The 72089-nt window shown below is 37.1% G+C and overlaps 2 protein-coding genes, 1 non-coding gene and 2 pseudogenes across 7 annotated transcripts; 2 read left to right on the top strand and 3 right to left on the bottom strand.

Moving 5' to 3' along the window:
- The first annotated feature begins 11774 nt into the window (after positions 1–11774).
- On the top strand, positions 11775–11881 carry LOC133312350 (small nucleolar RNA R71). Its single transcript, XR_009751670.1, has one exon. It is a non-coding gene; the product is annotated as a small nucleolar RNA R71 (small nucleolar RNA).
- A 12202-nt stretch (positions 11882–24083) lies between these two features.
- LOC133312344 (transcription initiation factor TFIID subunit 11) lies at positions 24084–26671 on the bottom strand. 2 transcript variants are annotated; one of them, XM_061513513.1, is made up of 5 exons: positions 26410–26671; positions 26220–26322; positions 26023–26110; positions 24730–24829; positions 24084–24533 (listed from the first exon to the last, which is right to left on the bottom strand). In XM_061513513.1, exons 1-5 carry the CDS (start codon positions 26540–26542, stop codon positions 24406–24408), a joined length of 552 nt encoding a protein of 183 aa, XP_061369497.1. In that variant the 5' UTR covers positions 26543–26671; the 3' UTR covers positions 24084–24405. The 2 variants fall into 2 exon arrangements, with proteins under 2 accessions (XP_061369497.1, XP_061369496.1); XM_061513512.1 differs by having other exon boundaries at positions 24096–24533; positions 26220–26664.
- Positions 26672–41009: 14338 nt separating this feature from the next.
- On the top strand, positions 41010–53071 carry LOC133312347 (receptor-like protein kinase FERONIA; annotated as a pseudogene).
- Positions 53072–55745: 2674 nt separating this feature from the next.
- LOC133312346 (thioredoxin H-type-like) lies at positions 55746–61948 on the bottom strand. Of its 4 annotated transcripts, none has more exons than XM_061513516.1 (5): positions 61754–61948; positions 61196–61291; positions 57782–57907; positions 56355–56477; positions 55746–56137 (listed from the first exon to the last, which is right to left on the bottom strand). In XM_061513516.1, exons 2-5 carry the CDS (start codon positions 61238–61240, stop codon positions 55988–55990), a joined length of 444 nt encoding a protein of 147 aa, XP_061369500.1. In that variant the 5' UTR covers positions 61241–61291; positions 61754–61948; the 3' UTR covers positions 55746–55987. The 4 variants fall into 4 exon arrangements, with proteins under 4 accessions (XP_061369500.1, XP_061369501.1, XP_061369502.1 ...); XM_061513517.1 differs by having other exon boundaries at positions 57782–57904; XM_061513518.1 differs by having other exon boundaries at positions 61220–61291.
- Positions 61949–69339: 7391 nt separating this feature from the next.
- LOC133312343 (ubiquitin-conjugating enzyme E2 28-like) lies at positions 69340–70852 on the bottom strand (annotated as a pseudogene).
- Between the last annotated feature and the right edge of the window lie 1237 nt (positions 70853–72089).

Below are 72089 nucleotides of genomic sequence, written 5' to 3'. Positions count from 1 at the left end.
ACCCACGTGAAGTTAGTATTGATATGGTGAGACGTTGGCAAAGTAAGATTTGTAAACCCAAAATAGCCATCAACTTTTTTATCATGAGACTCGCCTCCTAGCAAAAAATTGTGAATGAAAGCCATTCATGTGGAGCCCATCAGCTCTTCTTTGCCGACCTTGGAACTCTGGCGATGATCAGTTTGAAAGAAAGAGCAAATGATGAGACATGAGTCATGACAACTCCATGCACAAGCTCGCCTCCTAAAGCCAAGAAATAGTGACCGCCCAAAGAAGCTCCCTGACCGCCCAAAGAAGCCACCACCCCTCACGCCAAGTACCAGAAAGCCAGTAGCTAGTCGCCCAAGGAAAAAGTCAACCGCCCAACATTTGTCAATCGCCAAAATATCAGCCTCCAAGAAGAAACAACCGCCCAACACATGGTCGCCAAATGAGGAGTCTCTTGTTGAGCACCATTACCTCTATTCAGAACGGTACGCCGTCGCCCTTTAGAAATCACCATGATGGTCGCCCTGATAGCCACCACCAACCACCGCCCAGAAGGTCTCAACGCCAGGGAGCATAGCAACCGCCCAAAGGTGATCCCACCCCCAAAGAAGTCGTCGCCCACCGCCCACCAGAAGGTCTCAATACTGGTCAGCACCATGGGAGCCCAAATCGATGAGCCATTCTCAGGACACAGAATTGGAGCCCAAATTATGGTCCCAGTCCACGATTCTTTCCTACTATATGATAATAAGACCATGATAATTATAATTGCCAAACAAGTAACTGCCCCATATCATTAATAATAACCGTTAATAGAACATATATAAGAAGGAAGATAAAGTTAAAAGAGGATTAAGTTCGGATCAACCATAAGCACTATCAAACTGATTTAACCTTTAATGTTCACATAGAACATTTGGCGCAGTCTGTGGGAACTGTAAAGTTTATTCCCACCATTTTTAATGGCTAGTAATAATGTTCACGAGCGAAGAGTAGAAAACGGTCCACTCTCAGCGGAGGATGAGGAAAATTCTTTCCGATCTAAAGCTAGGAGCTGTTCTCTAAACACTATTGGACAGTCATTGATCTAGTTAGCAGAAGATATCAGAAATAGACATTACAACGAAAGGAGAAGGAGGAGACACTGTTCAGAAGAAAGACCACAACATGAGAACATGCATTAGCAGGAAAATCCCAAAAGAGGTTCGCAATCTCTTGCTCCCAATTACATTCCTCTGTCTCATCCCTGAAGACCAGAGGGTACACGTCAGGAAGACAATCGTCATCATCACTCTGGGGAGTCAAGGAGTCCACCATGAAGGCCAGTTAACAGAAGTAGAGGTTGAGAAGTTATCCAGAGAAATCAAGAGCGAGTACATGTTGAATACACTCGCGAGTCAGATAGGAATGTGCAGTACTAGGAAAGAAGGGATTATGGGCACCATCAGGCTCAGCAGGACGGAGATAGGTATGACTTTTACAGACTTTAAGATGCTCGCCAAGAGAACTAGCCTAAGTTTAGTCGTCAGCAATATGCTCGACAAGAAGAAGGCCAGCGTAATATTCGAGGACGTCATTACGATTATTAAGAGGACCGACAACCAGAGGCTGGTGGGTTCCATCATGCTCGTCAAGAGGAGTACTAACACAAGGTGCCCTGACATCACCATTCTTTCATTTTCGCCGAAGCATCTTTTCCAGTATCAAGAATCGTTTCGATCTATAACAGGTAAGTTCACTCACTTTCCTATCCTCATTCTTTAGTCTCTATTTTGTAAACTTGTTGGTTGTCTTGTATTCTTCATTGTGCTGTCTGTATTTTCGCTACAATGAACCCTCAAAGTACATTAAAGGATATCTTGAATAAAAAAGACGTTTCAGATCAATTAGATACCTTCACTTTGTGAGAAAACTATGCTCATTTTACTAAGAGTTTTAGCCCTCATAGAGCCCATTTGATCCCTTTACGGGGTTTAAGACGAATTAGAATATCTTTGCGTCCTCGGTCAACTTCAGATACTACATTATCTTTTAATTCAAGTTCCGAGTTAGAGTCTAACTATGTCTTTCCTTCTAGGAACATGTCGAGGAATCGCCCTTATCGCTCGCTTCCCGCTTCTCATTTTGCTCTTCCGCCTAACTTGTTCGTCTTATGAAAATGATCTGGCTGCCTTGCAGTCTGCATTACACTCATTATCTTTGTCTCATGACCCAATGATTACTTCTTTCCGGGTTGAAGTCCTTGGCGAGAACGAAAGAATCTGTTCTCCTTTCGGGGAAGGTGACGATGTTTTCTACTTTATGTATAAGTATTTATTCTCAGAACTTAAAATTCGACTACCTTTTACTGACTTCCAAATGGAAGTTCTGCATTATCTTGATGTTTCATCTTCTCAACTTCATCCTAACAGATGGTGTTTTTTAAGAATTTTTGAACTAATTTGCTGGGCTTATGAGTTCACCTATTCTGCTCGGGTGTTTTTCTGTCTTTTTGTGGTGTTTCGCAATGCCATTGAGAAAGGGAGTACCCGCCACAGTTGGGTTTCTTTAAAAGCTCGCCCTAGATTAAAATGGTGTACCATATTTGAAGATAAATGAAAAAACTTTAAGGAAAATTACTTCAAAATTTGCACTCGTAAAACTCTCCCTTCTACTCCATATGCTTTTTCCTCGTCTTCTAAAAAAATGTAGCACTTTCAGCCTTCTTTTTGGATCAAGGCGGACTTCCTCGGTTCCCTTTATCTTGAAACTGAGCTCACTATACTCCTTAAGCTCATGTGTTCCTATATAATCTGAAGAATTTATCGGGCAACGAACTTGAAACTTATGATTGGTTTAAAATCCTAGCCTGTCAATTGACAAAGGAGAACGCTTCTATTGCTCCTCGACCAATTCTAGAAAATGGGCATTCATTGGAATGTTTTCGAAGAAAATTTAGTAAGTAAATATTAATATATTGTCTGAAGCCAGTTTATTTGTAATTTCTAAATATCCTCTGTCTTTAAGATAAAACAATGGATCCACGTTTTTTTGCTCGGATGAAGAAGAGTGCTAACGTTAAATGGATTACTATAAAAACTACTTCTGTTTCTTCTGAAAAGAACTCTCTTTCCACCACTCCGGCTACATCTGCTACCGGTTTCGCCCCCATAGATGCTGTCCTAATTGATGTGGATACCCAAGTTGATTCTGGCGACATCCGCCACAGAAAATGTGTCCGGGTAACTGAACCGGAAAAGGACCAGAGTGTTGCGGTTGACAAATCTCTGACACCGGCAACTTCTCTTAGCACTCCACAAACTTTGGCCCATAATCTCCTTGATAAGTTATAACCTTGTTTTATAGTAGGTCTTCGGGATAAATGAGATAAGATTTCCCTAGATCAACTTATAAACAAGTTTTCAGATCTTCGAGATACTAACATTCGAGAGGCCTACTTTTTTCAAAAGGCTTTCTTAGCTCTTGCTGATCATCACTAACTTCTGTCTGATATCCATGACCTTCAAATTTTCCAAAACAAATTTAGCACGGAACAAACTGCTCTTAAAAAGTGGGTTGAATCTGCCAAGTTTGTTGCTCATGGATTTCAAATACAGCTGAAAGAAGCTCAAACTTCTAAGACAACCACTGAGAAGACAGCTAAGTTGGTTCGGGAAAAGTTAAAATTTGCTGAGCATAATTATTCCGAGCTGATGAAAGAACGAAATCAACTTAAAAAAAATCTAGAAGACTCGGACCTCCATGTAGCCGAGTTGGAACTAGAAGTTGATACCATGAAATAAAAAATAACAGACCTAGAAAAGCCCACGGCTGACATGGACAGTAAATATGAAGCTTATGGTCACTAGATTCGCGGTTGGGTACTGGATCAAGTTGGCTTCTACAACCCGGGAGTTGTTCTCTGTGACTTAAACAAAATCAAAACTTTTAACTTTGTGGAAGACGGTAATTTGTGCACATACGACGAGGATGGCCAAAAATTCATCCATGCATCTCGCTCCTCTGAGGTCGGCACTATTAACCCGGACTCCATAAATGTTACGAGCTCGAAAGTTACTCCTAGAGAAAATCAGGATGCTTAATAGGTAGTATGCCACCTTTTTTATTTGTACCTTTTTTCTGTACTAAACAATAATCGCTTTTGTTAAATTTTTACTCTTTGCTTTTATTTCTTCATGCTTTTTATCTTTTATCATATTTGCCATTGTAATTTTACTCGCTTCCTAATACTAATTGAATGGGTTCCCTAGAGTCCATAAAAAGCGTCCAGAGTCTTACATTTTGCTTGCTTCCGAGTATAAATTGTATTTTGCTCGCTTCCGGGTAGGAATTGAACGGGTGCCCAGGAGTCCATCTCAGGCGTCAAGGGACTTTTATTATTCCCGCTTCCGGGTAAGAATTGAACGGGAGCCCAGGAGCCCATCTCAGGAGTCAAGGGACTTTTATTTGCCCGCTTCCGAGTAGGAATGAAACGGGTGCTCAAGAGTCCAACTCTGGCGTCAAGGGACTTCTATTTGCCGGCTTCCGAGTAGAAATTGAACGGGTGTCCAAGAGTCCATTTCTGGCGTCAAAGGACTTCTATTTTGCCCGTTTCCAAGTAGAAATTGAACGAGTGCTCAAGAGTCCATCTCTGGCATCAAGGGACTTTTACTTCTTTCTGTACATGAATTGTTTTATCGGAACTCGCTAATATTATTTGCTTAAAATTCAAGAATACAAATTAACTGAAATTCAAACATACACATTTTATATCTAAACTTTAAATTTAAATTCTTCTTATTTAAACATAAAACTTAATACTCCCTACATCTACTCTAGACAAGACTTGAAATCAAAAAATTCATTCCTAAAAATAAAACAATCTGAGTGAGTTCCTTGCTTTTGAAAACTTAACTGAAATACCTCACCAATTTATCCGTGTTCCAATGCATTGGAATCGATTTTCCATCTAAATGCTCGAGTTGATAGGCTTCTGTATGAGTGTGAGCTGCTACTCTATAAGGGCATTTCCAATTAGCTACCAACTTTCTGTCCGCCGCATTCTTATTTCCTATATCTGCTCTCCTCAACACTAAGTCTCCGAGTTCAAAAGATCTATTTTTCACAGCTCGGTTATATCTGGTCGCTGCACACTACTTGGAAGCCATATCTAATATAGAAGTTTTTTCTTTTTCCTCTTCCAACAAATGTAAATCAATCTTCATTAATTCACCATTTACTTCTTCTTTTCTTCCTCCCCAATCTTCCTCCTCCAAGAAGGCTCTCCAACTTCAACTAGTAACATTCCATAAATCCATAAGTCATCTTAGAAGGAGTTTTCTGAGTACTAGATTGGATTGATGTCTTGTACACCCATAACACATTGTCAAGCTCTTCTAGCCATTTGCCTTTGCGGCTTTTGACTCTACTCTTCAATCCGTTAGTGAGGTTTTTATTAGCAGATTCCACCTGGCTGTTTGTCTGTGGATGTTCCACTGCCGAGAAACGATGCTTTACACCCAAGTCGGCTACTGCTTGTCAGATTTTTTCTCTCTATAAATTGGGTTCCATTGTCCGTAATGATTATTGCATGTATGATGTTGGGTGTGAACTTGTTGGTTGCTTAGATGTTCTTTTAAAGATGTTCCCTGTATTTAGTTCATCAAGAGAAAACACATTCATTCTCTTGATTTCAACCCAAGTGCGCAAGTGCACGCATCAAGTAATAAATTGGATTATTAATGCCCAGATTATCGTTCCCACGAGGATAGAACTCTAAATAATACCTTGAACTATTTTACAAAGAATTAAAATGAAAAGAAAAGATAGTATTTGAATTGTTTGGTCATTTCGTTCCACAAATAACTTAGCCCATGGCTATAACTATAAACATAATTATTCCAAATCGAAATCCCATAGACCCGAGATTTAGTTTAGAGATAACGACTGGAAGAGAAGAGAAAAGAAGTAAAAACTTATATTAATAAGAAACAAGATTAGGTTACAACAAAATAAAATGGAGAAGTATGGTAATTGCTCGTGAGGAGTCTCAAATGGGTGATACAGAATAGAGGAAGGGTTGTTGTCACTTAATTATTGCTAAAAACTATACAACTGAAAAGTAGAAACTAAAACTGAAACTAAGTGATCTCTTCTTATGGAATTCGATCTTTTCTTCGTGTTGGAACGTCTTATTTATAGGCTAGAAGAGGGGATGGCAAAACTTGTAATTTTATTTGAGTTGCTTTCTTCATTGCATGGGAGGGGCGGTGTGAACAATGCTCTTTTGAGAGACAAGTTGCTGGATATGACACTTATTGTTGAGATTTGTCTTTCCTTCTGCACTTCCCATGCTTACTTTTCCTCTCACCCAATGGTAACTCTTTATTCTCTGCTACGCACGTTTCTTTCTGCTTTTTGGAAGCTTCTTTTCAATGTTTCCTGCAAAGTGGTCAGAGAGATTGAGTTAGTAGAGAAGGTGTATTTAATGAATCAATCTGTTCCCCTTTTTCCTATATTTCTCAAATGATTACCTCATCATCTGTTCCTTACTGTGTTTTTGTTATAAAGATCTAAACATGTGTTTTTAATACAAAAGTTGGGCACCAGATGAAGGAACAAATGGCTTTTTATTGCCAAAATGAGCTTAGATGGGAACAAATTTTCGTCCCATCTAATATCCCAAAACTAAACTGTTGGTTGTCCTCAAACAACTCAGAGATAATGGTTAGGCTGCTCAATTTCAAAGAAAAGCTCAACATTAGAATCTTAACTAATAAGAAACATAATTATATTCAAAAACAAATTACTATTCATAGATGGCAGAGTAGAAAAATTCTTCCAAGGTAAGTGAAGATTACTGATCTTCTGTCTCACTCTCACTTAGGGTTAGTGTTTCTCTGTCCATTCCTAGATGTGATTCTTCATACTTGCTTATCTGTTGCTTTCCTAAGAGGTATGTGTGTCTTTCAATCCAAAGGACTTTCGTGGGGAGGAATTATGGAATGGGAACAAAAGCTAATGTGAGTACTCGTCTTGGGTCAAGGAATGTTTGCATTAACTTTTCTGCTGAGAGTTGGACTCTTATGTTGGGGAACACCTTTTTCTTTATTTTTCTACCTTCTTTTCTTCCTTTGAAGGAATCTTGTTTGGTATTTTCTTCTGAATTTTTTTGAATGGTTGTTCCTATTTCCTTTTTCTTTGTCCGTACTGCTCATTTTGCTGTTGTTCCTTGACCTTTAGTTTGACCTGAAGGTTTGTATGTGTCTATATGAATGTGTTGATGGAGGTGTTTGGGTGTTATTGTGAGGGAACAATTGTTTTAGTAGGTGTCCTTATTCTTTTGGAATTCACTCGTTCCTCAGCAGTACTTTCAGCATAAAAGCAAGTTCAGAAGTTTCATTGTGGTTACACCTTGGAACGCTCTCATAAGTAAATGTTTGGCATTTTTCGTTCCTCACCTGCTAGTTCACACAGATCAGCGTCCTTCAAAAATCTGAGGATTAAATTTATTTCTCTGTCCCTACTTCCAGAATTCAAAGTAAGAATAACAATTATCACTCACTGATTTTATATTCCATGCATTTATTTATTCAAACTTGCACAACCATACTACTATAATTAAAATGTTTGTTCAAAACAGCTTGAATTTTTACTAAGCAAAAAGAATTTTTCTATTCATAAGTGAAAAGTTTTACACTAGGAAACATAAAACAGAAGGAATTGAAAATTTGTAGTAAAAGAGAAATAACAGCAAAATGCAATAAAAAGAAAAAGTAGGGTTTTCCTCCCTTCATTGTGATGGCCTCTTCTCCAGGCTTTTATTATTCTCTTTATCCCTTTTCTCATCAATCTCCTCTTGTGTTAATGGCCTCATTCGCAGCTGATCTTGCAACTTCTTTAGTTCAGCTTCAGGGAGCCATTTCTTAGCTTCTTTCAAGAGGTCACTGGCTACAGCAGTGATGTGTTCCATGGTAGCCCTCATCATTACTCTGCCATTGTGAATATGCACCAATTAGTCTTCCACATCCAGCACTCTATCCTCTAGCTGAGTGATCTTTTCTTCTAAGAACGTACCAAAGACCTTGAAAGCCTCTTTGGTCTCTTTTCGTTCCTCAGCATCTTTGATGAGGAGGCTTCTGAATTATAACTCAGCCCTGGTGTTATGCAGTGAGTGAGCATGTTTTAAGGCATCAGCTGCACCTCTGACTTCATTCCTGACAGCTTGTAGAGTTGGTGCAGAGGGTGTAGCCTTGGTGTTTCTGATGGTGGCATTGACAGAGTTAAGGAACTGCTCTCTCTGCCTTTTGTTGTTCTTGAAATTAGGTGAAGGCAGTGGAGAGCTGCTCTACTCCGTTCCTCAGAGCTTTTAGTTCTTCTGTGGTACTGGAGATGTCTATCTGAGGAACAGATAGTTCTTCATGAAGCAGTTTTTCCATTTTCTTTCCCATCATCTCAAAAATTTCAGCAATTCCTATCTGGGATTTTCTCCTTGCTGCAAGGGGAATTGCCGTGGTGAGGGAAGTTAGCTTTTTCTTTGTCTGTTTGCTTTTGGTTTGAGGGCCAGAAGACGATGGTTTTTCAGCTGATGTTTTGGTGATGATGGATGATGGTTCTTCAACAGGTGCTTCGCTGGCTACTACCTCCTTTGTTTTTGAGGTAGAGGGGATTGTTGTAGCTTGTTCTTCCATCAATGGAGGAACTTCAAGCCCCTCCTCTTCTGCCAGAGCCCTAGCTAGGGCCTCGTCCCTAGAAGTGTCAGGACGGATGAATGAAGAAAAAAAGGGTCCCCCTAGACTGATTTGTCTGGGAGCGGTTGGCTTTTTCTTCTTGGGGGGACTGTGAGCAATCCCCTTGCCTTTGTCAATATTTTTCTGTGACTGAGCTTCTTACTGCTCTTGCTCAGTCACTTGTTTTTCTGTAGCCTTAGCTGCTTCTAATTCCTTCAGCTTTTCTCCTTCTTGCTGCTTGGGAGAAGGCTATTGTGGTGCATCTTGTGGGGGTGGTGAGGGGTGAGGAGGTGAAGCTTGAAAACACGGAACGTCAGAAAAACCAGAGAATTCAGAGCTACCTGAGGACGTCTCCTTGGTAGCTGCCTGGGGTTTTGAGGCTCCATCCTTCTTAAGTCTTTTTGCAATGGGCACATTGTCTTCACTGTCCTCCTCTTTGTCAGAGAGAGTGATAGGTTTTTCATAAGTAGTTCCCTCTGGTCCTTTTGTGCTGCTGAAGGTCCTCTTCAGCCTCTGACTTGTACGTTCCCTCTTTCTGTGTATCTTTGGGGAAGGTTTTGAAGGAGATTTGGGTGGATGCTTCTTCACTTGCTCGCCTTCAGTAGCAGCAGGAATCTCCTACTTAATTTTTGGTGGAGGCGGAACAGATTTGGAAGATTTGGTGGATGAGGTAGTGGGTGCTGGTTTCTTGATTTTCGTCTTCTCCTGTCTTGGAACAGGGGCTTCTTTTTCTTCTTCGTCACCTTTATCATTGATCACAGCAACATCATGCTTGATGTTGTGATCCCTGAGAAATGTATGGGCACAATCAATGTAGGTGTTTCTCAGATTATTCTAGGTTTTAAAATTAAGGACTGACCCAACAGCTGAGTCTTCACCCTTGGGAACGGGTACACCAGCTCTTTGACAGAGCTTTGAAATTATAATGGGGAGGCAGTTGGTGGTTTTCCTGAACTCCTTCTTCAGGCTCCCATAGATAAGGGGTACTGCATCAATAGAGATGTTCATCATGATGCAGTAAATTTGAACCTGCAATGCCCACTTAACGGTGGCATCATGGGTTGAGGGAGTCAGGTTGGTGTTTGCGAACAAAGCCCAGAATCTGGCTTCGTCCACCAAACTACCTTTGCAGAGGGCTCCCTTGGCATACACAGGTTTGCCAATGGTTATCAGCTTCTTCAACTCCAACAGAAACTTAGGCTCCTCTTTCTTTCCTATGTACTCAGCATAGGGACAGTTGCTCACAATGGGCAACGAGAGTACTTGCCTAATGATTTCAGGGGAGAGTGAGACCTTCCTCCCCTGAACTGTTACCTCATCAGACTAGTTATCTTTGGGTAGCCTCTTTGCATGGAACAGAAACTCAGCCACCAAATAGGGGTAAAAGTCTCGTTCTGCTGTTGCGAACTTGGTCCACCTGAGTTTGGTCAGTGCATTCACCATGAAGGTGGGCATAGAAGCTTTGTCTTTCAAGTAAATGTTCCTCTCTGGATAGAGAATCACATTACTCCCAGTGATTTCGGGTTCTTGTGTGTAGTCTGAAATAGGGGTGATGGTTACTGTAAGTCTAGTCACGTTTACTGGTTAAGAAGGGATTAGGGCAAAAGAGAAAGAAGAGTAATGAAGAATGAAAGTTTCTAAGTTTGCAAGAGAGTGGTAAAATACGAAAGAGATAAGATAAAGGTTTAAAGAGACATGCAGATGAGGGAAAGTGTGGGGGTTTAAGGAGGGAGGTTGGAGAAGTAGTGGAGGGGGAACGTTACGAAATGAGTGGTCAGGAAGTAATGGCTAATAACTGCAGATAATGGGTTGAGGAGATGGAACGGTTTTAGGGAAAAATCGTGGGAGAGAGGGAAGGAAAGGGAGAGCAGTTGCATTAATGGCTGAATGGACATTTGCTTTTTCTGAGCACATTTTCAAAATTTGCAATGAGTGTAGGTTTGGTAACGGCTGCGTGCCCTTGAGTGACTCAGCAGGAACATGTGTCCCTATCATCTTTATCTTACAAGCTAAGGGAATGTTCCCCTTTTTAACATATCCTAACTTAGCCATTTTTTTTTTGAAGTAATAGATATTGATGGGTGTATGTGGTTATTAAACCGCTTCAAAACTACATTCCTACCACGGAACGTATTTTATCTGTTTGAATCAGAGGTGGACATTATATGTTCTCTCTCTTTTTGGGAGAAATGTGGTTAAGTTTAACCACCTCAAAACTTTGTTCTTGTAAGAGAACAAATTTAACCTCTGGGTTGCCTCCCAGTCAGCGCTTACTGCTCTGGGGAAGATGTTGATGGAATTTCAGTGTCTCTTGAAAATTTTCCAGGTACTCTGGTATTAAGGCTGCAGCTATTTGTCCCAGGTGGGATTCAATGTTTCAAACAACTGCATCATTTCTGGTGACATACTCTTTCACATAATTTTCCAATGTATTGATGCGTTGTTCTTCTCTAGGGAACGGAGCATTGTTGGTTCTTCTTTGTGGGTCATATGCTCCATTTCCTCCATTGTTGCCTTGCTGGAATTGTTGTTGTTGATTGTTATATGGTCTCTGGTTCATGGATTGTCTCCACTGAGGGTTATGGTTCTGATCCTTCTGTATGGTGCCTCCAGAATTTTGATTATTGTTACGTCCTGCATACTGATTGTCTCTAGGCTAATTGAAGTTTCTGTTCCCAAAATTTTTAACATAACACACCAAGGCTGTGGAAGGACAGTCTGTTGAGTCATGATGATCACCACATGCTGAGCATAGTTCAAATTTTAGGGGCAGTGAGTTGTAAGACATCAGCTCTTGGCTGTTCTTTGTTAGCTTTCAAGCTCTTTACTTCATTCATCAGTGCAGCCAGTTGGGCCTCTATGGCAGTTTGTTTATCCAACTCTAATATGCCTGGCCTCCTGACTGGATTCATTTTTTCCAGTGGCCACTGAAGACAACGTTCTGCAGTACCCTATATGATCTCACATTTGGATTCAAGAGTTCTTGTGAAAAAATATCCTCCTACAGCAAAATCTAAATGTGATTGAGAAGTATGGTCAATTCCCTTATAAAAAGATTGTAAAACTCCTCATTTCTCTACCCCATGGTTAGGACATTTTCTGATAATGTCCTTATATCTCTCCCATGCTTCATAAAGATTCTTTCCATAAAACATTCTGAAGTTAGAGAGCTCTGCTCTAACGGGACATAGGGAGGAATCTCTCTATGAACTTGTTAGAGAGTTCTTCCCATAAATGTATGGATCCAGATGTGAGGGATTTCATCCAAATCTTGGCTTTTGAGCCCAAAGAGTGAGGGAATAGCCTCATTCTCATACTCTCTTCTGTTACACCTTCTATTCTAAAATCATCACAAATGTCATGAAAATTATTAAGGTGTGTGAAAGGATCTTTTGCAGGGAGTCCATTGAAAACTCCAGCTTTCCAAATCATATTAAACATGATAGACTTTAACTCAAAGTTAAGAGCTACAACAGGAGGGATGATTACTTCTCTTTCTGGTCTGTTCCTTGAAGGAGCAGCCAGAGCCCTGAAGTTTTGTTCCAGAGGAATCTCTTCATTGTTGTTATTATGATCAGCCATGTTCGGTTCAAAAAAAATTTCTCTGAGATTCCTTCTTCTCCTGTGAAAAGTGCGTTCTGGTTCAGGATCAAAGAAAAACACAGGTATTTCAGTGAAATTGTGAGAATTAGCTTCAGATTCTTCAATCATAAACCATATAACATACACAGTATAAACAATAAAGTATATAACAAAGAATAATGAATGATATATTAACAAAGTATGAAATAAAACAATTTAAGGAAAAATTTTAGTGTAAACTATTCCCGGCAACAACACCAAAAACTTGTTGGGTGTGAACTTGTTGGTTGCTTATATGTTCTTTTCAGGACGTTCCCTGTATTTAGTTCATCAAGAGAAAACACATTCGTTATCTTGATTTCAACCCAAGTGCACAAGTGCACGCATCAAGTAATAAATGGGATTATTAATGCCCAGATTATCCACGAGGATAGAACTCTAAATAATACCTTGAACTGTTTTACAAAGAATTAAATGAAAAGAAAAGACAGTATTTAAAATGTTTGGTCATTCGTTCCCTACTATCTTGAAAACGTTCATCAAAGACAGTAAGTTTAGTCTAACTTCAAACAATTCCTCACGTCTTTATATATCACATCCTTCTTGATGTGAGAAGGAATGACAATATTCATTGGAGTTTTGGTGTTATAGTCACAAGATTTATGAAAGGAAATAACTAAAAGATAACAATATTTAAGAGACAACAATATGAATGGATAAAAGTAAAACAGTTTTTAACACAAGGAACAGATCCACTGTTCCATTCTTAAATAGCTATATTCTGAACCTAAGACTTAACCCTTCTGAATTTGTTCAGGTCTTTTCACTGCCAACTCTATTTCCTTAGCTCATGAACTTTAATGGCTCACAAGTTTCCATATTGCTATGGCTCCCTTGACTCCAACAGTTACTAAGTTCAGAACCTTCAGTGAACGAGGTGGTTCCTTATTCCTAAGGCAACCAGTAGTGTTGTTTTCACAACACTACCTTCCTCCTCTGATTAAGTTGTCTGAAATCCCTTCCTTATGAAAGTTCCTTTCTCAGTTGGAGTTCAATTTCCATTGATATGCAAAGAATAAAGCACACTTAAATCACATAAATACAAAAGCTGTAGTGCAAACGTTTTGAATATAGTTCTTTAAGAACTTCACTGCTTTTCCGTTCCACAAATAACTTAGCCCATGGCTATAACAATAAACATAATTATTCCAAACAAAAATCCCATAGACCCGAGATTCAGTTCAGAGATAACGAATGGAAGAGAAGAGAAGTAACAACTTATATTAATAAGAAACAAGATTAGGTTACAACAAAATAAAATGGAGAAGTATGGTAATTGCTCGTGAGGAGTCTCAAATGGGTGATACAAAATAGAGGAAGGGTTGCTGTCACTTAACTATTGCTAAAAACTATACAACTGTACAGTAGAAACTAAAACTGAAACTAAGTGATCTCTTCTTAAGGAATTCTATCCTTTCTTCGTGTTGGAACGTCCTATTTATAGGCTAGAAGAGTGGATGGAAAAACTTGTAATTTTATTTGAGTTGCTTTCTTGACTGCATGGAAGGGGCGGTGTGAATAACGCTCTTTTGAGAGACAAAATGCTGGATGTGACATTTATTATTGAGATTTGCCTTTCCTTCTGCACTCCCCGTGCTTATTCTTTCTCTCACCCAATGGTAACTCTTTATTCTCTGCTGCGCACGTTTCTTTCTGCTTTTTGGAAGCTTCTTTTCAACGTTTACTGCAAAGAGGCCAAAGAGATTAAGTTAGTGGAGCAGGTGTATTTAATGAATCAATCTGTTCCCTTTTTTCCTATATTTCTCAAATGATTACCTCATCATCCGTTCCTTACTGTGTTTTTGTTTTAAAGATCTAAACATGTGTTTTTAATGCAAAAGTTGGTCACCAGATGAAGGAACGTATGGATTTTTATTGCCAAAATGAGCTGAGATGGGAACGAATTTTCGTCCCATCATTTGACAAACCTACAAACAATCTTTCTTAAGAAGAATTTTTGTACCTTTCGTGCAGTGATAGTTGCTATGGGCTCCGCCTCTATCCACTTTGTAAAGTAATCTGCAGCAACAATCAAATATTTAACTCTGCATGCTGCTATAGGAAGTGAACCTAAAAGATCCATCCCCCACTTATAAAATGGCCATGGAGAGGAAATTGTGAATAACTTTTCCGGGGGAGATTTGTAGACATTAGAAAATTTCTGGCATTGTTCACATTTTTGGACATGTCTTCTAGAGTCTTCCCCCATAGTAGGCCAAAAATACCCTGCACGAATGTCTTTTCTCGCTAATGACTTTCCTCCAATATGGTGTTCGTTGAAGTCTTCATGGATTTTCTCCAGGACATACTCGGTAGCCGGTGAGGCTATACATTTCAATAAAGGCGAGTTAAGCCCTCTTTTATTTAGTTGTCCCTCTAAAATCACAAACCATGCCACCTTCCATATCAATGTAGTGGCTTCTTTTTTATCTTCAGGTAATTCTCCATTCTTTAAAAAGGAAATAATTGGGTCCATCCAAATACCTTCCTCTATCCTCCATACAATACTCGAGGCCAGGATATTTTGTTGTATTATGGTCCTCAAGTTTCCCGTGGACTTAGTACTTGCTAGCTTGGAAAGTACATCTGCTCGAACATTGTCATTTCTCTGATATGCTTTACTCGGATCTCTTTGAATTCTTTCATCAAGTCTTGCACTTTTACCAAATATTTTATCATGATCTCCCCTTTGCCTGGTAAGCACCATTGATCTGTGATGTTGCTAATTGCGAATCACTATACACTTGCAGGAACTCGGCTCCGAGCTCTTTAGCATGAATAAGCCTTGCAATCATCTCCTCATATTCAGCTTGATTGTTACTTGTGAGGATGCATCTTTGTTTAGCTTCCACCAACAATTTGCTTCTTCATTTTCGGGGTAGGTCATCTCTACTACAAAGTATGCTAACACTTGTGCTTTTATTGCCGCCCGAGCTTCAAAACCAATATCAAACTCTGAAAGTTCAACTGCCCATGCGACCATCCGCCCTGCCAGGTTCGGCTTCCTCAATAACTGCTTTATAGGCTGGTTAGTCCTGGCGATTACATGGTGACACAGAAAATAAGATCGGAGCCTCCTTGTCGTTATTACCAATGCAAACGCCACCTTCTCAACACACTAATAACAAATTTTAGCACCTTGCAGCATTTACCTATGAAATACGCAGGTTTCTGACCTCCATCTTCTCTTTCTCGAATAAGAACCGAGCTAATTGCATCCTGCGAAATAGACAAATATAAGTATACAATTTTACCTGGTTTCAGCTTGCTGAGGATAGGAATGGATGCTAATATTTGCTTCAGGTTTTGGAAAACAACTTCACACTTTTCCCTCCACTCAAAATTATGCCCCTTTTTAAATAGTTGAAACATTGACAACGATATCTGAACTGACTTGGCCAAAAATGTGGACAAAGCTGTTACTCGCCCATTCAACTTCTGAACCTCACTAACACTCCTTGGGCTTTGCATCTTTAACACTGCTCAACATTTATCTAGATTTTCATCAATTCCTCTTTCTCTCAACAAAAAACCAAAAACTTCCCTGCGGGAACCCCAAATGCATTTTTGGTCGGATTTAGCCGCATATTGTGTTTTCTAATATGTTCAAAAGCTTCCTCTAAGTCAGATAAGTGTGTTTTGCTATCTACCGACTTCAATATCATGTCATCGATATATACTTCTAACATCCTTCCTATCTGCTCTTTAAACACCTTGGTTATCATCTTCATATAAGTGGCTCTTGCGTTCTTCAAGCCAAAAGGCATCATATTGTAATAGTAAACTGCTTCCTCCTTTATAAAAGTTTTCTTTTCTTGATCTTCCTTCAACATTGATATTTGATTATATCCCGAGTTTACACGTCAATAAAAGAGAGGACTTTGTAGCCGGAAGCACGGTCTACCAAGTGATCAATACTTGGAAGAGAAAAAGGATCTTTAGGACAGACTTTATTCAAGTCTGTATAATCTGTGCACATCCTCCATCTCCCATCTGGCTTCTTTATCAATATCGGGTTCGCTAGCCACATTGTATATTCTATTTCACGTATGAACCTTGCTTCTAACAACTCTTTAGTTTTTTCTTCAATTGCTTTCCTCCTTTCTGGGCAGAACTTCTTCTTCTGGGCCACCAGCTTAGAACTGAGTATTACCGATAAGCAATGACATTACAAAGCTGGATCTATGCCGGGCATATCTGACAGCCTCCAAGTAAACAAATCTGCATTCTTCCTTAGCAATTCTCTTTACCTGCTAGCCACTTTGACCTCTAACTCAGAACCCATTTTTATGACTTGCTCGGGAAATAATCCGAGTTGAAACTCAACCATTGTCCCGATGGGTTCTAGTCTTTCTCCTTTGCTTTCAACTTGGGGATCAAGAAGCCCGACTAATATCACTTGAGATTCCTTGCTTTCTTTCGTTTTTATTTTTCTTTCTTCTTCATCTTTCTCTGCTTTGATTTTCTCCGGCTTGACTTCCTTCTCCACTTTGTTACCTTTTTACTTTCTTGAGGAATCCTCAAACTCATGTTGTAACAACTTTGGGCTACGACTTGATCCGCCTTCACTGTGGCCGTAGTCCGACCTTTCGCTACAAACTTCATGGCTAACTGATCTATAAACAAAACTATCTTAAATTTCTTCATGAACGGCTTGCCAAGAATAACATTATAAGCAGACACAAGATCCACTACTGCTAATGACAAAGTCACTGTCTTATGAGTAGGTGCCTTTCGTAATGTTAATCTCAAAGAAATATACTTCAAAGGCTTAATTTTGTCTCCTGTAAATGCCAGCAGGTCTGCTCCACAAGGCTCCAACTGATCATGATCCAAATCCAATAGCCTGAATGCATCCCAAAAAATAATATCCACACAACTTCCCGGATCCACTAACATTATATCTACTCGATAGTTTCCTAGGAGCCTAGAAATGACCAATAGATCATCATGCTCTGGGTCTAGAACTTCATCATCTAAATCATCAAAAACCATACGCTTGCCTGTTTTCCTCCTTTCTTCTTTATATTGAGGTCTCTTTGAAATCACCGTACAAGTTTTCAAAAAAAAAATTCGAGCATTTCCCGATTCACCTCCCCCAACTCGCCCTCCGGCTATTGTGCAAACATGCTCGACTTGGACATAATTGGATGGGGGTGACTATGCTTCCGTCTTTTGTCTTTCTTTATCTCATTTCTTCTTTCTCTCGCCGGGAAACAGTTTCTGTCTTGCCTTTTATATCTAGATTCCCCTTCTTTACATCCATCTACTATTCCTCTTTGTATATACTTCTGAAGCTTTCCTTCTCTAATTAACTACTCAATAGCATTGCGCAAATTACAGCAGTCATTTGTGAAATGCCCATAACCTCTGTGAAACTCACACCACTTGGACCTATCTGCCTGTGCATAAGTCAATCTGATAGGTGGCGGCCCCAAGACATTTTTCATCTCTGTGTTCATTACTTCTTTCAAAATTTATGCTTTAGGAGCATTTAACAGAGTGAATTCCCCCTTAAATCCCTCTATGAACCTCTCTCCAACTAGACGAGGTCTTATTTCTTCCATCTGCCCCTTTCAAGCGGGCCCATCTGGTCTTCTACTTTGTGTGGCTTCTCGAAAACCACTTTCAATCTCCTTTTGGGATGCGCAAAATTCTTCTAAATCAATATACTTTCGAGTTCTTTCTAACAGTTTTTCTTTTGTGGCTGGAATCAATTTTGCTAGAGAATTTGCTAGGCCGCCTGGTTGCAACCCAGTAGTAAATAATAACAAGTACATTTGATTTTCTAAGCCTTTAACTTGTCTGGCTTCAGATTGAAAACACTCGTAGTACTCTCTTAACTTCTCCCCAGGTTTTTGCCTTACTCCACACAAATTATGAGTAATTTTTGGTTGTGGTCCACAATGGGCGAACTGTTAGGTAAATTGCGTCGCCAACTCAACCTAACTGTCAATTGAATTCTCCGGCAATGTGGTAAACCACTCTAGAGCTTGCATCCTCAGAAAAATCGGAAAGGTTCTACATAACAGCGAATTTGTTTCCCCACAAAGCGACATTGTTGCTCAAAAGACAGTTATAAAGCCACGAGGATCTGAGCTTCCGTCATATGCCTTCATATCATTTGGTTGTTTGAATCAACTCTGAATTTGTTCCGCCCTTAAACTCCAAGACAAAGGTGCTCCATATGATCCTTGTATAGTCGGTACTGCTTGGATCTGCGATTGAAATGGTTGATATAATGCCACCATTGCATGTGAGTTCCCATTATATGGTGCCACCATTCTATGCGAGTTCCCATGACAGGAAAGTAGATAGTGTTTGATGATTTAGATGATGAAGTTCTAGACCCGGAGCATGATGACCCATTGGTCATTTCCACGCTTTTAGCAAACTATCGAGTAGATAGAATGTTATTAGATCCAGGAAGTTTCATGAATATTATTTCTTGGGATGCATTCAGAAGATTGGACTTGGATCATGATCACTTAGAGCCTTGTGGAGCAGACTTGTCGGCATTTACGGGAGACAAAATTAAGCCATTGGGGTATATTTCTTTGAGATTGACATTAGCAAAGGCACCTATTCATAAGATGGTGACTTTGTCATTGGTAGTAATGGATCTTGTGTTTGCTTATAATGTTATTCTTAGCAAGCCATTCACGAAGAAATTTAAGATATTTTTTCCTATAGATCAGTTAGCCATGAAGTTTGTAGCGAAAGATGGGAATACAGCCACAGTGAAGGCGGATCAAGTCGTAGCCCGAAGTTGTTACAACATAAGTTTGAAGATTCCTCTAGAAAGTAAAAAAGGTAACAAAGTGGAGAAGAAAGTCGAGTCGGAGGAAATCAAAGCAGAGAAGGGGGAAGAAGGAAGAGAAATAGAAACGAAAGAAGGCAAGGAATCTCAAGTGATGTTAGTAGGGCTTGATCCTCGAGTTAAAAGCAAAGGAGAAAACATGGAACCCATCGGGACAATGGTTGAGTTTCAACTCGGATCATTGCCCGAGCAAGTCATAAAAATGGGTTCCAAGTTAGAGGTCGAAGTGGCTAGCAGGTTAAGAGAATTGCTAAGGAAGAACGCATATGTGTTTGCTTGGAGGCCATCAGATATGCCCGGCATAGATCCGGCTTTGTCATGTCATCGCTTGTCGGTAATACCCGGTTCTAAGTCGGTGGCTCAGAAAAAGAGGAAGTTCTTCCCGAAAAAGAGGAAAACAATTGAAGAAAAAATGAATGAGTTGTTAGAAGCGGGGTTTGTACGTGAAATAGAATATGCAACGTGGCTAGCGAACCCGGTATTGATAAAGTAGCCAGATGAGAGATGAAGGATGTGTATAGATTATACAGACTTGAATAAAGTCTGTCCTAAAGATCCTTTTCTTGTTGCAAGTATTGATCACTTGGTAGACAGTGCTTCCGGCTACAAATTCCTATCTTTTATGGATGCGTACTCGATATATAATCAAATACCAATGTTGAAGGAAGATAAAGAAAAGACATCTTTTATAATGGAGGAGGCAATTTACTGTTACAATATGATGCCTTTTGGCTTGAAGAATGCAGGAGCCACTTATATGAGGATGATGACCAAGGTGTTTAAAAAGCAGATAGGAAGGATGTTAGAAGTATATATGGATGACATGATTGTGAAGTCGGTAGACAGCCAAACACACTAATTTGACTTAGAGGAAGTTTTTGAACAGATTAGAAAACATAATACGCTGCTGAATCCGACCAAATATGCATTTGGGGTTCTCGTAGGGAAGCTTTTGGGGTTTTTTGTTGACGGAAAGAGGAATTGAGGCAAACCAAGATAAATGCCGAGTAGTGTTAGAGATGCAAAGCCCACGGAGTGTTAAAGAGGTTCAGAAGTTGAATGAGCAAGTAACAGCTTTGTCCAGGTTTTGAGTGGACGAAAAAGTGTGAAATTGCTTTTCAGAACCTGAAGCGAATCTTAGCATCCCCTCCTATCCCTAGCAAGCCAGAATCAGGTGAAATTTTATACTTATATTTGTCTGTTTCACAAGATGCAATTAGCTCGGTTCTTGTCCAAGAAGGAGAAGATGGAAGTCAAAAACTTGCATATTTCATAAGTAAGGTGCTGCAAGGTGGTGAAATTCGTTATTAGCATGTAGAAAATGTGGCGTTTTCATTGTTAATAACGGCAATGAGGTTCCGACCTTATTTTCAGTGTCACCAAGTAATCATCATGACTACCTATCCTATAAAGCAGTTATTGAGGAAGCCGGACCTGCATGGCAGATGGTCAAATGGGCAATTGAACTTTCAGAGTTTGATATTGGTTTTGAAGTTCAGGTGGCAATAAAAGCACAAGTGTTAGCAGACTTTGTAGTAGAGATGACCCACCCCGAAAATGAAGAAGCAAATTGTTGGTGGAAGCTATATGTAGATGGATCCTCAAATAAAAGAGGAAGTGAAGTAGGAATTATTATTGAGAACTCGGAAGTAGTTGCTATTGAACACTCGTTAACACCACAGTTCCTCACGAGTAACAATCAAGCTAAATATGAGGCGATGATTGCAAGGCTTATTCATGCTAAAGAGCTCGGAGCTGAGTTCCTGCAAGTGTATAGTGATTCACAATTAGCAACATCACAGATCAATGGTGCTTACCAAGCAAGGGGGAGATCATGATAAAATATTTGGCAAAAGTGTAAGACTTGATGAAAGAATTAAAAGAGATCCGAGTAGATCATATTCGGAGAAATGACAATGTTCGAGCAGATGCACTTTCCAAGCTGGCAAGTACTAAGTCCACGGGAAACTTGAGGACCGTAATACAGAAAAATATCTAGGCTCCGAGTATTGTATGGATGATAGAGGAAGGTACTTGGATGGACCTAATTATTGCCTTTTTGAAGAATGGAGAATTACCTGAAGATAAGAAAGAAGTCGCTAAGTTGATACGGAAGGAGGCATGGTTTGTGATTTTAGAAGGACAACTATATAGAAGAGGGTTTAACTCGCCTTTATTGAAACGTATAGCCTCACCGGTTACCGAGTATGTCCTGGAGGAAATCTATGAAGGCATCAACAGACACCATCTTGGAGGAAAGTCATTATTGAGAAAAGCCATCTGTGCAGGGTATTTTTGGCCTACTATAGGGGAAGACTCTAAAAGACATGTTCAAAAATGTGAACAATGCCAGAAATTTTCTAATGTCTACAAAGCTCCCCCGGAATAGTTATTTACAATTTCCTCTCCATGGCCATTTTATAAGTGGGGGATGGATCTTTTAGGTCCATTTCCCAGAGCAGCAGGTAGAGTTAAATATTTGATTGTTGTTGCAGATTACTTTACAAAGTGGATAGAGGTGGAGCCCGTAGCAACTATCACTGCACGGAAGGTACAAAAATTCTTCTTTAGAAGGGTTGTTTGTAGGTTTGGTTACAGACAATGGAACCCGATTTATAGACAGAAAGTTCCGACAAGCAATAGCTGACTTGGGTGTAAAGCATCATTTCGCAGTAGTGGAACATCCACAGACAAACGACCAGTGGAATCTGCCAATAAAATCCTCACTAATGGATTGAAGAGGAGAGTCGAAGGCTGCAAAGGCAAATGGCTAGAAGAGCTTGACAATGTATTATGGGGGTACAAAACATCAATCCAATCTAGTTCTCAGGAAACTCCTTTTAAGATGTCTTATGGATTTGATGCAATGTTACCAGTTTAAGTCGGAGAGCCTTCTTGGAGGAGGAAGATTAGGGAGGAAGAAAAAGAAGAAGTAAATGGTGAATTAACGAAGATTGATTTACATTTGTTGGAAGAGGAAAGAGAGAAAACATCTATTGTAGAGATGGATTCCGAGCAGCGTGCAGCGACCAGATATAACTGAGCTGTGATAAAGAGATTTTTTGAACTCGGAGACTTAGTGTTGAGGAAAGCATATATAGGAAATAAGAATGCAGTGGACTGAAAGTTATAGGCTAATTAGGAAGGCCCCTATAGAGTAGCAGCTAGCACTCATACAGGAGCCTATCAACTCGAGCATTCGGATTGAATATCGGTTCCAAGGCATTGGAACGCGGATAAATTGAAGAAATATTTCAGTGAAGTTTCCAAAAGCAAGGAACTCGCTCATATTGTTTTATTTTTATGAATGAATTTTATGATTTCAAGTCTCGTCTAGAGTAGATGTAAGGGAGTATTTAAGTTTAATGTTTAAATAAGAAGAATTTAAATTTGAAGTTTAGATAGGAAGTATGTATGTTTGAATTTTAGTTAATTTGTATTCTTGAATTTTAAGCAAATAATATCAACGATTTCTCACAAAACAATTCAAGTACAAAAGAAAGTAAAAGTCCCTTGAAGCCAAAGATGGACTTTTGGGCACCCGTTCAATTCCTACTCAGAAGCGGGCAAAATAGAAGTCCCTTAAAGCCAGAGATGGACTCTTGGGCATCCGTTCAATTCCTACTCGGAAGAGGGCAAAGAGTCCCTTGACGCCAAAGATGAAATCTTGGGCACCGGTTCAATCCCTACTCGGAAGCGGGCAAATAAAAGTCCCTTGATGCCAGAGATGGACTCTTGGGCACCCGTTCAATTCCTACTCGGAAGCAAGCAAAACTTATTACTCGATTCTTTTTATGGACTCTAGGGAACCCATTCAATTAGTACTCGGAAGCGAGTAAGATTATGATGGAAAATATGATAAAAGATAACAAGCAAAACGAAATAAAGCAAAGAGTAAAAAGAGGCCGTCGTCGTAAGGCCATCACTGCTGAATGGGATGATATTAGCATTCCCATGAACACTGTTGTTGAAGCAAGAGATCTTTGGGAGGTATAATATTGCAGTATGATACATCAATTATCTTTTACTTCGAGGCATGCATGCTTTTTCTTTCACCACACTTCATTCTCATTGGATACTGATCATGGTGTAACGTATCTTCTAATCCATGCAGCACAAGACATTGGGAAGAAAATTCGTGGGTAAAATGACTGCCACTGTAGAACCACATGCTTGCAAAATGTATATGTTGAAGCCAATAGTAGATTGAGTTCCAAAAGACATTTGGATTGCAGCTTTGGGACCCAATGGACTAACACATGTTATTTCTTGGTCTATGTCAACTTTAATATTAGTGTCTCGTGAATTAACATCTTCTACTGTTTCTACTCGTACAAGTACGCTAACTTATTCTATTTTAACAGGCTTCCATCTTTTTCTTCTTCTTTTTGGAAATACAAGCTTCCATCTTCTATAAACCTTTATCCTAACACGTTTTCTTAATTTCACCGAGCACAAATTTTTTGTCGCATGCTCTGGTACTGGGTTTTTGTTATGTCTCCTTATCAAAGGTAGAAGATGGGAACATATATCGTATAAAGTAAGCCAATATGGAACGTGGGCTATTCTGTTAGGGAAGCCAGCAAATGCAGCAAAGAAATAGAAATTCATTATTTACCATGCATTATATTAGGATCCATTTCATTGACATTATAGTATAGTATAATAGATAGTAATATAACAGAATTATGTCAACATACTAACGTGAAACTTGAGAGTGAGAACGTGCCAAAATTTGTTGGCACTTTGAGAAGGACTAGAAATGTCATTTTTGATGCAATAGTTAGTAAACTACAATTGAGAGGACGATAACTTCTTTTTTCTATCCAAAAAAGGTTGATAACATCTATTAAAAAAAGGTTTATAACATGATAAGTACACCAATGGAAATGAGCCGTTTAGGGGTATTTAGAAACATAATTCAATATTTAGATTAAGGGATTGAACGGAGTTGTTTATTCTGATGGGGAAAAGTCAGACCGATTAAATTGAAAAGTTATAAGAGACACGGCAAGGGATTCACATATGTTACACAAGCATGATGGTTTACACATGTATGTCAATTTGGACAGATTCTTTTTGACTATTGATTTAAAGAAGTAACGTGAAAATCAAGGGATACCAAAAGGGTGTGTTTCACAGATATCGGGATGCAGTAATATGAAGGTGCTGACTACAAAATCTTGTTACCTAAAAGCCACTGTTGCAAACCAGTGATATTATACACAACATTCATATTTGGTCCATTTACCGGAAGAGCCTTGACACTGATCTCTTAAAGACTTTTCCGTCAAGCTTTAGTCGTCTATGTGCTTCTCTCAAATGACATGGTCGGATGGGTCCAGATTCCTTCCTCTCTTTCATAACTATTCTAGCTGCAAAAATAGTACATTACCTTTGATTAATGGAAACAATTGGAATCGGCTTATTAGCCTTCTTAAGACCAATACACTGCAACATTGACCTTGAAAATACTATAAGCGTAGAAATATTCACTGTGTTATGTATTTGCATTTTTCTAATTATTTTAGAAAGATATATCTCATGCTTGTAAAGGAAAACTAGCCATACCCGTTTCAACAACTTCCCCAACAAACATTTTTGCAATCCCTGAGACTACAATCGTCATTGGCACAGAAATTTTCTGGGTCCCAGTAATGCTTGCTAATATCTGCTTTCATGTCATCAAGAGAGGAGAGTAAGCAACTTGCATTCTTATCTTATTATAATATAAAGTAGCGCAAATTCAGAAGCAAAAATGGCAATCTGCAAAGTACACGAATCCCAAAGTAGCAATGAGGCACAAACCATTCTTAAAGAATAACCATGGAGAAAATGCAAAAAAGGTTAGCCCAAGTGGCTAAGCATTGTAGAAAGTCCAATCAGTTATGGTGGTATAATTTGATCATTTATGATTGACATTAGAATTCATTTTTTCCCAGTCAGTTTGGCAGAAAATAAAACAGAAAACTGAAGGTCTGATGCTGATGCAGGACGTGCTAGCACCAAGAAAGCAAAAGCTTAAAGATAAAATCATCTTATGCTATGTCTGTTTTATATTCTGCAAACTGCAAATCAGTTGATCAATGCCCAAATACCCACAACAACAGAATGTAAAGCAGGCAGGCCTTTTGTTATTTTTTTTAATTAGGGGCAGATTGTATTATTCCATTTCTATAACCTAACTGGATCATAATTATTAGGCTTACTAGTATTTGTAGGTCATCAATTTAGTAATTTTTTGTAGGTATTGGGTTGCATTTGGGGTTGGCTATATGTTCTTATAGTATTACTAGGTTTTAGTTCTAATTTCCAAGTTTGTCACATTGATTTAGTAGTAGTAAGTAGAGACTGAGAGAGTTAGAATCCTTAGGGCTTGTTTGGGAGTCACTATTAAGAGGGAAAGGGAAGGAAGAGGGAGGTTTTACTTATGTCTTCCGCTTGTTTGTGAGTTTAAAAAAATGGGGGAAGGGAATTGAGGATTTTTGTAAAATCCTTCTCGCCCTTAAAATCAAAGTTCTCTCAATTTGGGAGGTTTAAGGGGGAAATACCCTTCATTTTTAACTCCTAAACAAGGGTAAGGGAATACCATTCATTTTCCTTCCCCTTCCTTCCATTTCCCTCCAAACTCCCAAAGAAAGCCTTAGAGGATAAGGAATGTATTAGTAATTATTGCAGGATAACTGATAAGAGGTAGGAGGTTTATTCAAACCATTGTGTTATGTAATGCTCTTTAATTTTTGATACATGAACAACAGTTTCATGAATTATGACAGCATATTGATCTCTTCTTGATTGTTAGATACAATCAAATTCAAACCCTAGTAATGGCATAAATTAAATTAAAACAAAAAATGAGATTACCCTTTTCATGTTAGCTTTCTGAAATCCAGCTCTACGAAAGGACTCGTATCTGCTCATCTGTTCTTCAGTGAACTGTGACAATATAGCCCTGAACATTCATTCATTCAACAAGAATAACAACTAAGTAAGCATAAATAAATGATGATATTAAATTAAAGTAATAAGAATAAGAAAATGAATATTATTGTTAATATTACTGCATCTTGGCCATTTTGTGAGGGTCACCGGCTGAAGGAAGCTTTGCGAGCTCAACATCCATGTTATCTTCCTCTTCCTCATCCTCTTCTTCTTTATTCTTCGCTGTGCCTGTTCCTGTTCCTGTAGTATTAGTATTATTAGTATTAGTATTCACCTTTTTCCGATTACCAGCATCTTCATGATCGTGACTGCTCGGTTCTGCGACAACAACAACAGAATTAGGGTTTTGTGTCTCTGTCTCAGCCTCAGCCTCAACCTCAGTTGGGGATTCAGGTGGTGATTCCTCAAACGCTGCTTCGAATGGATCCTTTGATTGCTTCATTCTGTTACCAATTCACAATTTTCAAATTGAATCCCACCACACTAGCACCAAATCATCATCTGATTCATCTCTATATCACCCGGGTCGGGTTGGATCTCGCTTCTAAAATTCGGACTTGGATTTCGTCACATTTCCGGTTCGGTTAGATTTTCGGATTCACTGAAATGATTAATTTTAAGAAATTAATATTTTTAAAACAATATTTGATTAAAAATATTTTTAATTCTGAAATAACGTAATTCAAATTCGTATTAAAAGTAAAATAAATCACCGATAAACTAAAAACCTTAGTTAAAATAGAAAACTACTTAATTCAAGACAAATAGTAATAAAAAATTATAATTTATTGTTATTTTTCTGTAATTAAGTTTTTTCGTACTTTAGTTAGAATTATCCTTTTCATTATGGAACTTTCATTGGCGTTGAAAAGAGACAAAGAATTCTTGGGGTATTGGAGATTGGAACAGATCCACTTACCACCAAAAAAATTTACAACCTTTACAACCAACATAATTACCGTTTATTTCCGTCAATCTAACGGTTATCATTTATTAGAAATTATTTGGTCGTATTTATTAATTAATTATTAATTCCAATAAATGATAGCCGTTAGATTGACGGAAATCAACGGTGATTACGTTGGTTGTAAAGGTTGTAAACTTTTTTGGTGGTAAGTGGATCCATTCCCTTGGAGATTTTAAAGAATTTTAATGAGTTATTTTTGAAGGGGGAGGATATTGTAATAAACAAATAGTATTACTATCAATGTTATCAATCAATTTCACCATTAGATCGATTATGTTAATCTCACGGTTATATTTATTTTCATCCTTGTATGGATATGATTCCTCATATTTAAAGTAAAAGCATTAAATATGAGAAATCATAACCATACAAAGGTGGAAATAAATATAACCGTTGGATCAACATAATCGATCTAACGGTAAAATTGATTGGTAGTAACATTGGTAGTAACACTATTTGGTTGTTACAATATCCTATCTCATTTTTGAATAAAAAAATTTATTGGTATTAAATTAGAATTTTAAAGGATTCAAAAAGAAGTCACGTGGTATTCGTTTAGGATTTTAAAAGATAATTTTAGAATCCGTCTAAATCCGTTTAATATTCAATCAGGATTTTAAACAAAGGAAAAATAATTTTGTGGTATTCAAAAATGTGACAATTTTAATGGATTTTTTATTGGTGTGAATATCATGAGACTTTTTAGTAAGAAATATAAATATGATATTTCTCTCAAATCTCACCTTAATCCCTAGGATTTCTTGAGATTTCTCTATTGCAGACTTTTGCAGTGTTTTTTTCTTCTTTTGGCGGGTTGACCCGCTCGAAATCGGATTCCGCCATGGGAACTTCATCAAAGCTCAAAACTAGTAGATTTTTTTAGCGATTTTTATCATAAAATTAGTGTTTTAAAACCTCACTCCGCCCCCGGGTTGACCCCGGTCAACTCTGACCCCTCCCCTCTGAGGGTTGGGGTCACAAGTTAGACCCTATATGCACATCGACCCCTCCGACCCCCAAAACTCGACCGGATTTCAGTGACTCCCGGGTTAGAGGGGTCAAAGGGGGTCACAACATATATATTTTTTTAAAAGAAAATTCCATGACACAACGTCATTTTATTAAAAAAATAAAATAAAAATGCTTGCAAACCTAAATCTAATCGTTCTCTTCTCTCCCAGCGACCTAGACTTGTGGTATCTTGATACTTTGGTATCATTAGAATATGAGTTTTGTACTTTGGTATCTTGATACTTTAATTAGGTTGTGTAATATTGACTTGTGGTTGTAATTGGTGAATTATGTTAAGTATATTTTGAATCTTTGATGATTGGTGATTTGGTTTTTAATATTTTCATATAAGATATATATATTTATTTTTTTAATATATAAAACCGAGTCAGCGTAGTGACACCATGACCCCCCGGTTGAACCCGTGACCCCTGACCTCGGCCGGGTCGATAGCCGGGCCAGGTTTTTAAACACTGCATAAAACAACCCAGAAACAACAAATCAACAAGATTCTAATATAATTCATCTTAAAAGCAATAGATTTTTGAGAGCTTTTGGAAGTTTAAAAAATAAATTTTCAAACTATGGGTCACGATTTTTCTTAGCACAAAAGGTGTGCTTTTTGTATTAAAAATAACATAACACAGTGGGAAACAATAGGGGAACTGAAACTCTCAAACCAATTTTCGTTTAATGAAACAATATCAATTTAAAGAAAGATTGAAACTTTCATAATATGAACCCTATATTTCGTAACAATACATTCATGAACGAAATTCCTTCGCTATAGGAAACAATTTCAAATAATTTTCGTGTCAATAGATAACTAAAAACTTGTTTTTCAAAAGCCTCAAAGCAATTTAAGATTTCAATATATCGATTGAAAATAATTTAAGAAATTTTCTAAACTTTCATGTAATAAAACCCAGAAAATCAGATTCAAGATTTTCTTACAATACTCAATGAAAACATGCATATGATATATGTTTAGAAAACTCTCATCACGTAGAACAAAAATTCCAAGGTTTCCAAGATCAATTGTAAAAAATTCCAAACAAAATTTTATCAAGAACTTTAGGTTCTATATGCAAATTTAGAATTATTTTAATAAATAAAAAAATTATGTCTTGTAATCATATGTGCACAGCTCTAATACCAAATGAAGAATATAATTTTCAACCCATTAGTCAAACCCAAGAGCAAGAACGAGAAATGTTAATGCGTGGAGGACTAGTATAGCTTTAGATATATAGAGAGCTATTGCTTAGTAATTTTGAATATTTGTTAAAAATTATATTAGGTTTTACTTTTTTTTAATATCATTGCATTTCTTTGTTTTTTGTTGTTGATTCTTGTAATTTTGAATGTTTGTTAAAAATTCATATGTTTTTTAAAATCTTATAAATTCATATTGTCCTTTCAAATCTTATAAATTCTATTAAAATTCTTTAAAATTCAATCTAATGAAATCTTGATTGTAAAAAGGTCTTTTAAAAAAGTCTTTAAAGTCCCTCAATACTAAATAGTCTTTTAGAATCTATAAAAAAATTTATCTCAAAAAAATCTTTTAAAATCCTAATCCAATACATCTCCTTAGTTAAGTAAAAGCAAAATAAAATGTATGAGAACCTACAATTACACCATGTACTTAGTTAAAGGAGTCATTTTTAAAAAATTAAATCATTGAAAATTACAGGTACACTTTAAAATTAAAATTTGAAAAAAATTCATATTATAAATGAGAAGCAAAATTTCTAAACTATCTTATATTTTTTTTCCAAACCATGAATCGACAAAATTATTTTTGACTAAAAAGCTTTTAAAGATAAAAAAAAATGCTATTTATTATAATTTTAAATCACGAGGAAGTGAATGCTAAACTACGAAACTGTGTTTCATGTATCTTACACTGCACAACTAATATGTCATACAATCATCCTGAACATTTACGACACCGTTTCAAGGTTACTCCATCATTGCAAATCCAATTCCCAAGTAATATTATTGTATCAACAAAGAGCAAAAGAATTAAAATATTACAATTTAAATAAATACTTACGAATATATAGCTTTTTTCGTACTATTTATGGATATATTGCAAGATCTCACATCCTGATTGAGTGATGTTGGACAAATGGCTTCAATACTCAATAAGGGAGTGAATTGAGTTTTATAAAATCTTTTCGCGAAGTGTTTCCTTTGATATGTTAAAGAGAGATTCTTCAAGAAAATGATTTAACAAGGAAAAGTCTAGGTGTAGGAGCAAGTATATAATTAATAAAGTAAGTAAGCAAATAAACAAACACAATCTAAAAATGCAATTTCAAGACTAAAGTAAGGAGTTTAAGGTTAGAGAAAATGCAAACTAGATGTATACTGGTTCGGTCACCACCACCGTGACTTACGTCCAGACTGAATCTGCTCGATCAAACTTTTTCACTAGCTATCAAGCTCGAGGGTGCTTGACAAACCACTACAACCTTTCAAGATTTTGGGCTCTTTACGCCTTACAATTTTTCACTCTAAATTTTCTTAGGAATTTGGTGACCTCTCAAATGTAAAGGGCTCACTCCCTTAACTATTCAAGAAATCAAATGAAAGTGTTTAACAACAGCTAAGTGCTCTCAAAGCATATATTATACAAGTTGAAGAACTATGGGTGTTGATTCTTTCACAAGAATAAAGCTCAAAGAGTATTTATGATCAAGATGAATGAAAATAAGCAAATGATATGATTTAAATCAAGAAGAGTTATTAAATCAATGGAACAGTAATCTGTATTTATAGAGGGGCCCCATGAGAGTTTATATAGCCATTTTCACACAAGTAGCCATTTATAGCCGTTATTTTCATTTTCTGGTGCAGGAGGGAATCAATTCCCTTGCTATGGGAATGGATTCCCAACCTGTTGGAAAGGTTGGAAATATGTTCATAAGCATTCTTCTTTATTTTAAATCCCTTTCAAACATATTCAATTACTTGATTGAATCTTGAAAACATATTTTTATAAATGTGTGATGCTAGAAATCCTTTTTGTTATCAAAAGATGATTCAATGCATGTACTTTAACAGAAATATTTTGAGCTTACTCATGCAAGAAGTCAATTACCAACACAATTAATTCTAAGTCCTAAAGTATATTACTTGAGAATTCTTAGACTTATATTCTTCTTTAGAAGCTTGAATCTTAATGGACTTCATGAATGTTAGTTTTTTATTTCTTTTTGAATGTTGCAACTTGAAGCCTTCTTTCCATGCTTTATTTATTATCATCAAAATCCTTGAATCTTTATATTCTGCATTGGTTCCACAAGTGCTACGTAGGTCATGCCCCTTTTAGGCGTGACCAAACACGCCTCACTTAAACGTGACATAAGAGAGAGAGAGACACGCCTTGTTTAGATGTGACCAAGAGAGAGAGAAAGTGTTCCAAAAAGTTTGGGTCTACAAGATTGAGAGAGAGAGAAATAAAACTAGAATAGGGCCGAGAAACAAACCATGGTGTAGAGAAGGGATCTTCCAACTGAATAATGCAAAGAGATCATTGAGGTGAATGTGAGGGAAGCATTCTTTGATGTAGCGTTCAAGTGAAAGCTTGCTAGCAAAGCCACACTGCTTGGGTCTCAGTTTGGTTGCCTCATAAAGACGAGTTGGAAGATACTATTATCTTTTGTAGAGCTTTTCACCTTTGAATTTTTGTGCTTGTAGCCAACACTTAGCGTTAAAGACTAGTAATTATATATTCACATTTAAAATTGATTTTCATTATGTACCTTAAAACTGGTGACAGCTTAAAGATTAAAATTTTATTGTGAATGAAATCACGTTTTTGGTTTTTTCTCATTAAAATTTGGTTTTTTTATTTTTGTTTTTGTCACCACCTTTTCTTCTTCTTCTTTCTATCTTCCCTTCTCTCTTTGTCATTTTTTGGCCTTCATTTCACTTAAAGTTTGATTCTTTATGGATATTTTGCTTCTGATTCTTTGCTTTATAGCAATTTCTGATTGGTTTTGAGAGTGAATTTTGACATACGAAATTTGTAGTATGAAAACAGCCCATACCCTTATATAATCCAAGCACACAAAAATAGTACCAAAACTTATAATCTTGAGTAATATGAGTCTAGTTAAAACCCCAATGCTTTTTATCCCTCATTGACCTCAGTAACCCAAATAAAAGGCTCAAGCTTGGCACAATTCATCTTTGCCTCAATGGTTCCCTCATTCATAATATCCACCAACAAAGATACCTTCGCGAGATGCATAAGATTTTTCTTCAACTCTGAACTCAAATCCAAATTCACAAGGATCCAATAGCTTCGGACCCAACGACATGGGAAGTGAAAAGACCCAACAAAGAAGAAGCTGGAAGTGGAAGATGCAGTTCTCATCCCCTTATCTTCTCCCATTAGATGGCTGGTACAGAGGCATTTTGCATACCCTTTTTATGTAAGTGGAAGTTGAAGCTCAAATGAAAAATAGAATTGAAGAAAGGTCAAAGTGGCAAGGATAAGAAGCGTGTGGGAAGGGTGGAAAGAAAGAAGAAAGCAATAAAGGTTGAGAGAGATAAGAGGCATGTTGAACACTCAAACTTTCCTGAACACTCTCTCTTGGTCACGCCTAAATAAGACTCGTCTCTCTTTTATGTCATGTTTAAATGAGGCGTGTTTGGTCACGCCTAAAAAGAGCGTGACCTACGTGGCATTCACGCCTGAGTGAGGCGTGACTGTTCACGTCTAATCAAGGCGTGAGATCTTACAATATATCCGTACATAGTATGAAAATAACTATATATTCGCAATTATTTATTTAAATTGCAATATTTTAATTTTTTTGCCATAACAAACACCATTAATTGAGAACACTGCCAACCTTAAACTGAAAATGAATTTGTACATATAAAGTTGCACTTTATTGTACTTTATGTTGAAGGTTATGGATTTGACAAAGCAGGATTTTTAGGTGCTTAAAGTACTGCACCAAGAGATATTAAGTTTAGAATGTTTAATAGTGTTACCTCCAGCTTAGAAATTTGCAGAGATAATGCAAGCTATTGGGCTCCATTTCATATGGACCCAAATATCCATGTTTTTACCTATTGGGCTTGTATGTGAACATATTATTGGATTATCAATATATCCAACAATCACCTCTTATGTTCATCATACAACACAATCCAATAGAGTGGTCAGTGTAATATTCAAACAAATATGAATCATTCATATCCAGTCCAACATAATCAACTTGGATCAGTCAAAGAGTGTTAGTAGTAAGATATTAAACTCAACTATCATTTGCAATATAAATAAATAGATCATCATTATCATGAATTTGTTCTGAGACCAGCATACCAAAATAAATATTTAGACTTTTAGATTCAATCTAAACACATCCAAATCCCAACATACAAAATAAGTCTCAAAATCAGTTCACAATCAACAATGTTCATAAAATAAAGATAGAAAAATGTAAGTCTCAAATAAATGGACTCCATCAAAATGGGCAGTAGTGGGTGAACTGTCAAGTCTCCACACACTTTAAATGATATATTCATTCATCGAGGAGGTGATCGTTGTCAAGATCCCACTCATTAAGCTATCCTCCATATCTGCCATCCTCTGTAGAATATAAAATATGAATTTCATATCATCATAAATTCAATCAATTGAATAATCTACCAAAGATGTCTAATTATACTAAAATAACTTAGCACCATGTCATCAGGCAAAGAAGAACATATATTAATGTCATATAGCATCATAATATCATGTTCATAAGCATCAAGCTAGTTTTATAAATTATGAACAAGGCCTAAATAGTTTGATTTGCAAAGAGTTATCAACTTAAGTTTATTTTTAAGAGAATATCCACTGTCTAATTTCAATAAACAAGACCAATAATCAAGTCACTCACAATAACCTAGTCATGTAATGTCAAGTTTTAATTAAGAACAAGACCCAAAGGCTTCTTATGCAAACAATTATTTCAATGTTTTAATTTGAAATGTCACAGTTACAAATTCCTCAAAGCCAAATAATCTAGCATCAAATTTGGAATGAGATCATTTAACCAAAAGGATGGTCCAACCTAGTTGGATTATATCATTAAGTTTGGAATGACACAAGTTTCCCAGATAAAACCTTTGAATTAGGTTCAAGTTATCTTCATCAAGATTGGAATAAGACAACTTACCCTTTTCAATTTAATCAGCAACCATGAGCATCGATGAAACATATAGATTGTGATTATCATGAAGGCCAACAAAAGAAGGATTCGATAATTCAAAACACACAATTAGAAGGTAAGTAAATGGTAATTAAGACTTGTCTACATAGTCTTTAACCTTATTTCCCCCACTGTTTTGAATAATCGATCTTTAGGCATACCTTTTGTGAGAGCATCAGCCAAGTTATCTATAACACCCCGTGTATACCCGGTTTGTTAACATATTATCGTATTAAGCTGCGCTTAATTAAAAATGCGGAATATCTTTTTCTTTTCAATTATGACGTCATTATACTTAGCCGAGTTGATTACTTAATCAATTTCATAAAATATCGTCTGTATGTAAATTGCAAATAAACATCTAATTGAAATACCTCAGAATATATATAAGGTGAGTATCTATGTCACGGATCCACTACACGTGGTCCAGACAAGAATCCTGATACGTTAATACAACTCCAACATAAAGCAAGACTTAATCAAGTCTAGGTGGCATTGACAATCCCCATGCTCACCAAATCAACATCATAACAAACAAAGTCTCAACAGAGAAATCCATAAACTGAAGCTAAAAGCATAAGACAGTAAATAGGATCCAACATCCAATCATAACAGCATATCAGCATAAGCAGCATAAACATGTAACATCTATCGGCTAAGCTCAGGCCTCCTGCCACTAGAGGTATCAACACCCTAGTTACCTGAACCTTAAATAAGCATTCCCCAAACGTGGGGTGAGATCTCTAAACCAGAAATCTCAGTAAGGCGAGGGGTCCTCAAGGATCTTTCACCTCAAGCTCACTTACATGTGCAATATAAGTTCAAAAACAGTAATTTCCAATATAAGTTCCAAAACTATGCAGTGCAACAGATATTCATGCCATGTGTGTCAATACTATTCTACTGGCCAGAGAAATGCAGGAATACGTCTATTACCTACAGATAGTACAAGGAACACCGCTTGCACCTCACCCACAGCCTCACCATATTGTATGTACTACATACTCAGGCTTACCGTATAGGTGGAACACCACATGCATATCACAAAGGCATTAACATATAACAGCTCAACAGTATTTCCAAAACAGCAAAAGCATGTAACACAGCATGCATATAACCATACCCCCATGGGACATGGTGGAACCACAACATGGCTAAACCGAGGACATGAAAGCTTACCTTGCAAGCTCACTATCCAATGCCAAGAGTCCACACAGCTCAAGTCCAACACACAGCAGATCACAATCTGATTAGGACCAGCAAGCATATCAACACTCATAGCTCATAAGCATAAACATAAAGACTACGTTTTCCTCTTACGATTTATGTCTTAAGGCTTCACGCAAAGCCATAAGCCCTTAACCACTTGATTCTGACTTAGTTTGATTAAAACAGAAGTTCAACTTCATTACTCTAGGGTCCACAAACCCCCAATAGCCTACTATATGAACAGTGCAGCTACTGTTCTTCGAAATCCCAGAATATCCGGATATTCGTCGGGGGTATATCCGGATATCAATATCCGGATATCTCTCTTCCAATATTCGGATATCCATATCCGGATATTCAGATCCCCATATCCGGATATCAATATTCGGATATTCACAACAAAATATCTGGATATTTTGTGACAGAACCCAAATTCTGCATTTTGCAAAAATCCACACCAAAGGTCCAACTTTTACCGATTACAGAAGCTTAAACATGCATTTCTAAGTGTGTTGAGCATTACCCAATGTTAGGTTATCATCTTAAGCTCATTACATGCATCAAGGTTTCATTTTTAACCAATAACTCATGATCAAAGGTTGAGTATGCATACCAGGCTTAAAACTGAACCAAAGGTTGCTCTTGGAGCTCACAACCAGCTCCTCAAGGTTTTGTCTTGGATAGAAAACGAAAATACCAAGCAAGGCTTGTCTCTTTCTCCCCACAGGTTGCTTCTTGAAGCCACACAACCAAAGAACAAGGCTCTAAACCCCACAACCAGAGAAGACAGCCCAAGAAACACCCAAGAGTAACTCACCAACTCAGAAACCAAACTTCTCACCCAACCCAACACAACCACAAGGTGATTTCAAGGAAGAAACAAGAGAAAAGATGATTTTGGTGGTTTCTCATGAAGAAATGGTGAAGACAAGTCAAGAAAGCACTAAGTCAGCAATGGGAGGCACAAGGGTCACGTAGGAAGGTTGAGTATCAGCCTAGGGTTTAGTGCCCTTAGTATATATAGGCGGTTTAACATTTAAACATACAGTATTAACTTTAATTGTTACGCTTATCATTTTAATCCCAAACTTTGGATTCTTAACCTACTCAATTTTACAAGAATTATCATATTTTTCTTATATTTTTCGGAGCACCTTTCCGGTAGTACTTTTCATAGCCAGTATCAGTTTCTGGCACCAGTTCTCATTATTTTAACTTGAAAATCGTTTTACAAGTCCTATATATTATTCTAGGAATTATCATGCACTTATTATAATTTTTCGGGATACTTTTTGGTACGCATTTATACCGACTAGCAGAACCGGTATCTGCACTTTACTTCCGAAAAACGACTTTCAGTATTCTTAATCACTTATCATACTTATTTAAGGCTCATAATAATTATTAGGGTCAATTATGGAATTATTTCCTAATTCTCATATATAATTAATTAATTTCCTTAATTAACGATGCAGGTTCTTATATTCACCCCACCTTTTAGGATTTTGTCCTCAAAATCAGAAACATACCTGTCTCGAAACTCGAGGTATTGCCGGAGAAGCTCGTCCTCACGCTCCCAAGTACACTCCTCAGGAGTTCTTCCAGTCCACTGCACTTTGACCATCAGAATGATCTTGCTTTTCAGCTGCTTCTCACCACGATCGAGAATCTTGAGTGGTCCGACGGGAGTCTTCAGGTTCTCCCTAACCTCCACATCATCAGGTCGCACCACGTGCGAAGGATCTGCTATGTACTTCCGAAGCTGAGACACGTGAAACACGTCGAGGATGTTGGCCAAGTTCGGGGGCAAGGCAAGCTGGTAGGCAACAGATCCTACTTTACCAAGAATCTGGTATGGCCCAATAAACCGCGGGCTCAGCTTCCTCACTCCGCGTGCCCTACCAACACCGGTGACAGGTGAAAGTCTCAAAAACACGTGCTCACCCTCACTGAACTCCAGTGGACGATGCTTGACATCATAGTAGCTCTTCTGGCGATTCTGCGCTTGCTTTAACTTTTCTCTTATCATCTGGATCTGCTGGGTGGTATCTTGGACAAAGTCCAAGCCAAAAAGCTCCTTGTCTCCAACCTCAGACCAACAGGTAGGAGTCCAACACCTCCTACCATACAGTTCTTCGTAGGGCGCCATGCCCAGGCTAGCATGAAAGCTGTTGTTGTACGAAAACTCAACCAATGGAAGGTACTTATCCCATGCCGAGCCCTGCTCCAACGTGCAAGCCCGCAACATGTCCTCCAAGGTCCGGATGGTCCTCTCAGTCTGTCTATCAGTCTGAGGGTGATAGGCGATACTCAATCTCAACTGCGTACCAAAAGCCTCCTGCAGCGCCTCCCAAAACCGAGATGTGAACTTCGGGTCCCTATCACTGATGATACTCTCGGGCACCCCATGAAGCCTCACAATCTCGCGAACATAAATCTTGGCCAACTGCTCTGTAGTGAAGCTCACCTTCACTGGAAGAAAATGGGTAGACTTCGTCAGTCTGTCCACAATGACCCAGATAGAGTCACAACTCGCCTGATTCTTAGGCAATCCCACCACGAACTCCATGGAAATACTCTCCCACTTCTACTGTGGTACTTCAAGAGGTTGAAGCTCACCGGACGGTCTTTGATGTTCAATCTTCACCTTCTGAAAAACCAAACACTTGGACACAAAGACAACAACATCATTCTTCATGCCTGGTGATAACTCTCCAAAAGAGAGTTATTTTGGGCTTAATTGTGATATTTTGGTACCATGATTGCATATAATTCTCTTGATTTTATATGATTGATGCATGAATTCTATGATTTCATGATTTAATTGAGAATTATGTTAATTATGTGTATTTGGATATAAATGAGCATTGGAAACATTTAAATACACTTGTTATTTTACTGCAGGTCAATGTTGTAGCATCGGAAAGCAGTGCTATAACAGTACAGATGAGGTCAGCAATGGATCATCACCAGCAAGCTATGGATCCAAGCCCAATTAGCTAGAAGAAGTTTCTGAACGTGTAATCAGAGTCCTGAGCTGGCTACGCACTTTAAAACATTCAAAGGATCACCATTAAAGCTTCATTAAATCAGCGATTACATTTCCAAATTCATACCTGAAACACGAAATGGAAAGAATCTGATGAGATATGCAGTAGCATTATGCGTTGTCCCTGATCAGCGCTGCAGCAAATAAGGAAAGAATCTCCAATCAGCGCTATAGCAAAAACAACTGTATCTTCAATCAGCGCTGCAGCAAATAAGGAAAGAATCTCCAATCAGCGCTATAGCAAAATACAGTTGTATCTTCAATCAGCGCTGCAGCAAATAAGGAAAGAATCTTTAATCAAGCGCTGCAGCAATAAGGAAAGAATGCTCTGTCAGCATTACAGCAAAACAGAGTGTCATCCTTATCCACTCACACGACATATTTGAATGAAGATTTGCATGGACCTGAAGAGCTGTTTGAGGCCCAGAATATCAAGTATATAAAGGAACGAACCCTACACACAGAAGAGAGACTATGAACGCTACACATCCTTTAGACATTCAATCAAATCCTAGAGAGAGAAAGTATGGGAAACACATAGAGAGAATTTGAAGGTTCGTTGAGAGAGATCCAAGGAATCAAAGGGTGAGGCTAGGTTTTGGTAGAGAGATCATCAAATCCAGTGGATCCCTGCACTATTCCGGCGGCTGAAGCAAGGTTGATGGTGGTGGAGCCTAAGATAGCTGTGGGAGCAGTGCTACAGCAACGTCCCTGTTTTCTTTACTTTAGTTTAATGGAATCTTATTCTTTCTTTGTTGTTTCTTCCCACCTATGGATGGGCTAAATTGTTATGATTGAGTGATAGAGCACCCTTATTGTGATGTAGTCAGTATTGCTTTAACTTTGTTACATGATTTTCCTTTCAGTTGCTTAATAAAGTGCTTATTTTTATTCTTGTTGACTTATCGAGAGAGAGCTGCAAGATAATTAGGGTTTGGGCTATAGAGATATAGGTGAACTCAAAAAGTTATTAAGCATTGTGGTTTAACTAATTTAATTAGTTAATTGTGGGTAGAGAGATCATTCACACCACAAAATCAAATGGAACTTGCACTTAATGATTCATAACTATGTTGGCCATAGAGATGTGGGACTTAGTATACATGTAGAGTTGGTGAGAGCCCTTGCATGCATTAGTGTTTTGGTTACTGAATGGATGATTGTTATAGCATGGTTACTGCATTATGGTGAAATTGCAATAATGGGGAAATTGATCCCTATCTATCTTTAATACTTGGAAAACCTATTTTATTGCTGCATTCTTTTAGTTAATTATTAGTTTTATTGTTTATTTAGTCATTAATCTCTTCCAAATTATCTTTGTTACCTTGATTTTTTCACATTGATCCCAACTTTATAGTTTTCTTCGTGGGAACGATATCTGAACTCACACATCTACTTTATTACTTGTTGACACATGCACTTGCGTAATGTGTGATTGATAAAGGGGTACACAATTGCACAACACCTGGCCACCAGAAGTTCTTCTTCAGGTCTTGATACATCGTAGTAGCACCAGGGTGGATAGAAAACTGGCCCTTATGGGCCTCTGCCATAACCTCTACGGTCAACGAACCTTGAGGAACCACGATCCTCTGCTGAAACAAAATGAGTCCATCCTCATTCCAAGACACACCGTCTTGGTTCTTCACATAATCCAGACACTCTCTCTGAACTTGTGCCTCTTTGATCTTTTCTAACAGTTCATTCACAACATCTGCTGCTTCCATCTCGAGAAGTGCACTCCCACACGGAGCGGTCACTGCCAGGTTTCGGAACTTCTCAACCACATCAAAATAGACAAGTAACAAACTGGATGAGCTCCCGGGTTTCTGGCTCAAAGCATCAGCTACCACATTGGCCTTGCCAGGATGGTACTTCAACTCGAAGTCGTAATCCTTTAGGAACTCCATCCATCCTCTCTGCCTCATGTTCAACTCCTTCTGGTCGAAAAGATACTTCAAACTCTTGTGGTCACTGAACACCACAAACTTCAAACCAAAAAGATAATGCCTCCAAATCTTGAAAGCAAACACAATAGCAGCCAACTCCAAGTCATGAGTAGGGTAGTTCTCCTCATGAGGCTTCAGCTGCCTCGAAGCATAGGCAATCACCTTGCCCAACTGCATCAACACACAACCTAGCCCCTTCCCGGAGGCGTCAGTGTAAAGCTTAATCTCAAGCGCAGGATCAGGAAGGACCAACACAGGAGAAATAGTCAATCTCTCCTTAAAACAAACCTCACACTCGTGAGTCCACACAAATGGAGTCTCCTTACGGGTAAGGCGAGTCAATGGCAGAACCATGGTGGAGAATCCTTTAATGAACCTCCGATAGTAACCTGCCAAACCCAAGAAACTCCTCACTTCGGTAACCGTCTTGGGCCTCTCCCAATCTAGCACGGCCTCGATCTTGTTTGGATCCACTGCACACCTTTAGCAGAAATCACATGCCTAAGGAACTTCACGGACTTGAGCCAAAACTCACACTTGGAAGGCTTCGGATACAGCTTCTTCTCCTTCAGCACTTGCAGAACAATTCTCAGATGCTCCATATGCTCCTCCTCCGTCTTGGAGTAAATCAAAATATCGTCAATGAAGATGATCACAAACTGATCCAGGTACCGCTGGAAAATCCGGTTCATGTAATCCATGAACACAACAGGTTCATTGGTGAGTCCAAACGGAATCACCAAATACTCAAAATGACCGTATCTCGAACGAAATGCGATCTTAGGGACATCCTCTGGCTTCACCCGAATCTGATGGTATCCGGACTGGAGATCAATCTTTGAATACACGCAAGCACCCCAGAGCTGATCCAACAGATCATCAATCCGAGGAAGGGGATACTTGTTCTTAATCGTCCCCTTGTTCAGCTGCCTGTAGTCGGTGTACAATCGCATTGTCCTATCCTTCTTCTTCACAAAGATGACCGGTGCTCCCCAAAGAGACACACTCGGTCGAATGAAATCTTTCGCTGAAAGATCCTCAATATGCTTCTTCAGCTCTGCCAACTCCGGTGGCGACATCCGGTATGGAGCTAATGAAATAGGCCCCACACCAGGCAACATATCAATGGAGAACTCTATCTCCCTCTGTGGTGGAAACTCAGGAATCTCCTCAGGAAACACCTGGAGGAATTCCCTCACCACAGGAATGCCAGTGATATCCTCCTGTGTCCCACTCACCAAACCTCCCAACATGACATATCCAAATGCCCCAGCTCTCAAGGCTCTCCTAGCCTGCAACAAAGAAATGTACGGCGAGGAACTAGTTGTGGAATCACACGGAGACATCACCACACGTTTGGCACAACAGTCAATCATCACACAATTCCTGGAAACCAATCCATGCCCAGAATAACCTCCAAGTTGGCCATTGGCAATCCTATCAGATCTACCGAGAACTCACCGTCGTCCCACTGAAACGCTACGTCGCGATGAACAGTGGTAGCATCACACTTTTCTCTGGTGGCGGTGTTCATCGGCAACAGTGGAGAAAGCAAAGACATGGGCAACTCAAGCCCCACAGCAATCGGGGTTGCAACAAAAGAATGCGTAGCCCCAGATTCAAACAAGACATCAACATATGATGCACCAATAGTAACAGTACCTCTGACTAGGTTCGGAGCTCGATCCGACTTCTGACGATCCAGGGTATAAACACGCCTAGTAGATGGTGGCACTGCCGTTACCGAAGTAGGTGGAAGGGGAACCATCTGAAGTGGCACTGCATGTATTGCAGTAGCTCTCGCCGTCGACGATGGACAGTCTCTGGAGAAGTGGCCCTCCTTGCCACACTGGAAACAAATCAACTGGCCGGTAGAACACGGCCCAAAATGAGTCTTCCCGCATCCCGAACACTTGGGAGCAGGAGGTCTCGTTGCACTCCCCTGAGCAAAAGTCCTCTTAAACTGATTCGGCGCTTGCCGAGCCGCCATCTGCTTTCCCTTGCCCTTGTTCCCAAACTTCCTGTCTCTCCAAGAAGTGGAACTACCAGCTACCTTCGTCGCCTCAGCAACCTTGGCCCTCTTGGCCTTACTCGAGCTGTAGAAGTCCTTGATATCTCGACACTGTTGCACCAGTGTTCCAAAATCTCTCGAAGCAGAACAAGAAATATAACTAGAAATATCCTCACTAAGTCCCCTGCGGAACTTAGCAGCCAAGAATGTCGGAGTAGACCTCGCCATCCAGAAGTGTGCAAACTTCACCAGCTGGTTGAACTTGGCCAGGTACTCGTCAACAGACAACGAGCCCTGAACCAACCTGTCAAACTCCCCCTGCTTCCTCTCCTGTGCATCATAAGGGAAGTACTGACCCAGAAAGCAATCCTCGAAGAATGGCCACGTTATAACATGGCCCTGCATCTCGTAGACATGAGAAGTGTTCGTCCACCACTCATGGGCATCGCCCTCTAGCATATAAGTAGCGAACATCAACTTCTGCGGATCAGTACACTGCATGACCCGAAAAATCTTGTCCAACGCCTGTAGCCAACGCGCCGCAGCAACAGGATCATAAGATCCATCAAAGGTAGGTGGCTTATGCTTATGAAAAGCATTCAGCCGGCGATCGATCTCATCTCGATCCTCAACAAAAACAGGCACGGTCTGCATGGCCCCCGTAAGGTGACTGGCATCACCCATCTGACTCTTACTGTCGTCATGCAGACTGGGTAGAGGCAGAGGTGGTGGCGGAGGAAACTGGCCAACAGCAGGTCCAGCCCTGAACTCCTCTAACATGACTCTCATCATCGTCATGTCCGCCAGACGGTTGACCTCCAACACATCCTCAGTGGCCTTCCTGTTCGCCTCTCTGACGGCGTCCAGCATGGCCTGGTTTGCCATTCTCATGGCCTCCTGGTCGGCTTGTCGGGCCGCCTGCATCTCAGCCAATGCAGCCAGGACCGGGTCGAGTTGACCCTCATCAGTCTCTCGTGTTCTCCTGGATCCTACCATGACTCTGCACAAGTTACACAAATTATGAGTTGATCAGGCCCACGCAATGTGATCACGTATGCATCATCATAATACAAACCAACGGAGCAAACACACAAGACAGACACAACCAAACATCCTAATCATTGCAATACATACAAGCTTTTCCCTCGAACCATTGCTCTGATACCATAAAATGTAACACCCTGGGTATACCCGGTTTGTTAACATATCATTGTATTAAGCTGCGCTTAATTAAAAATGCAGAATATCTTTTTCTTTTCAATTATGACGTCATTATACTTAGCCGAGTTGATTACTTAATCAATTTCAATGAATATCGCCTGTATGTAAATTGCAAATAAACATCTAACTGAAATACTTCAGAATATATATAAAGTGAGTATCTATGTCACAGATCCACTACACGTGGTCCGGACAAGAATCCTGATACATTAATACAACTCCAACATAAAGCAAGACATAATCAAGTCTAGGTGGCATGGACAATCCCCATGCTCACCAAATCAACATCATAACAAACAGAGTCTCAACAGAGAAATCCATAAACTGAAGCTAAAAGCATAAGACAGTAAATAGGATCCAACATCCAATCATAACAGCATATCAGCATAAGCAACATAAACATGTAACATCTATCAGCTAAGCTCTGGCCTCCTGCCACTAGAGGTATCAACCCCCTGGTTACCTGAACCTGAAATAAGCATTCCCCAAACATGGGGTGAGATCTCTAAACCAGAAATCTCAGTAAGGCGAGGGGTCCTCAAGGATCTTCCACCCCAAGCTCACTTACATGTACAATATAAGTTCAAAAGCAGTAATTTCCAATATAAGTTCCAAAACTATGCAGTGCAACAGATATTCATGCCATGTGTGTCAATACTATTTTACTGGCCAGAGAAATGCAGGAATACGTCTATTACCTACAGATAGTACAAGGAACACCGCTTGCACCTCACCCACAGCCTCACCATATTGTATGTACCACATACTTAGGCTTACCGTATAGGTGGAACACCACATGCATATCATAAAGGCACTAGCATATAACAGCTCAACAGCATTTCCAAAACAGCGAAAGCATGTAACACAGCATGCATATAACCATACCCCTATGAGACATGGTGGAACCACAACATGGCTAAACCGAGGACACAAAAGCTTACCTTGCAAGCTCACTATCCAATGCCAAGAGTCCACACAGCTCAAGTCCAACACACAGCAGATCACAATCCGATTAGGACCAGCAAGCATATCAACACTCATAGCTCATAAGCATAAACATAAAGACTACGTTTTCCTCTTACGATTTATGTCTTAAGGCTTCACACAAAGCCATAAGCCCTTAACCACTTGATTCTGACTTAGTTTGATTAAAATAGAAGTTCAACATCATCACTCTAGGGTCTACAAACCCCCAATAGCCTACTGTAAGAACAGTGCAGCTACTGTTCTTCGAAATCCCAGAATATCCGGATATTCATCGGGGGCATATCCGGATATCTCTCTTCCAATATCCGGATATCAATATCCTGATATTCACAACAAAACATCTGGATATTTCGCGACAGAACCCAGATTCTGCATTTCGCGAAAATCCACACCAAAGGTCCAACTTTTACCGATTACAGAAGCTTAAACATGCATTTTTAAGTTGTTAAGCATTACCCAACGTTAGGTTATCATCTTAAGCTCATTACATGCATCAAGGTTCCATTTTTAACCAATAACTCATGATCAAAGATTGAGTATGCATACCAGGCTTAAAACTGAACCAAAGGTTGCTCTTGGAGCTCACAACCAGCTCCTCAAGGTTCTGACTTGGATAGAAAACGAAAATACCAAGCAAGGTTTGGCTCTTTCTCCCCAAAGGTTGCTTCTTGAAGCCACACAACCAAAGAACAAGGCTCTAAACCCCACAACCAGAGAAGACATCCCAAGAAACACCCAAGAGTAGCTCACTAACTCAGAAACCAAACTTCTCACCCAACCCAACACAACACAACCACAAGGTGATTTCAAGGAAGAAACAAGAGAAAAGATGATTATTTGGTGGTTTCTCATGAAGAAATGGTGAAAACAAGTCAAGAAAGCACCAAGTCAGCAATGGGAGGCACAAGGGTCACGTAGGAAGGTTGAGTATCAGCCTAGGGTTTAGTGCCCTCAGTATATATAGGCGGTTTAACACTTAAACACGCAGTATTAACTTTAAAATCTACGCTTAGCATTTTAATCCCAAACTTTGGATTCTTAACCTACTCAATTTTACAAGAATTATCATATTTTTCGGAGCACCTTTCTGGTACGCGCTTTTCATAGCCAGTATCAGTTTCTAGCACCAGTTCTCATTATTTTAACTTGAAACTCGTTTTACAAGTCCTATATATTATTTTAGGAATTATCATGCACTTATTATAATTTTTCGGGATACATTTTTGGTAGGCATTTATACCGACTAGCAGAACCGATATCTGCACTTTTCTTTCGAAAAATGACTTTCAGCATTCTTAATCACTTATCATACTTATTTAAGTCTCATAATAATTATTAGGGTCAATTATGGAATTATTTCTTAATTCTCATATATAATTAATTAATTTCCTTAATTAACGGTGCAAGTTCTTACATTATCCTTCGGTCCCACATCAATCAAGGTGATAACTGCTTATTTTATTAGATAATTCAACAACGTATGACTCAGTCTTACATGTCTTCTCTTTGAATTAAAGAGAACATTTTTAACAACTTGGACAACGATTTGATTATCATAGAACAGGCTTAAAGAATTAATATATTTTTTTGTAAAGAAAGAGGGGCAAAATCCCCATAAAACACAAGGAAATCAAGGAACAGAGGCCAAAGCCCTAAAGTTGGAAGAGTCCTCTAACAGGAGATCCCTAAGATGAGGAGGGGGATAAGAGAAAACAAAAAAATTGTTATCTCTTTCATAAGGATTAGTAGCAATCCAATGAGCACAACCATTATTCTCCCTCTTTGTATGCTTGCATCTGACAGTCCAATCTTGAAGAAGCCAACTCTTTATGCGCTCAACAACCTGAGAATCTCTAGGATTTGAATCCAAATTTTGGATACAACTAATAGCGTCTGTTGAATCACACTCCAATTCAATTCTCCTTGCTCCTGCTTCTTCACCGGTTAAGGCTAAAACAAAAAGTTCTGATTCCATAGATGACAATGCAATACAAGTCTATCTTTTGGATTTACATGTAATAACAGCTCCACCCAAAATGAATACATATCCACTAGAGGACTTACTATTTTCTATTTCTGAGCACCATACACATAAGAATATCCATCCACAATTGAAGGATAACGAGAGTAGTGTAGAGTATAATCTTTAGTGCCTTTAAGGTATCTCATTAGCCTATTGAGGGCATCCAAGTGCTTTTTACTAGGATTACTAGTGAAACGATTCAGCATGCCAACTGTAAATGCTATGTTAATTCTAGTGCAACTTGTAGTATACATGATACTACCAATTAGTTTTGAATACTTTAATTGATCCATGTTGGTACCTTCATGAGGACTTGGACTTTTATTATAATCATATGGTGTCTCACTTAGTTTGCACTCACTATATCCCCAGGCAGAAAGTAGCTGCTCAATATGATGAGTTTGACTAAGGGAAATTACTTGCCTTTAAAAGCTCACTTTCATACCGAGAATAGTATTTGCAATACCAAGATCTTTCATGCCAAATTCTTTAGCTAAATTAGCTTTAATGTCACTCACTACATAATGATTAGAGTCAAGAATTAACATTTCATCCACATACAAGCAAATGATGACTATCTTATTTGACATAAAGCAATGGTAAAGGCATTTATCTGAAAAACTAGACTGAAATCCATAACTCTTTACCACTTTGTCAAATTTAATATACCACATCTTAGGTGTTTGCTTAAGACCATACAAGGAATTGTTCAATTTACAAACTTTTTCTTCAAGACCTGTCATGACAAATCCTTCTGGTTGTTCCATGTATATTTTCTCATTTAACTCTCCATTTAGGAAAGCCATCTTTACATCAATTTGTACATAATGTTCGATAGATGCGAAAGCAAGAAGAATTCTTATAGTTGATAGACGACACACATGTAAGTAGATATCAAAATAGTATACTCCACTTTATTATCTATAGCCTTTAGCTACTAAACGTGCTTTGTATCTGGCTATCGATCCATCACTATTTAGTTTCTTCTTTAGTACCCACTTATAGCCTATAGCCTTAGCCCCTTTCGACAAATTGACTAGTTGCCAAGTATACTTATGTAACAGTGAGCTCATTTCATCTTCTATGGCTTCTGCCCATAGTAGATATTCTCTAGATCTCATTGCTTCCTGATAGAAGAATGGATCATCCTCTAGATGGTAAGTGACAAAGTCTTTGGCAAAGTCTTTGGAAACTCTCTCTCTTTCTCTCTCGTAAATACTCTAACTGAAACTGATTCAACAACCAGTTGTGTGGGGTTAGTGTCATAAGGGCTTCCTTCAGATTCTATAGGAGATTCTGAAATCATACTCATAGATCCAGAAACACTCAAGCCATGATATTCGAGAAACTTATTCTAAAAGAATTCTTCATCTCTAGATTCTATCACCAAATTTGTAAATATATCCAAAAACCTGTCTTCTGCACTTCCCCGATATACAAGTAATGGTTCTAGGTCCCACCTTAGGTCTATTAGGATATTGTATTCTTACATAAGCAATACATCCTCAAGTTTTAAAAGTATCATATATACAAGAACACTTATGTTATATCTCATAAGGAGTCATAGACAATTTAGAGTGTGGTAACGTGTTCAGGATATGATTAGCAGTTAGAACCTCTTTTGGGATAGGAGGAAGACATGTAAGCTGTAAGTAACAGTTAATGTCTTATTCTTGTACTCGGCAACACCATTTGATTGGGGTGAGTAAGGAGCAGTGGTTTCAAGTATTATGCCCTTCATATAATAAATGAGAAGAAAAATTTCTAAATTATCTTATATATATTTTTTTAAAATTACAAATCAACAAAAATATTTTTGGCTAAAACATTCTTGGAATTCTTGGGGTCTAGAGGTAAACTGCTTCCCCCTCCAATGAGGGATTAGTCTCATCATTCCTCCGGTGACAATGCTTTAATGCACCATTTGTTTCAATGAAGAGCTAACTTTAAGGACCGTACTCCGAGAATAAGATGACTAGAGGAAGTTGTGTGGAGATACTTCCAAATTATTTACCAAAAAAAACTTTTAAAGACAAAAAAAAATCCTATTTATTATATTTTTAAGTCACAAGGAAGTGAATATAGAACTATGAAACCGCATTTCATGCCTCAACATGATATTTTCATATTAATTAACACATTAAAAGTTTGACATGTTCATATTAATTAATACATTGCACAACTGATCTATCATATAATTATCCTTAACATGATATTTTCATATTAATTAACACATTAAAAATTTGACATGTTAATATTAATTAGGGTAAACTTCATTTTCACCCAATGTGATTTTGTGAGAGAAAGAGAAAAAAACTGACGATTTCACATTTTATCATTTGATTTCTTGTGATTTTAAACTTATCATTTAGACTCATTGTGCTAAAATAATTTATCATTTAACCCCTATGGTTTCAAATTTTCACTTAGACTCCTTGTGGTTACAAATTTTTTTACTTAAAACCTTGTGATTTAAAAAATATTTTTTTAAAAAAAATGTTTAAAATAAATTTTCTCTCTTTTTTATTTTATATCCTCGTTTAATGCATTTAGGGTTTAAAAAATATTTCAAATTATTTATTCTGAAATTAATTTATAAATTATCTTAAATTTTTTATTTATTTTAAAAATATATTTCAAATTTCAAAAAAAACTATTTAAGACAAATTAAATATGTATTATCAAAATAAGATATTTACTTTTTTTTAGATAATTTTATAACAATATCGGGTAAAAAATAGATAAAATAAAATAATATTTGATTTGAATTTATTTTCTTGATAAAAATAAGTGATTTTTTTTAAAATTTATTTTTATTTTTTAAACCCTAAATGCATGGATGAGGATATAAAATAAAAAAGAGGACAACTTTATTTTTAAATTTTTTTATTTTTGTAACCATAACAGATCTAAGTGAAATTTTTTCTAACCACAAAGTGTCTATGTAAAAATTTGAAGTCACAAGGGGTTAAATAATAAATTATTTAAACACAATAAATCAAAGTGATAAATTTAAAATAACAGAAAATTAAATGATAAATCACAAAATCACAAAAATGAAATTTTTTCTATTAATTAATACATTGCACAACTGATCTATCATATAATCATCCATCCTCAACATGAAAACAAGACACCGTTTCAAGGTTACACCGTAGTTGCACATCCCAACTAATACCAACAAACACCTTTAAACCTTAAATTGAAAATTTCTAAATTATCTTGTATTTTTTGTTTCAGATCACAAATTGACAAAAAGATTTTTGGCTAAAAAGATTTTAAAAGACAAAAAAAAATCCTATTTATTTTTGTCAGTTTGATACTGCTTACACTGCACACCTGATGATCTGCCATACAAGCATCCTCAACATGTAAATATGACACCGTTTTAAGGTTAATCCGTCATTGCATATCCCAATTAATATCAACAAACACCATTAATTGAGAACACTGCCAACCTTAAATTGAAAGTGAAATTGTTACATGTAAAGTTGCACTTTACTGTACTGTACTTTAGACCATGCAAAATTCTTACCTTTGTTTTCTAGTTCATGTCACTTATCAATCTTCTTTAATTCTTCCATCTCCTCATTTTCCTCCTCCAATTTTTCTCAAAAGCATATATTTTTCTTCAAATCTCAAACAAAAGAAAAGCCTTTTGGATTTGGGTCATCTCATCATGATGATGAGAGTGAGCAAGTGGAAAAGGGACACTATCAATGTGTGTGTGTATGTTCCATTCTTGTTCTTATTTTCTGTTCAACTCATTAAAGCTTCGAATCACGAACCTGCTGACAAGATCTTCCTAAACTGTGGTGGCCCACCAAATAGCTCCGACGCCGACGGCCGGAAATGGACAACCGACGTCGGTTCCAAATTCTTAACTTCCTCCGCCGCAAGCTCCGCCACTTCACCGGCTTCCACTCAAGACCCTTCCGTCCCCCAAGTCCCTTACATGAACGCACGCATCTTCCGGTCACCGTTCACCTACACTTTTCCGGTGACCCCCGGCCGGAAATTCCTCCGGCTCCACTTCTATTCCTCTTCCTACGCCGGCATCAACGCTTCCAACGCTCTGTTCTCCGTCACCACTCAATCCTACACTCTGCTCAGAAACTTCAGCATCGTTGAAACCACTTTCGTTATGAAGGAATATTCCATCCATGTTGAAGATGGAAGAAAACTGAGCATCATGTTCACACCTTCAAGAGATTCCTACGCTTTGGTGAATGGGATTGAGGTTGTGTCCATGCCTGATATTTATGATGAAACTAGCATATTTATTGTGGGAACCAACAGTGCATTCAACATTGGCAACAACACTGTTATGGAGAATCTTTATAGGTTCAATGTTGGTGGCAATGTTATATCTCCTTCACATGACACTGGTCTTTTCAGGTCATGGCGTGATGACACACGCTTTCTGTTTGGTGCTTCTTATGGTGTCACTCAGCTTGTTGATCCTGAGGTGAAGATTGAGTACCCACCTGGGATACCCAGTTTCATTGCTCCGCGTGATGTGTACGCGACAGCTAGGTCTATGGGTCCAAATCCTAACATCAATGTCAACTATAACTTGACTTGGATTTTCTCTGTTGATTCTGGGTTTTCTTATCTGGTGAGGCTTCATTTTTGTGAAGGGTCTAGTAACATTACAAAGATTAATCAGAGGGTGTTTGATATATTCCTAGCTAATGAAACTGCTATTTTGGGGGCTGATGTTATTGCTTGGGCGAGTTTATTTGGACTTTCACATTCAAATGGGGTTCCTGTGTTTAAGGATTATGTTGTGAATGTTCCTAATGGGGAACCCCAACAGGATCTATGGCTTTCACTTCATCCACACACGAGTTCAAAGCCTCAGTATTATGATGCTATTTTGAATGGAGTGGAGATTTTCAAAATTAATGATAGTGAAGGTAGTCTTGCTGGGAGAAATCCCATTCATAGACCAATTGAGCCATTATTGGCTACACAGTCTGATCATGGAAAATCATCATCAAAGAAAGGAATAATTGTAGGTGGTGTTGTTGCTGGAGGATGTGTTTTGGTACTTGTCATTGGACTCTTTTCTTTTGCTTCTTTGAGGCGGTGCCGGCACCGGCACCGGCATGGGAAGGATTCTAGTGCTAGTGAAGGGCCAACACCAGCTGATTCTGCCAAGACCAACACCATAGGAAGTTATGCATCCTCTCTGCCATCAAACCTTTGTAGGCATTTCTCATTTGCTGAGATAAAGGCAGCTACAAACAACTTTGATGAGGCCTTGCTACTTGGTGTGGGAGGATTTGGTAAGGTTTACATGGGAGAAATTGTTAAGGGAGTGACCAAAGTTGCAATTAAGCGTGGGAACCCAATGTCTGAGCAAGGGGTGCAAGAGTTCCAAACTGAGATTGAAATGCTCTCTAAACTTCGTCACTGCCACCTTGTTTCACTTATTGGATATTGTGAAGAGAACAATGAGATGATCCTTGTCTATGATTACATGGCTTATGGAACACTCCGTGAGCATCTATACAAGACAGAAAAACCTCCTCTGCCTTGGAAGCAAAGGCTTGAGATATGCATTGGAGCTGCTAGGGGTTTACATTACCTACATACTGGTGCAAAGAACACCATTATCCACCGTGATGTGAAGACAACAAACATTTTACTAGATGAGAATTGGGTGGCTAAGGTGTCTGATTTTGGGTTGTCAAAGATAGGACCAACATTGGATAACACTCATGTTAGCACAATGGTGAAGGGAAGTTTTGGGTACCTTGATCCTGAATACTTCAGGAGGCAGCAACTGACTGAGAAATCTGATGTTTACTCATTTGGTGTGGTTTTGTTTGAGGTATTGTGTGCACGCCCAGCTTTGAACCCAACACTTGCTAAGGAGCAAGTGAGCTTAGCTGAATGGGCACCTCATTGCTTCAAGAAAGGGATTCTTGATCAAATCATTGATCCTTATTTGAAGGGTAAGATTGGTTTTGAATGCTTGAAGAAGTTTGTTGAGATTGCCATGAAGTGTGTGGCAGACCAAGGCATTGAGAGGCCATCCATGGGGGATGTGTTGTGGAACCTTGAATTTGCATTGCAGCTTCAAGAAAGTGACAAGGGAATTGGTGGAATACACATTGAAGAAGAAGAAGAAGAGGAGGAGGAGGAGTTGTACATAGATTCTAAGGGGAACTAGGACCTTGATGATGCATTCAGGTTTTGATGGCAATGTGTATGAGCATTGGTGGTAGAAGAAGCTTAGCTAGTGAAGACTCTGATGGATTCACACCTAATACTGTGTTTCCCAGATCATGAATCCAAAAGGGCGTTGAGATCATAATTTTTCCTTGTTATTAACTATACATATATTATTCTTCTTTTCTTTTGTTGCTTCTGATTTATGAATTACGATAATCATACAAGTAGGTTGTAATTTACGAGTACGTTACATGAAGATTGAATAGCAAACATATTTATGGGATTTTGTTATCTCTTATGACAATCTTCAGAGTCCATAATTGATGTTGATCATACATGTTTATACCTCGTATTCGAGATGTTAATGCATGGTAACGCCAGGGAATATCCAGCGCAAGTGTAAACAAACAACGCATAACACATCAACATGATTTTTTGGCATATTACATAACTTGTGGCGGTGGTCCCTCTTCACTTCAAAATTATGTGGGTATGGAGGGAGTTATATTATATATATCCTGTGTGACAGAGTGAGTGCAAACTAAAGAGGTTTAATAAACTTGAATTTGTACTTTATACCTTCTTAAATAACTTTTATACTTTTTTCATAATTAAATGATAAAAAAAAATTAATGTTAACAAATTTTTATACTTTATACTTTTTTAATGAACTTTAATTTTTGAAAAAAAAAATCTTAATATACTAGTTTGTATACATCCTTGTCATTAAGTTTTATTAAATATTTACTGTGACAATTTAAAGTATTTTTTATTTTAAAATTAAAACTTGATTTATTCTTTATTCCCTCTCTTTTTTTCTAATGTTATTTTGAAAGATTTGTAGTATAAATATTTAAAATTTTCAAATTTTTACTGTAATAAATAATATTTATTTGTAATGCATGTGAAGTTTAAGAAATAGAACGCTTTTGTGTGTGTATGATAACATTTTAATTTTTTTTTATAATCTGGAGAACATATATGATTAAATATTGTGTTCGATAAATGTAAACTAAGAGTTTTTTTTTAGTTAATTTTATATAAAAATAATGGTTGATTATTGATTAACAACTTTGTAAAGCGCAGGCTTAAATGTAACTTACTTATAATATATAAGGAGTTTTGTTTAAGTTACTAAAATAGAGAAATTTGTATATAATAAATATAAAATAGAGAGGAGATTGGAGTAATTTACTTTTCTTAAAAAAATAAAATAAAATTGGTTGCTAATATATAATATATAGGAATCCATATAATTTGGAGGGTACTCGTTAACGGGGATGAAATATTAGTTAGGAAGAGGATCAGATGGGGCAACGCGTGAGAAAGAGTTAGATATAAAGCTGTTTTCATGTTCTATATAAAGCAAATGTCACATTATGGAGGACACATGTGCTGTGTTGTGTTTATATTATTAGAATGGTAAGGTGGATTCTGATTTATGAGAGGGGTCTATTTGCTCCATATGAATGTCACACTTCCACATTTGTGCATTTGGCTAATGCTAATATTCTAATGTTGACAGAAACAACTTACTTTATTTTGTATATTGATAATCATGTTCATACACTACTAGACAAGCATAAATTAAACATGAAGCATTTGATACGAAAATGGTTAAATGTGAAACGAAGTTGAGCTGTTTCTTGTACCGACCTACTTCACATATTTATTAATTGCTTGCTATAAATTGGCTGATACCGTGTAATTATAACTGGTAGGTCTATGTCACAATAAATTGGCGTTGCAAAACGTGAAATATATAAAACTTGGTAACGTGGGTTAGTTAGAACAATTTAAATTTACTCATAGGAGAATTACACAAGAATAAAGAAATTCTTAATAAAAATATAGATAAAAGGGAATAACGTCTCATGATAATTAATTAATTATGTACTGATTGTGTAGAATTATAGTTATTTTTTTTTTTATCTTTTATAAGAATTACTAGTTGTTTTTGTTAATTTATCATTAAATTGTTTGTTTCTCTTCACTTTAGTGATTTGAATGAGATTTAATGCCTTGTTCCACAATAACTATTCATATCCTTTCCAATAAGAAATAACTTTCTTAGTACTTCTCCTTCTCCCCCGCCATTAGATAATGATCAAATACCATTAGTCAGACAAATTGGGTTGCCGAGAATCTCAATCTTCAGCAATATGATTGCAGAAAATAAAGGCCTCATCAGATTCACATTACAAAATTAGCAAGAGACGCAAAATATTCTTTTTTGTGATTAAAAGTTTAAAAGAGGAAATGTTACCTTATCTCAATAAGAGAACGTGACAAACCTCATTTACAATAGCTAACATTTTTGTATTGTGAGTCTGACATCTTACCTTTCCTTGCCATTTACAGGTATTAGAAATCAACATAAAGTGGAGATAACTTTTTCCCTTAACCATGCTCATCAAACCATTAATGTTCCATTATGGCAATAACCTTTAGTGCTATTATCCGTTGTTACAAAGCCTTAAGTATGTGTTTATATTAGAATTTGCAAGCTTAAATTGGAATAACTTTAAGTTTCTAAACTTAATTGTGGTCAAAAGTAAATATGTTTAGAAACTTACATATAAAAAGTAATTCTAACAGAATAATAATATTTGGATAATATTAATTAACATCACTTTTGAACAAGTCGTTACTTAAATGACATAAGTTTTACTCTATTCTCTCCTCAATCCGAATCTTTTGAGTTTTGTTCTTTTCTCTAATTTAACTATACTTGCATTGCCAACTTAATAGTAAAACGCGTACTCACATCACAACCTCAGCCTCTAAACTGTATAGTAATTACTAGACAAGGGGACAACAATTCTTCATATTTCAACGATAAACTCGTTTCATCTACAACGACATCAATTTGAAATTTTGAAAAGAAGATATTCATTTGAAACACATCATCATCTATTTACATCCAAGGAAAAAATACAATGACAAAATCACGGCAATACATGTAGACTAGGCACCACCACAGGTTTGTGAAGAGAGAAGAGGAGACCATAGCTATTAGTCTTTTACGAATAGGAATAAAACACCAATCACTATTGATGCTGGGGAACTAAATCAGTAGCCGCGGCAATCTTCTTCTCCAGCTCTGGCTTGTTGGCTCCTACAAGTTTGTCAAACTCTTGTCCATCTCTAAGAAAGAAGAAAGTTGGTGTGGCTTTAATGTCCCACGAAGTGCTGAAGTCCTGCAACATAATAAACCATGTTCAATAGTGCTATAGGACACGATTTAGTCGCCATAACGTCCAAGAAGCTGCATGTTGAAACAAAATATTGACTACAGGAGGAATGTGAAAATGTTTTATGTTCATTGCTAAGGGGAATTATAGTTAAATTAATATATTTCAATAAGCTTTCATTACAAAATAAAATAATTACAATAGCTGTAACTTCACTGCTTACCGTTAGTTCATCCACATCAATCAATAAGAACATAATGGATGGGTATTTCTCTGATAACTCAGAATAATATGGTGCGATCACCTTACAAGGGCCACACCACGTTGCACTGAAGTTTGCAATCACCTGTTGAAGATGCACTTTAGTATTAATTATTGTACCCCAAAGAAAATGAAGTACACCAATGAAAGGAAAAAATGTAAAAAAATATTAGACCAAAAAATCTTAAGCAATTAAATTATCATCTATTTCATCAGAATGGTAAGGGTCATGTTGAGATATATAGTCCCACATTGGTTGCATGTGCAACTAATGTGAAGTTTATAAGGTCTTGGGCACTCCCACCCTTTGAGCTAGCTTTTGGAGTGGTGTATCCCAAGGTTCTTTACATGGTATCAAAGTCTCGTCGTCCCCCACTTTCTCTTGTGGAATTTCTTAGCACAGGTAGGTTGGGCCTGTTGCATCATCCACTCTTCAAGCCCAGTGGGCTCTCGTGTGAGGGGGCGTGTTGAGATATATAGTCCCACATTGGTTGTATGTGCAACTAATGTGAAGTTTATAAGGCCTTGGGCACTCCCACCCTTTGAGCTAGCTTTTGGGGTAGTGTATCCCAAGGTTCTTTACAGGTCAACTCCAAAAGTGTCTCCATGTGCATTTGTGTAGAGAGAAAAACTTCCAAGTGAAGGATATGAAATGGGCATCAAGTGTTTGGGTGTCATGCTGATGTGGTCATAATCTATGGGGTCATACATCCAAACCATGCCCTTGAATAATCTGCACTAAGAAAATATCTTCATACCTAGTTGCGAACAAATTCTACACCACTACTAAACTAGTCATAGTATAACTACGTAAAAAGATAGATGAAGTCAAATTGTGCTTTAAAGAGTTCAAGTGTAAATAATAGGACCTCCTTATGCCAATTTTAACAATAGCAGGTTATATCCTTTTACAAAGTTTAAGAGTAAATCATAGGGTCTACCCATGCCAACTTTGTGAATATCAGGTTATATCATAAGCCTTCCTATTAACATGAAATGTCCTTTCACACATTTTGTCAAATTGAATAGCAGGGAGTCAGTAATGTCTCCTGTGACTTTGAATCAGAGCATGCATATTGTTAACCATCAATAAGCATTCTAATAAACTAAAGGCATTGAAAAGAAACTAAGTGGAAGCTACAATTCGTCTTTTGCATATGAACTCTTGAATGTAGATTTCTTTCTCAAGTTATATGCGAACAAATCTGAAAAGGATTAGGGAGACTTTGCTGTCAAGCACTGGAAATATAGATTTATTCAAGTTACCAACAATACACATGCATGGTAAAACAATAAGGGTTCAACCAAACAGCACGACAAAATAGTAATAGGCCTTTAGATAACATTTAATTTTATTATGCTACAAATTAAATAAGAAGTTAAACTTACAATTTTGCCATCCCCCCTTGCTTGTTCCAACTTTTGGTCCCAAGATTCTTTGGTAGTAATAAGTTGCACATTCCCAGAAGCAAACTCCACATGATGATCGGAATCATCATCTTTAGCTTGAGGCTGCTAGAATTAAAAACATGAAACTTCTCAGTCTATTGAATTATATAAATGAAAGATGTGAACTGACAATCTTGCAAAACTATCAAAGACAAACTCTTTCCTGTTTTGTCTTCCAGGCAAGCAATAGTGGCGAGAAGAGAAAAGTTAGGAAGACACTAAGCTGACAGAAGAACAAACTTTTAGGCTACAGTAGGAGTAATATTGTTTTGTACTGAGTTAATAGGTTTCTCACAATCACTGGGACAACACAGACAAGTAGAGTGGGTAAAGAAAAAGGAAAAAAGAAAAAGAAAGAAGATGCATTTTCAAATATCCTTACGCTAAAGATGAGCTCCTTAGCATCATTGAAGACATAAGGAATTTAAGAAAAACAAAAGATAATCCTTGGAGGAAAAGGAGGAATAAAAGAAAGTGGAAAGAGGGAAAAAGAGAAAGAAACAGGTGTCAAAATTCAATGGATAAGCTATTAGTTAACACACTTGAATAGACCAAGACTAGAGCAATAGGAAAATCGCTGCAAACTAGCAATGATTGATGATCTTTCAAATGTATGTTGAGATATATAAAACCATTAATATAGCCTCACCCAATAGCTTAAGCTTTTGGGTTGAATTGGTTCTTAACATGGTATCAGAGCCTTGTGTCTCGGGTTCAATCCTCACCGCCCCCACTTTCTCTTATGTAATTTTCTTAGCACAGGTAGGTGAACATGTACATTATCCATCCTCCAAGCCCAGTGGGCTCTCATGTGAGGGGGCGTGTTAGAGTATAATATAAACCATTAAAGAGACCCTCACCTAACAGCTTAAGCTTTTGAGTTGGATTGGTTCTTTACTTGGTATTAGAGCCTCGGTGTACCGGGTTCGATCCTCACTGCCCCCGCTTTATTTCTAGTGGAATTTCTTTCTTCGCACAGGTAGATGAGCCTGTGCATTGTCCACCCTTCAAGCTCAGTAGGCTCTCGTGTGAGGGGGCGTGTTGAGATATATAAAATCATTAATATACCTTCACCCAATAGCTTAAGTTTTTGGGTTGAATTAGTTCTTTACAACTAATTATTGTAAATATTATGTTTCATATTATGTTTCCATATATTAATATTTTACTTTAAGCACGTAAGTATGTAGTTGTGTCTATATAATAAACTGAACAAATGTACAGTGTTTTGAGAAATAAATATGATAGGAATACACCAACCTTCACCATGCGCTAAGTGTGCATAATAAATGAAGGGATTTTATTATAGGTATCAAATTATCAATCACAGCTGATTCTATATTTATGGGGTCAATTTGTGGGTGATTGGTTCTGCAGTTTTGGGGTTGATTTATGGATGATTGATTATGTAATTATTGGTGATTGATTACGTATTAAGGGTGATTGATCATGTATTTATGGGGAATCTATGATAAATAGGGGAGAAGGGGAGGTAATGAGGAGACAATTGAGTGGTTGGAAATGGAGCCTCTCGGAAGCCTTGGGTACGAGCTTGCAGACCCTCAATCATGAGTGATTTTGTATTTATGGGTGAGTGATTTTGTATTTATGGGTAATTGATTTTGTAACTATGGTTTGATTTATGGGTGATTGATTAAGTAATTGTTGGTGATTGATTATGAAATTAAGGGTGAATGATCATGTATTTATGGAGAATTTGTGATAAATAAGGGAGAAGGGGAGGTGATGGGGAGACAATTAAGTGGTTAGAAATTGGGATATGAGAGAGACCAAGTGTCTCTTGAAAGCCTTGGGCACGAAGGTTGTAGACCCTTAAAGTTCTGTAGTATTCACTCATTTTATCTTGTTTTAAGTGATTTGATCAATTATACTTATATTTTGTTATAATAATAATACAATATTCTATTTTCTTTCTATTTTTATTTCTTCCTTTTTGATTGGTTCCTATCAAAATAATATACAGTTTTTCTCCTTACAACTTGGTATCGAAGCCAAGGGTTTGGCTGGTGCAAGTATTTAGAGTTGGTGTTTGGGTATGTGTCTTCTCTCCAAATCCATGCTGTGAAGCAAAGATTTGACCAATCTTGGTTGTTAAATCATTGATCCCATGAATACTCAAAGAAGCTTCAAATGAGTGGGAGTAAGCAAATGTTAAGACTCCCACTTGAGGGGGAAAGTTGTTGGAAGATTCACAAAGACAATGGTGTCCTTGGGATATAGGCAGAGTCAAGATCACCACATACTTCTCTTCAAGAGGGATGGAAACCTATCCATGTAAATATACTCAAATTCTCACTATGAAGGATTAGTCATCAATACGAGGTCAAATTTTGGTAATTGTATGCTCTTGGGAGGAAACCTAATTACATGGATAAGTAAGAAGAAAAATGTTGTAGCCAACATGGAGGCTGAGTTTCAATCTATGGCACAAGGACTTTGTGATCTGCTATGGATAAAAATTATACTGGATGACTTAAGATAAAGTATGAAACTCCTATAAAATTGCTTTGTGATAACAAATCTGCCATTAGCATTGCACATAATCCATAATCCAATTCAGCATGACAGAACCAAACATATTGAGATAGATCAGCATTTCATAAAGGAGAAAATCAGTAGTTGTCTCGTCACCATGACATGTGTTGCTTCAGGAATGCAGCAGATGCGTTAACTAAAGGACTTCATGCAGAGAGATTTCAAGATCTTACTCACAACTTGGGAATGATAGATTTCTTTTCATTAGCTTGAGGGGAAGTGTTGTCATAGTCCTACACCTTTCATTATTCCCAATTTTTTGTATATCATTGTAATTATTGTAAATATTCTGTTTTGATATATTAGTATTATATTTTAGGCAAGTAATTTTGTAATTAAGTCTATATAATAGACCGACCTAATGTACAGTGTTTGGAGAAGAAATAATATTCAGTTTTTATCCTTCCAAACTGATGTTTTAGTAAGTTTCCGTCTCTAATTCTTGCATAGTTTTCGTCAGTTGTTGCATCGAGTGACTCACAAAGCAGTTCATGTAGGAAGGCTGAAGAAGTAAAAGTTCAGGTCTAGATGTGGCTAGCAAATAACTTTGTTTTGCCAAAAAGAAAAGGCATAGTAAAAAGACTATCAGTTCAGGTTGGAACAGCAGGGCTTCCTTATATTATCCTCATAAACTCTATTATTATAGTAAAAAAAAAAAAATACCACACACACACACTGAAAAAATTATGACCACCTCTGGAAGAGTATGTGATCTGTTGAAGATAACAGCTTATCAGAGAGCATGAGAAAGGCCTTAGGCTTTTAACTTTTAATGAGCATAACAATAAAGATTCTTACTGAAAAGTATCCAAACAGGTTCACCTTAGCCACACAATTCCCCATCTAATTGTTTGGAAGCCACACAATTGTAAACTCGAATGAACTGAAGCCTGCCTGCAAGCAGAAGAATCACCAATTTCAACACAACAAATTTCTCAAAGTCAATAAAAATCAAAGAGAAAGGACAACAAAAACAACGGTCAAGTCAAAGATTAAACAAGAGAAACAACACCCTCCACCCGCGGGCAATCGCAGAAGAGTAAGAATAAACGAGTAAAGGGGATACAATACGAAAATTATAATGCTCATTTAGACATGATTTTTCATTTTTAAATTCTCAAAACTGCTCAAAGCATTCCCAAAATGCAAATTTAAAACTTGATCTTGCTCTTGCCTCTAATAACACAATTTCTATATATGGAATTTAAAAGTTGCCAACTTTCCATCAATTTACATGCAAGAAAAAGAAAACCCATGAAAAATTAAATCAACATGAAGGGATTATTTATGCAATTAGATTAGGCATCAAATTGAAAGAAAACCCAGAATTGAATTTCAAAGAAAAATAAAACCGACCTTTGAAATGGCTAGGAGAACCTAATTTGCAGATTTGGGCCTGAATTGGGAAACTAAGGTACAGATAGGAGAAGGAAGATAAAGAGCGTTTTTCTTCACGAGGTGCTGCTCCTGCACCTGCCACTCTGTCAAATTATAATTGTCGTTTTGTTCCAAACACAAATTTTGTACAATTATTGAACCAATTTCTGAATAACATTAAATGGAACTTCAAATTTTCAGACAAGTTATTTATAGTTGCTTAATCATAATGAGTTGACGACAACTTATCAATGACTCTATATTTACCAAATGTCACTTTTCCTTAGTGCGAAATGTTAATTAGTTAAACCTTGTTGATTTAATTAAGACAACTAAAAAATAAATAATAAGGTGTGAATGGGTTGGTTAGGTGTGTGTGTGTGAACTGCGAAGATCGAATTTTGACAAATGAAGACGACCAAGTCTTTGACGCTAAAACCCATATCCACAATAAAAGTAAATATTAAAATGAAAAAAAATGAAAACACATTTTTGTCTTAAAAACAAAGTGTGAAATTATTGAATAGTTTTTCTTTAATAATTATGAAGATTATCACGAGGACTCATTACAAAGAAGAAATATTAAAATCATTGATGAGTATCATTTATCAGCTTAAATATCTAGATTAAAATAAGAGTTCATTTTTTCTGCGGTCACTACAGATAAGTTATTAAGTTATTTACAGTAAGTCCAATACGACGTCGTTTTGAGACGGAAATCATGGTGTTTTTATAATTTTAATTTGTTTCAGAATTTTTATAATCTTTATAATTATAAATTTTTAATATTTCAATTCAAAACAACGTCATTTTAAAAGTAAATGCAGATAATTTATTTACATTAACTGCAGAAATATTTTTCGATTGAAATAATTATTTTACATGATATCAAAGTCAACGGGTCATATTAACTATGATACCATAAAAAAAAATCAATTCAACTTAAAAATTTATGTCGTTGATTGATATTATATTGATAATTTTATATTTCTTTAACAAATTCGATCATCGTTGTCCATTTAATTACCAAAGAGAATATATTAGAGAATTAAAAATATTGATAGACCTTCATTTATCAACTTAACCGGTTATAAAAATATATTTAGGAGTGAGTGAATTTGGGAGAAATGATTTCAAGAGAAAAAATAAAGATGGTGGGAATAAAGATTTTCATGATTTGGTTAAAAAAAAAAGAAAGAAAGTGAATTTTACGTAGAATTGCTCACGAGAATGAATGATTAAATAAAACAGGTAGAAAGCTTACCCAAAAAAAATAAAACAGGTAGACATCCAATTCCGACTGAATAGAAAATAGAAAGAAGTTTCAGAATGTGGTGTTTGTATCAAGGGTTTTACTTCTCTCATGTTGTATGAGAGAAGTTATCTCATGTTGTGAGATAAATTAAGTGGGGTCCACCAATTTTTAAAAAAAGAAAAAAGAAAGAAAAGAGAGGCACGTCTTTTTATGTGAGTGTAAAATGAGAGAGAAGTCTTATGTGACATAAGAGTATAATTTCCCTTGTATCAATGAGAATCACGTGGGAATTATTAGAAATTGGAGAAACCCAAGCAAAGCTACGGGAAGTGATTCCCACGCGTTGTGATCCAAAGAAAGAAAGTTGCATAGTAATGATGGCGATTATGTTAAAGTTTCATTGAGTGGCAGGCCACAGAAATATAATTAAATTTAACATAGGCTATGGTTCCAATTACTTATCTTTAACAAATACAATGCTTTCGTTCCCAAATCGGACAAAAATGACATTAATACATTAACTTCTTATTCATTAAAGACTTATAAAGTTACTCTAAATAAATTTATTTAATGTTAATCAAAATAAATAAATAAAATTATGTGGGATCTATGTTGACTCATTTAAAGAGAAAAGAAAGAAAAAAAAAATATAGACACCACATATATTTATATATTATTTTGATAAAGATTAGATAAATTTATCAAAAATAACTTTAGAAACTTTAAATTCTTCGTAAAATAAGAACTTAAATTCTGGGATAATTATATTATTATTATTATTAATTTTTTTTTTGTCACCTCTTGCGTACACAAGCACTTAATTCACCCACATTCCACAATATACAACATAATCACCAAAGTCACTGAGAATGGATTCTGAAAAGTGAAAACTGAATTTCACTGCAGACCAACTTAGTTTTGGTTACAAATATTAACCCGGCTGTTAGAGATGATCAAACGGAAAAGGTTCTTTTTTCATAACCAGCGATATCTCACGAGGATGATTTGTTATGGTAAAATATCAACCACCGTTTGGATGAGTTTTTTTAAAAAAATTTATGAATTGTTTTTAATTTTTGTTAAAAGGTAAGATTATTTTATATTTGAATATATGATCTGAAAATCACTTTTATATAAAAAAAATTGTTTGAATATTAAAATAAATAAAAAAACATTTTTTTATATATAAAATTAGAAGAAAGAGTATGCTCAGTCACCTTTATAATGAATTTTTTTTTCAAAATCTATTAAAGTGTGTTTAGATGGTCTTATAGAAAAATTTACTTTTATGTCCTTCTTATTTTAAAAATGCTTTTTATAAAAGCTAAACTATTTAGATTTAAAAAAAAAAATTTGAAAAAAAATAACTTTTGACTTTCTCTTTATTCAGAAGCTAAACTTTTTAGCTTGTGAAAAAAACAGGTTTTTGATTTATTTATTTTTATGGCTTCTGCTTTTCTAAAAGCAGGTATCCAAATGCACTTTACAATAAAAGTGTTTTTCTAAAAAAAAAAAACTTGATAAAAAAAACTCATTCAAATGGTCCCTTAAATTGATTTTGCTCCTGAACTATGCAAAAACCTGTTTCTTCCACACACAAGCTCAATTATCATTTAGATGTTGTTGTAAATAATAATTATTTAGTTATTATTTAGTCATTTATTTGTTGTATTGGGCCAAGCCCATTAGGTCAAAATTAGGTCAAGTATTTTCTATAAATAGAGAACCCTTTGTACAGATTACTTACAATTCTATAATATATTAGAATACCCTTTTTCAAGTTGGTATCAGAGCTCTCGATCTGAGGGCTTTGCTTCCGCACATATTATCTTCTTTTTTAACAAAACCCTAATTTCTTTGCCTCTTGCCGCCATCAGCCGCCACCGGAAAATTTTTCCGGGGACCTTTTGGACCATTGTTGACCTTATTTTTCCTCCGTTCTATCATTCTACGCACTGTTCCTCCGCCACAAATGACCCAAACACCTCTGACCGCCTCCAATCAGATCTGTCTTCACCGTTTGGACCACTTTCCGGCGACTTTTCAACCGCGACCACCCACAGACAGGTGCGCGATCACCGGACGACCACACCAGAAAAATCTCAGCCGGAGAAGCCCCTCCACGCGCTCTCACGCGCCGCCCTTTTCCCGGCGAGTGAATCCCACGTGCAGCTCCTTTCTACGATGCGTGGAGGCGCGTGCGACCGTGTTTTTGGACCGGACCACCACCATTCTTCTCGTCTTCTTGTCTTCTGTCTGGATCTGTGATTATTTTTCTGATCAGAGGTCATTTGATATTCTGTTTGGTTATTTTATCGCTGGTTGTTAACTTTTTTGTTAAAGAATGGCCGAGCATGATAGTTCTTCGATCTTATCTGGTAAGAGCACACGTTCTATATCTCTTCTTGCTTCTTGCACTGATTTTAAAACCTCATGGATTTTGGATTCTGGTGCAACTGATCATATGACTTGTCGTACTGAGTTGTTTTGTTCTTATCATCTTACTGTTGGTAGTCATACTATATCCGTAGTTGATGGATCCCATAAATCAGTTATTGGTTCTGGTAACATTCAAATTCAACCTTCTTTGTTTCTTAAAAATGTTCTTTATGTTCCTCAGCTTTCTACTAATCTTATCTCCACTTAAAAACTTACAACTAATTTGAATTGTTCTATCACATTTTTTCCTTCTCATTGTCTTATTCAGGATCTTACCACGAAGAAGACAATTGGAGTTGCTAATGAACAGGATGGGTTGTATCATCTCCTTCCAGACCATGCTAGCAAAAATCAGTTATTAATGACACGTCATCCTTCTACTGCAGAGTCTATGATTTGGCTCCATCACAAGCGTCTGGGGCATCCACCATTTAGTCTTTTGAAGTCTATGTTCCCCTCTATGTTTCTCAATAAGTCGGTTGAGACCTTTAGTTGTGATGTTTGTGAATTTGCAAAACACCATCGAGTGTCATTTCCTTCTAGCACTATTAAAAGCAGGGAACCTTTTTCTCTTATCCATTCTGATGTTTGGGGCCCTTCTAAAGTGCACAGTGTTTCAGGTGCAAGGTGGTTTGTTTCTTTTATTGACGATTGTACTCGAATAACATGGATATACTTGATGAAAGACAAGTCTGAAGTACCAGAGATATTTATTCGGTTTCATCACATGGTTGAGACTCAGTTTGGTAAGGGTATTAAAAGACTCAGATCTGATAATGGTACTGAGTACGTCAATCAACGCCTGTCGCGATTCATTTCAGACAGAGGTATGATTCATGAGCTCACATGTGTTGATACCCATCAACAAAACGGGGTTGCTGAAAGGAAAAATCGTCACCTTCTTGAAGTTGCTAGAGCACTACTTTTCCAGACATCTGTTCCTAGTTCTTATTGGGGAGAAGCAGTATTAGCTGCAACTTTTTTGATCAACCGTTTACCTTCACGGGTCCTTAACAATATAAGTCCTATTCATTCCATGACTTCCTTCTTTCCTTCTGTTCCCATATTGCAGAGCCTTCCACCAAGAGTGTTTGAATGTGTTGCCTTTGTCCATGTTCATAAACAACATCGGAGTAAGTTGGATCCTAGGGCTCTTAAGTGTGTCTTCCTTGGTTATAACCCTTATAAAAAAGGGTACAAGTGTTATCATCCACCAAGTCGGAAATTTTTTGTTTCTATGGATGTCACCTTTCAAGAATCTGAATCTTATTTCCTGGGTCCTCATCGTCAGGGGAGAACAGTTCTTCAGAAGATTCGTCCCCTTCCTTCTTTGAGTCTGGATCAATCTTCTCTCTTCCTAGTGTGTCTGCTCCTGGTGTGTCAGAACCTTCAAATACACCTGAGATACAACCCATACTGTCTCACCAGCAACCTCAATCGTCTGAACCACTGGTAAGTCCTGAATCTCCTATTTCTTCTGAGTCTCCTGAATCTCCTGTTTCTGATTCTAATATTATTTCCTCTCATGATTTGTCTATTTCTTCTGATATCTCTAATGACTTATCCATTGCTTCTACTTCTGATGACTTACCTATTGCTCTTAGAAAAGGAAAAAGATCTTGTCACAAGAAAACTTGTTCCTCCTGTCCCTCTTGTACTCAATACCCTATCTCCCACTTTGTTTCCTCTGCTAATCTTTCTGTGCAGCACAGAAGCTTTGTTTCAGCACTAGATTCTATTGCAATCCCAAAATCAGTACATGAAGCCTTGGAAGATAGGAATTGGGCTGAAGCCATGCAAGAGGAGATGAATGCTTTGGAGAAAAATAAAACATGGGAGGTTATTGATAGACCCAACGGAAAGAAAGCAGTAGGGTGCAGATGAGTTTATGCCCTGAAATATAATTCTGATGGCACTCTTGAGAGATATAAGGCTCGATTAGTGGCCAAAGGTTACACTCAAACTTATGGCATTGATTATGAAGAAACCTTTGCTCCAGTTGCAAAGATGAATACAGTGAGAATCTTGTTATCCCTTGCTGCCCATTACAATTGGGATATAAATCAATTTGATGTGAAAAATGCTTTCCTCAATGGTGAGTTAGAAGAAGAAGTCTACATGAAAATCCCGCTTGGTTTTGATTCTGTGAAGGGGGAAAATAAAGTTTGTAAATTAAAAAAGGCCTTGTATGGATTGAAGCAGTCACCTCGTGCTTGGTTTGGAAGATTTACTAAGGTTATGATGACCTTAGGATACAGACAGAGTCAAGGAGATCACACTATTTTCTTCAAGCACTCCCAAAATGGGAAGCTTACTGTGCTCCTTGTATATGTTGATGATATTATTATCACAGGTGATGATTTTGTGGAGAGACAGATTCTGCAAACACGGCTTGCCTCTGAGTTTGAAATCAAAGACCTTGGGAAACTGAGATATTTCCTAGGGATAGAAGTAGCTCATTCAAGCAAAGGAATTTTTATCAGCCAGAGGAAATATGTTCTTGATCTTCTCAAAGAAGCAGGAAAGCTCGGGTGCAAACCCTCTAATACTCCTATTGAGCAGAATCACAAGATAGGCTATGAAGAAGAGAGTCCTCCAGTTGATAAAGGACAATATCAACGGCTAGTTGGGAAATTGATATATCTGGCCCATACTAGACCAGACCTAGCTTATGCTGTTAGTGTTGTCAGTCAGTTTATGCACGATCCAAAAGAAAAACACATGCAGGCAGTAGAGAGAATTCTTCAGTATCTTAAAGGTACTCCTGGTAAAGGATTGTTATTCTGACGTGATGGCAATCTATCTTTAGAAGTCTACACAGATGCTGATTATGCTGGATCCGTGACTGACCGTCGTTCTACCACTGGTTATTGCATGTTTCTTTGCGGTAACTTGGTGACATGGAGAAGTAAGAAACAAGATGTGGTTGCCAGATCAAGTGCAGAAGCTGAATTTCGAGCTATGGCTCAAGGCATTTGTGAGTTACTGTGGCTGAAAATTGTACTTGATGATCTCAAAATAAAATGTGAGGGACCTATGAAGCTGCTATGTGATAATATAATAAGTCCGCTATTTGTATAGCTCATAATCCAGTTCAACATGATCGGACTAAACATATTGAGGTTGACCGCCATTTCATCAGAGAGAAACTTGATAGCGGGTTGATTACCACTCCATACATTCCCACTGGGCGTCAATTAGCTAATCTATTAACAAAGGGGCTTTCTTCAGACAGATTTCAAGAACTTACTAGAAAGCTGGGAATGATAAATATCTATTCCTCAGCTTGAGGGGGAGTGTTGTAAATAATAATTATTTAGTTATTATTTAATCATTTATTTGTTGTATTGGGCCAAGCCCATTAGGTCAAAATTAGATCAAGTATTCTCTATAAATAGAGAACCCTTTGTACAGATTACTTACAATTCTATAATATATTAAAGTACCCTTTTTCAAGTGATGTACATTTATATAAATCAATTTAATACAACTAAATTTTCCATCCCATGCTGAAAAAGTTATTTAGATATACATTTATATAAATCAATTTAATTAAAGGCAGCACTTGTAGGACTCAAGTTTCAATCAACGATAGTATGCATTATTTTGGTCTTAAGCTCATAAGTTATAGATCTTCAATAATTTTATATTATATCTCTAATATACTCCTTTAGGCAAGAGCTTTTTAGTCTTGAAATGTGAATATTGTACAAACTTATTTTTTGATTTTACTTTGTGCTTACTTAATTCTGTTATAAAATGAAGGACGACGATATAGATAAAATTCGTGATTCTTTGATACCATATAAAAGACTAATTCAACCTAAAAATTTAAGGTAACAGCCATTTTATATATAATATTATATATATATGTGACAAATAAATTTTTCTAATTTGCTTCAAAGAAAAGAGTTACAACACAAACATGAACACAAATAACATCCTGTTCTTGCCTTTGTATCATATGATACAACATCATAGGGGTTAAACAGAGCATAAAGTAGTTTTTTAACTCAAATTATAACATCACTTCCCTCTATCGCAGAACAAGGAACAAAATGTCACCCCAAGTGTGTTCAAAACCAAAGATGTCATTCAATGTACAAGGTCTAAACAAGAATCAGCCCATGGCATACTTCTGGGTCCAGCTACGTGCGGCAGCTTCATAGTTGGCCCGGTCAGTTTTGAACATGTGAGCAATCTCCGGTACAAGAGGGTCATCAGGATTTGGATCAGTAAGCAGTGAGCAAATAGAGAGCAGTACCTGGCATCCAATTATTAGAAAGCCCATGATCTTCAAATTCTTCACAATAGTCCAGAAAATTATCCAAAGCCAAAATAAGCAATGAATTTCACACAAAAATTAATTTCAAAAAATTCTTACACAAGTCAAACTATAAGCAATTAAGCACTCTATTAGGCACTCCAATGCTAGACCATTGGAATTAAGTCAATACTTTCCGTTAAGGAGAGTAAAAGATGACTTAACAGTGCCATAAAATACTTCTAAATTTTTATAATAAAGTGTCATCATCATTAACTTCATGCCCTCTGTTAAAAGAAGTATATAAATTATTGGTGGCCTTAAGTTAACACCTTAATTTTTTGGATTGAATTGATTCTGTTAAAATAAGTATATAAATCATTAATAGACCTTCACTTAACAACTTCAGCTTTTGGTTGAATTAGTTCTTTATATCCTCAAATTTCATAATTAATGGGGGAAAAAAGTCAAACCTTGGAGATGGTAAGTGCAGGGCTCCACTGTTCCTTCAGGATATCAAGACAAATACTTCCATTGCTAATGATGTTTGGGTGAAACACCTTAGTCCTAAATGCAACCTGGTTGAAAAGGTCATATGATAAATTCCGGAACATTTAAACAACTGAAAACAAAAAATGCTCAGACATGATGCCTATATAGACTACCTTAGGGGGCTTGAAAGGATAATCAGGAGGAAAATGAATAGTAACTAAAAATACACCTCCAGCATAAGGACTATCAGCAGGACCTATAATGGAACATGTCTTCAGCAACTGGACCTATAATAAACAAAATATTGCTGAGATGAATATAACAAAAGAATACACTACACAGTACACACAGTTACCACCAGCTACCTCAGAAACAGCCTTTCGCCCAATCTTACTCATAATGATTACAAAGTTTAGAATTACAGCTGAACTGAGTCATGTCTACAACAATTTCCTATGATTACTTTGCAAAGCGCCATTAATAACAAGATTTAAATGCTTGCACCTTAATTAATAATTAATAAGATAAGGGTTAAAAAAGAAAAAGAAAAGGGGATGGAACCTGCACTGCAAGAAGTGGCTGGGTCTTTCTGCAAGTCCTTGAGCTCCTTGATGCGTTTTGAAGCCATGCTGCTTCAATTGACGGACACAATCAGAAACTGCAGATGAGAACATAAAACAAGCAAACCCCAAAAACGCAAATGAATGATGAAATAAAAAAAATAAAAGTACTTTTTTTTTTAAATAACAGAAAAAGCATGTGGCAAGAGATCTGATCAGGGTGAAAATGGGCTAGGCTTGGCTTGGCTGGGCTGAGCTTTGTCCGAAAAACATAAGCTTATGTAAAAAAAAATTTAATTTGTCCTGATTCAAGTCTGGTACGAGTCTAACTGTTAGCCTGGTTTGATTTATTTATAAAAAAAAAAAACAAATGGTCTGACTTAACCCAATTTTTAATTTCCAAACAGAATCGTGTATAACTTCACAAAATACTCAAATTTTATTGCTAAAACAAAAATCACAATTTCAACGTCCAAACAGAACCATGAACCATAATAAAACTCATCACAATCTATTTAAGTGACTTTCAAAAGCAAAATGCTCAAACTAAATAACATATATTTCATCAGATCCAACAAACAAATCTATACTATATAAATTAAAATAACAACGTGAATCGAACAAACACATCATGATGCTTGTAGTAGCCAAAAACTTCTCTTCATCTTCTCTCCCCTACAAATACAATTCCAAGATTACATAAGTTGGCAAACAATTTGTAATAAAACAAAAAACAAGAATAAAAAATATAAACATAAAAAATAAGATTAAGAAACAAAAAATATTTTAATAGATATATATAGGCAATCTCACATGTTGAGATGTTGGTTCATCCTACATAAAAAATAAAGTCAAATTTCTATTAAAGTTTAATCGAATATAATTAAATTATAAAATAATTTCAATGGATTAAATTTATATATACCTTTTATTTTTTCTTCAAGTCATACCTATTACGTAGCCAATCTCCGTCGCATATTAAAGCTTGGATGATACTTTAGCCAAGCTAAAACGATAGGCATCAATAACTCTTCCTCCAGCACTAAATGTTGATTCTGATGATACTGCAGAGATTGGTACAGATCTTATACCACTCTCAAAGATGGTATTGGTGAGGGAATAACCACGACCTACTTAGCTTACATGCACCAACTGAACTATCACTATTTGTTACTACTATGAATAATATTATTTTATTTTATTTAAAATAAATAAAATGATATAGGCTGGCGTGTAGGCTTATAGGCCTTATAGGTAAAAAAAAAGTCTATCACCTACTTTCTAAATAGGCTTCTTTAAAAGTCC

The sequence above is a fragment of the Gastrolobium bilobum genome, unplaced genomic scaffold (genome assembly GCF_033153095.1).
Source record: "Gastrolobium bilobum isolate Gb01-03AN ecotype WA unplaced genomic scaffold, APGP_CSIRO_Gbil_v1 utg5831, whole genome shotgun sequence".
NCBI lineage: Eukaryota > Viridiplantae > Streptophyta > Magnoliopsida > Fabales > Fabaceae > Gastrolobium > Gastrolobium bilobum.
This window is presented reverse-complemented; position numbering and strand designations above follow the sequence as displayed.

What these genes read in the sequence shown, in the direction of transcription:
- LOC133312344 (XM_061513512.1), bottom strand. Translation starts at nt 26,542, where the DNA reads ATGAAGCAATCAAAGGATCCATTCGAAGCAGCGTTTGAGGAATCACCA. An exon ending in CACAAAATGGCCAAGATGCA is followed by an intron (nt 26,111 to 26,219) that starts GTAATATTAACA and finishes ATGAATGTTCAG; the next exon opens with GGCTATATTGTCACAGTTCA. An exon ending in AGAAAGCTAACATGAAAAGG is followed by an intron (nt 24,830 to 26,022) that starts GTAATCTCATTT and finishes ACATGAAAGCAG; the next exon opens with ATATTAGCAAGCATTACTGG.
- LOC133312346 (XM_061513516.1), bottom strand. Translation starts at nt 61,240, where the DNA reads ATGGGGAATTGTGTGGCTAAGGTGAACCTGTTTGGATACTTTTCA. An exon ending in CAAGGGGGGATGGCAAAATT is followed by an intron (nt 56,478 to 57,781) that starts GTAAGTTTAACT and finishes CATCTTCAACAG; the next exon opens with GTGATTGCAAACTTCAGTGC. An exon ending in TTGATGTGGATGAACTAACG is followed by an intron (nt 56,138 to 56,354) that starts GTAAGCAGTGAA and finishes ATTATGTTGCAG; the next exon opens with GACTTCAGCACTTCGTGGGA.